The following is a 66,688-nucleotide window of genomic DNA, read 5'->3' on the forward strand; positions in this document are numbered from 1 at the left end:
GGTAAGAACCCAAGAATGTCAATAAGAAAAGAAAGAAAAAGGAAATGAGTAGGAAAGTAGAGGAAATTAGGAGGTCAAAAGATGGAAAGAGGAGAATTTTCCACACACAGATATACCATGAAATTGGTCTGACATTTTTTTTTGTCTTTCTCCAACCATATTAATGCTTCCTGAATGACATTTATGTAATGTTGTTTGGCTCCCTTGGCTCTATCAACAGAGCAGAGCTCTGATTAGTCAGATTCCCTCAGGTTACAGTGTTAACAACAGCAACGATTTCACACACACACACACACACACACACACACACACACACACACACACACACACACACGCCTACATACACATAGACAGGCAATATCTGCTTCTGCATACCCACATACACACATGAAATGCCTTTGAAATCATCATGTGCTATTTGAAATTCGAAGCTGTGGTTGTCATAGGTGGGATTTACTGGGTCAGCACAGAAACTATGGATATGTTTTGCAGGACATAAATGTATATATTCTATATTCTATGTGTATGAGTGTCAGAGTATGTGATGCATCATTGAAAAGTGCAGAGTAGTTTACAGAAAAAGAAAAGAATGGGATTTGGATTTTTTTTAAATTGATCTTTGTGATCTTGACTTGGGTCCAAACATAAACTTACATAGGAGCAGCCTATTTAATAAAAGTGTTTAATGATTATTTTTCTGTAAACAGGCAGAACCTCTTGCCCTGTCTTACCGAGACAGTATTGACAACGCTAGAATAGTTTATTATTCTACACAATACTATTCTGCTCTGCAGTAAAACAAACTTCTCTCTGTGCATGAAAAGGTACTGACACGTATGCACAACTTCCTTTTTTTAAGTTGTTGTAGTTGTTTGTTTGTTTTTTTGGTTTATGAAAGTTAACAGTGTTGATAACATGAAGATAGACATGCACACAGACACAGGAGAATGGAAAGAAGTGTTCAAATATAGCCTACTACCTGCTGCAATTTGACATAATGTGTATATTCAGAATTCAGGTTTGGCTGATTTTCATGTGCATGTTGAGGATTCAGGTTGGGATCAGGCAAAAATATAGATATCATTTTCAAACATCAAACGTTACTTCAGACTCAATACTAAAATTGCAATGATAAATTAGAACAGTATATTATAATGTATTTTTCCTTGTATTGCTTCATGTTACACACACATGCACCACCCTACAGATAATCACCAAGCACTGCTTCCCAAAGCAGTCCATGTTTCACAAAGTCAAGTTAAGAAGTGCTGCTCAGAGTGAATATATTGTTCATCATGCACCTGCTGCTGTCACACACTTGACAAAGGATATAATGGTGGCTCATTCGGCTTGGCCTGGACATGAAACACCAAAGTGTGATTAAAAAATGTCAGACAACAGCTGGACAACTGCAAACTGTATAATCCTGATTAGAAAAACTGAGCTTTGAACTTCTTGCAAGTCAGGTTTTGTACATCTAACACCCACAAATGTCACTCTCAAAAATGATGTATTCCACGGGACCTAATCATTGAAGGAGAAAATCTTTGTGTCTACTTTTGTACTACCTGACTGGGGTTGACATCATGCCTCTTCCAATTCACATCGTGTCGCAGATGCGTCTCTTCACTTGCCAGCAAGGAGCCTCAACAGGAGGGTGTACGATGTGAATATGTTCGTGCCATTACCGAGACAGCTCTTCCTCAAATTGTGTCACATGTCCAGATGCAGCTGCCACCGTCATCTCAGATGAAAGCTGTTTTTGCTAGTGACCAGTTCTTGGGCTGCTGCTCTAGTCTTAACCCTGTATTTGAGTTTTTGGTACGGCAGACAATGCCACGTGCTCAGGTTCAGCTCACCATGTCAGTGTGTGACGTTAGATGGATGAGTTTTCAGAGGAAAAAAGGGTTCGAGCTCTTCTTTGATCAGCTCAGTGTTGTCTTTACTCCAGCTTCTGTTGAATAGAAGTATGTCACATCCCACTATCACATCATAACACACCAGCTGTCTTTTATAACACAGTATGATGTTTGTGTTGTGTCGTTGTTTGTTGAGTTATTGTGTAGTTCTCTTTTTTCAGTTTTGACCAAAGTACAAAAAAACAAGGTTAATAACTGAATAAAGAGATTTCACAACGCAGTGTCACTATCACTACAGCATTACACCACCATGTTTAAAAACTGTTGCCCCGCCAACAACTTGTTCTTATAGTGTATTTGAGGTATTTGATTCGCTAAGAAAACGCATATTGTCAGGTCTCATGTTATTGGAGTGACATTATCATGCAGCTAGAGAAAAGAAATCAAACAAATTTTAAGACTGAAAACCTGGTGCTCAAAATCATGAAATTGGTCTGAAATTTTGTCTTTTTTACCAGCAATATCAACATTTCCTGCTTGACATTTATAATGCAGGCTGGCTGGCTCATGTGGCTCCTGATGAAATGGGGAGGTTCAGACTGTTCAGTTCCATCAGTGGTAATGTTAATAATTTTGTGATGAAAATTAATGGACAAGAATTACCATTAATATCCTTCTGGTGGTTGGTGGGACATCCATTAAGAGCCCACTAGGATTTAATTAGCAATGTCAAGGCAACACAAGGACTCACCGGTCACTTCACTCTCATCTGGTGTGTCATTCTTCTGTCCCTGTTGTCAAAGAAATCCCCATGTGGAGAAGAATAATCTTACTGGGGAAGAGTACAAATTTGTGTCAGACGACCTTACACCCCTCCTCCCCTCCTTTGTCTGTCTATCACACTATTTTAAAGATTTTCTTTTCATCTTTTAATCCATCAGTCTCTCAATTACATGATTAAAACTTCAAACACATGAAGCCACTTTCCTTAATAAAAGGCAGACATGTGCCAAAAGTATATTGAAGTTTACGTGCCAGAGGTTTACATCACTCAATTTACTGAGAAGCAGAATCAGAGTCAGACAGCAGCAGAGCCAGGAAGGACAAATTTAAACCTTAGTTGCATTTCACAATTACCTGTATCAAAGAAGTGCTCTTGGTTTTTTCTGGGAATATTTTTGTATTTCTTTGAAATGTAATGTTGCAATGTTGGTTAGGAAAGAGTTTTTGCAATGTGATTTTAAAAGATTTTGAAATATATGTTAATGGCTAATAGTGCATATATATGCAAAACATTTTTGTCAGGGTTTGACCAAAAAAAAAAAAAACATCAAAGAGACAAAATAAAAGCTTTTTTTCAGTTTGGCCCCATGGAGTTAAAGTTGTGCCAGTCTTTGATGAACTACATCGAGTGCTTAATGAGCAACACATGCTTGTGCATATCAAAAATCTTGATCATTAACATGTAGGAAGAGATCGAAAGGTCGATTTATTTAGGTATCCAGGTGATTTGCTTTGCCACTAATGAGTCTAACAAAGACCAATTACCTCTCTGTCTTTGCCTCTGTCTCCCTTTTCTTGCTTTCATTCTCTAAATTTTGCTGTGACCTTTATAAAAAAGAAAGAAAGGAAAACATCTAAGGCCTTGACAAAATGAAATAGTAAAGCGAAGGGAAATGAATGAATCAGTCAGTCAGTCAGTCAGTGGAGTGACTGGGTCAGATTGTGTTAACATGTAGTGAACACCAGAGTTTACTCTGAGTGATCCTCATCCCAGAGCTGTAGCTCCTTGATAAATGCATCATGGAGGTTCACAGTCAGCGTGGCGTACACATTGATCCTGTAATCCCTGTGAGCTGCTGCACCCACACTTTGACAACATATCAGAGCTTCAGCAGCAGTGACCAGACAGCTCAAGTCAAACTCTATATTAGTTCTGCGACCTCTGCAAGCCACAACTTTGAATCAAAGTATGACTGACTCCTTTGGAGCAATAATCTTTTCATATGCGACAGAGTAAAGCAATAAAAAGATGGATTGTGTCATCTTGTTTCTTCCTGTTATGTTTCATTGTCTCTTTATTACAGTCATTAAATACAATGAACCTACCAAACAAAAGCAGATAGATGTGATTATCTTCAGTGTGTGCTGCGATTACAGCATTTCTTTCAAATCTATATTTGATAATTGGGCTAATTAGGGTCACCTAGCGAAGACAACATTCTGATCATTACTTTGTATGACATCCATGTTAGCACCATGATCTTTCCTTTGTTTTCAGTATTGCCAATTGAATCAACTCATGACACTCCAGCTAGTCGAGTATTATATTATACAGTGTATTCTATAGATGAACCTCCATACTTCAGTCAGCATCCAAGAAACAGCTAGTTTTATTTTTAAGTCACTGACATGAGCAGTTTGAGGTGTTAGGAGACAACAGCTGATAATAAACACCTGGTGTGTCAGCTGCTCAGTTATATGCCGATGATGTGACTGGACTAAATTGTTGGTAAATGGGCAGTAACTGTGTTGTTTTCTGGAGGAAGTCTTTTACAGTTTTGTACTAACAGGAAATTAGATGTGGTATCCTTCCACCTGCAACTCTGTGCTACTTTATGCCAAGAGTGAACAACGTGTTTCTTCCAAAGATTTGTTTTGATTTAATATTTTTGAGATCTTTCTCAAGCTGTCGCACAATCATCTGTAACCAGGTCTAATGTTTTCCAGCTGTGAGATGCTCATATATCATGAGCCCACTTAAAAATCTAGTGGCATTGAATCATTTTTTCCCCTTTTTCAGTCCGACTTCAAGATAAAAATCAAACCCTGCTTACAACAAGTATGTATTGATTATTGATTCCAGAGAAGAAACAATGAGAGCAACCTGATCAGAATGAAAGGAATGTAAGCCGAACAGTACAGCTGTGTTGCACTCACTGTACTCTGTGGTGCAATGAAAGGACTAGTCCAATTTTGTGACAGTATGATAATGGCTTTACAGCTCTTTGTTAAACATCTAACGTAGATGTCTAAGAGGAAATTACCATGGTGAATTACATCTCAGGAGTTTGTCAGCTGCAATTAGAGGGATTATAATTGCGAGCATTCTGGCATGAATTGAACTCTTGAAGTGAACGGAAAAAAATCTAATAGACTGGACCTTGTGAAGATCCCTCAAGTGCAACGTGAGGGAGATTAAACACCTGAAATGCTATAAATGGCACATGGATGTTTTCTTGCTCATGTTAACAGCAATACAATAGCAGTAAAGAAGAATGAAAGCAAAGCCTCAAGTTGTTGCTAAGTGTTTGATTGACAGCTGGATCTGCAGGGGAGAGAAAATTACATTTACACATTACCCACAATTACCTACAGATGATACAGTTCACTTCATATCATTGATCTCTATTTACCACAAGCTAAAAGAAAATTATGAGGTATTATCTTCTTTGTCCTAAGACTATTTTTCAAGTGTTTATACTGTACCTGTTCACAGTATATGGTAAACACACATGACTCAGTGTCAGGATGTGTGTATCAGTGTGCACACACCAGAAATAGTCACAGGTGCCACCTGTGAGCATATTCACTTTAGAAGCTAAAATTTACTCTTCCTTTTTTCCGTTTGATTTGAAGCTGAGGACACAAACCAGATGCAAAGCTCTATATTACTGCGGCAAAAAGCAAAATAAAAAAGCATTTTAATTTCAGCTGTACTTTGGGAGCAAAGAGACAGAGGTGTGGGGTCTGTGCAGAGTGAGCTGGTATAGAAGCATCTGTCATGTTGGCATGTAAAGTTTACATGACGCCTGACCTAATGTCTGATCTGCTGTGTGTGTGTGTGGGGCCCCCACTGGTATGTTATTGTCTGACCATACACACACAGTGAACTTTAATCCTCACATCTCAACTAACAATACCATGAATGGTATTTCTGGTATTTTTCAAAAGCCTGATGGGCTGATGCAAAGGAATAAGTCTATAGGAAAACGGACAGTAAAAATAATGTATAGATAAAGTAGCAGAAATGTATATGTATGTATCAAGTATATGATGGGAGTAATGAAAAAAATCAAAATAATCATCAAAATCTAATTATTAAAATTAAAAAGATGACATTTTCAAAAGTAAATCAGTATAACTTGTTGTATATTTTATGTTAGAAGATAATCATCAATACTTGACAAGCATTATGCTTACCGGAAAGAGGATAAGTTGATGACCCAGGAGGTTTGAGTAGATGAGTGCAACTGAAAAATGAGGGGGGATAAATCTGATGGATACCACCACCCGCTGGCTGCAGCTGTGACTGAGTCAAATGTCACTCACAACAATAAAAGCATTGGCATTTTAAAGTAAAGGTACTCAAGTGTCATCAAAATTAGCTCAAGGTTTACCAGGATATCTGCTGTCACCTCCTGGTCAGCAACTGCAAATACAAGCTGCACTGGTTTATTGTAACCAAGCTTTATATTTAGATAGACAGATAGATAGATAGGTGGGTCGTTTCATAAAAATAAAACAGTCCTGAATTTGTTAACTGTTTTAGTTTCTAAAATTTTCCACATTCATCCTAAACTGCAAAGTGAATATAGTTTCAACATAACCTGATATAAACTGGCAAACCTACTGTTGAAAACAAGATTTTTACAAGTGCATCTTCCTCATTGACCACTGGGTGGCAGCAAAGCTCCATCATGCAGAGGGACTGGGTCCATTGTGTGCCTCAGAGTCTGTCAGCAGCCTGTGTTGCCATGTCCGTTTGCTTTCAGCGACTTTGCTTTTCCACAGTGTTGATTCGGCTGCTTCTGGCAGTTTCCTTGGACACGTTTAGCGCATATTTATCGTCTTAAGTTATCTTCGCGTTATCTCGCCTTCTGTCTGTATAACAGAGCTGAATGCATCACAGATAAAACTGTTAATCAGCCTGATTCTCTGTTTCTTTGACACACACCGAAGCACAGAGGATATCACTTTGGCTACTTATTGACATACGTGAATAATTATTAGCCTATGTGAACTAAATTACATAAATAAATCCAGTTGTTCCGAGATTTGTTGGCAAATAAAATAAAATAGAATTTCATTTTATTTGCCATAACGTATGCATGTTGTATTATGTTTTAATTAAAATAATAAATAATTAAATAAAGTTATATATAATAGTATCCTTGATGTTTACCTTTAAAAAAAAAAAGTCTTCATTTGAAACACATAGCTAAACCAGCATAAACCTCAGATTCGCACTGGCTCGTTCATTATAACATAATAATTATAAAAAGAAGTTTACTCTAATTAAAGTTTGTGCCTGACCATTAATCCCATTGCATTTCAAAGGGATGGTGATGGTGTTTATCTTTTTACCTCTTACAAACAATTTTTCTCGCGATATTTGGCAACCCAGCGAGCAGGCAGTCTACAGCTGTCAGCCCGTCAAAACACGGACTGGAGGCTCATCTGTCTCCCGCGGAAATGTTCAAAACAGAACAACTAAAAGCTTTGGTCAACGAGCGACTGAAGGCAGCTGCGGAGGAAATATTCAGCCTGTTTGAACAAACTATTAAAGACTATGAGGACGAAGTTTTCCGCTCACAACAGCAGATCGACAAACAACGCAGGCGTGCGGGGTGGAAAGGTAACGGGGGGACGGACTCAGGTTAACTTTAACATTCACACCGCTAAGCCGGGGAGTCGGACACTTTAACCTTGTTAATGTCTGATCAAATGCATCACAACCTCCAGTCTTCCGGGCCACTCCTAACACTCAGTCCGTTACACAGGAGATAGAAAGTAGCGCCATTTTGCATCCCTGAGTGTATCAGGAAGGGGGATGCAAAATGGCTGGCTGTACAGTATGCCACATTAATGAGCAGGTATTTCCCCTGGCATGCTTTTAAGTAGAGCAAGTAAAAGCAGACTTCAGCTCATCTGCTCTTCCCATCTGAACTATTAGGACTTGAAAGGAAGAAGGCGAAGGATGTGCTCTTTATTGCAAATGTTCAGATTCAATTTAAACTGCAGTACCCATATTATTATGTTATAGTTTTGGATTATGTTTAATCTGAGTCTACTACTGGTGTTTGTAAATTTGCCCTTTGATACAGATGGACAAATATGACAGTTTCTTCAATGACTTCCTTGTTCAAATGGAGTGTGATGTGAATCTTCCCATATAACAGGAAGTGAAAATAACAGAAAATCTAATTATCACCCAAACTGCCAGGTGTGAAATTTTGTGAGAGCTTCATTTTAACTTGTTGTCATTGAGCAGCTGCGGTTTGAAAATGCAGACACATATTATAACCTTTGTTTTTACATCAAAATAAGCCCTGTGAGTCTCATACAGAGACAAATCTACAAGCAACAAGCAAACACAGGCACTTTTACCACGTCTATCCGTCATAGTCCCAGCTGCATCAGAACAATATTGCTGTGAGTGCTGTAATGAAGCTGACTTCTTGGCTCTAAGTACATTTTAGATATCATTGCATTTGTAAGTTGATCAGCATTGTTTGTGTACTTTTTTGTTTGCAAAGACACAATCGCAAAGCAGACTTTTTCATTTTAAGAATGAGCAGCTATTAAAAGACAAGCACCATTACACCTGCTGTTGTCTTGTGCAAAGAAAGACTTACACTTACAGTGTAGCTGTTCCCATCTTTTCCCCTACACATTGTGCCATAACTACACATCATAAAACATTTCAACGTGCTGTCTGTCTGGTTTAGCTCTGTTTTAAACATACATACAAATCAGAATGTGTTTTGATCAACCTAAAGCCTAAATTTCTTTTCTCCTGTGTGATACTATCCAGCCCCCGTGCAGCTCTCTGTGCAGGAAGAGGACATCCCCTCCAAGCAGGGGTCCTGTGAGAAGAAGACTGACCCGGGTGAGGAAGAACAGGGGCCCCTGCATATTAAAGAGGAACAGGAGGACGAACTGTGGGCCGCTCAGGCAGGTGAAAAGCAGGAGGAGGCTGATACCAAAGAGACTATGTTCAATATAATTTTTGTGCAGAGAAGCGATGAAGATGGAAGACAGTCACCATATCAGAACCAAGAAGTTGAAAATAAAGGGGACCCTTTGCCCAGCAGCTCATCTGAACATTTGACAGCAGAACCTGCCAGAGAAGGGGCGTCAGAGCCGACCAGTGACTGTCAGATGAGTGGAGACAGTGATGATGAATGGATACACAGTGGGGGACTTCACTCAGGTATTAAGAAACCACAGCGAGCTGGTGAGACACTAGACAGACCGTACACCTGCAGCGTTTGCAACAAGAATTTCAGGATTAAATCCATTCTGACTCGCCACATGAAGACACACACAGGAGAAAAACCTTACAGCTGCAGTGTTTGTGGCAAAAGCTTCATCCAGCGCTCCTATCTGCAGACTCACATGAACTCTCACTCTGGACAGAAACCGTACACGTGTAATTTCTGTGGCAGAGGATTCACACAGGTTGGAAACATGAACGCTCACATACGAATCCACACGGGAGAGAAACCTCACAGCTGTGCTGACTGTGGTAAAAGTTTTAGAGAGAAAGCAGACCTTGTCAAGCACACAATAATACACACTGGCGAGAAACCATACACTTGCACTGTATGTAATATGAAATTCAGCGCTCAGTCCAATCTAACACGCCACATGAAGACTCATTCAGGGGAGAGGCCGTACAGTTGTGCTGCCTGTGGGAAGAGATTCATTCGTCGATCACATTTAATCATTCATATGAAGACTCATGCAGGAGACAACTCATGAAACGAAGCGAAAATTATACCTGGTATTTATTTGATTATTTCCAGTGTAGAGCAATGCAGTGCTCCACTCTACAAACACATATAATCATCTTTCAGTTTGTTACAGTGGACATGGACTCGCATTAGAGGAGTAAAGTGAATAACAAAAACCTCTTTCCTCAGAATCATCATGTTTCATTCTGCTTGTAGTAATCCTTCAGTTTGTTAGTAGATGCTCTTTGTGCTTTCATTGGATGATGGTTTTCAGTTACACAACTGTTTAAAAACTCCTTTAAAATGTCGATTGCCTTTGTCTGTCCAAAGTGTAATAATAAATGATAATGTTATTGCACTTTTAAGTCTCACAATTTCCTTCAGGTAAACAGATCAAATTAACATCATATAGCAATGCAAGCAGCTCTGTGATGCTTTGAGCTAAATGCTAACATTTAGCACGCTGACATACTCACAAGTGACAATGTTAACATGTTGGTGTTTAGCAGGTATAATGTTTACCATGTCCACTATCTTAGTTTATTGCTAATTTTCTTATTAACTCTAAACACAAAGTGCAACTGAGACTGATGGGAATGACATTAGTTTATTTTTTTATAAACCAAAATACTGGACAAATTCAAATTTTGACCTGATGATGTTGTGAGGTGAGGGTCACCAAAATTATTAGTCCTTACATACCCAACAACCTATCTGAGGCAATAAGGGTAGTTTACACTGTATATTAAACCTGAACAGCACAACACATACATTTATAAAAATGCAATAACTTCCTAAAGCTCCAATCATGCTTTAGTACTTAAATGTTCTACTATAATACCAGTCTGGATGTTGCTGAAAGAACCTCAGCAAGCTTAATGTAGAAGCAGTGTAAGTTCTCAAACTCTGATCAATACTAAATAATACAGCCTACTAAATACTAGGCTGTATAAATATTTTGGGTTTATTTTCTTTGTATACTACCGTGTTTATTTCTATACATTTTAACTAGTGTGATAGAAAAAAAACCCAGTAAGACAACTTTGAGATAAGACTTTTATGAGATTTTTTTCATTTTTCAGACAGAAGTGTTGGACAATAACTAAGTGCATTTACTCAAGTAAGTTTACATTTGATTTACTTACTGAGCATTTTCTTTTCTTTTGCACAGTAGCTTATGGTATATCACTCACAGGTGCCATTTTTGTGTATTCAGTACTTTTAGTTTTAATACTTTGATTATACTTTGATACTATGATTTTTGACTCAGTTTGCATTTTTAACTAACTGCATTATAGATCCATAAAACCTCCAACAGAAGGACAAAAAAAAAAAACAGTTTTTGGCGGAACTGCACTCGACGTCATTTCCGTTCCGCGAAACAGAAATTTTGGCGCCCCGGATTTTTAAACAGCTAAAAACACAGAGGGAGACAACTGAAAGATGATGAAGAAGAAGACTACAAACGTCGAACCAGCTCGGCAGTTTTAACGGAAAACATCCCTGGCTCAGGCCGGCAGGTCAGTGAGTAATCCCCCGGTTCTGGAGACGTAGAGTCGGTAGAAATGAAGATAAATAAGCTCTGGTCCTGTAGCTGAACCTTGTGCGGTTAGCCTCCTGTTACAGTCGGTCCGTTCGTTAAAAACATACTGTTAATAACAGCTCATTCAACACACAGATACACACACCTGCCTGCGGTCTAATCAGAGGCACCATGAACAGGACCAAGCTGAAGAAAACCAAGGTGAGCAGAGCCTCCATGTAACAATGCAGCCATTTTTCTGTCTTTAGTTTTTCTCTCTGGGCAACAAAAATAAAGGACATCAGACACAGAAAGGACGTTATTCACAGATTTATATGTAAACAACAAAACGTTTCACCCATTTTAGGTCCTCAGTAGCTTACCAGTTGTTATAGTTGTATGTGAAACAGTGGTGAGGGAAGTCCCTGAAGTACCAGCATCACACTGGTAAAATACTACTACTACTACTACTACTACTACTACTACTACTAGGCCCGTATGAGTGTTATATTGTTCCATAATTATACTTTATGATTATAAGAGATTGATATTAGTCGTTCATTAATGTGTAACTGTAAGACAATGAAAAGTTATTATTACGTTTGAGAAGCTAAAACCATGAAATGTTTGGTATTTTCTCATGAAAAAATGACTCAGATAATTCATTAATTATAAAAAGAGATCACTTTTTTTCGATGATCAACTAATCAATTATTCGACTGTGAGTGTTTCAGCTCTAATTTTACACATTACTGGGGAGTTTACTGGCAGGAGAGCAAGAGACTACTGGACAGCTGTCCACTAGTGATAAAGTTGGACCAACCACTCCTTCACTGGAGCTGCTCAGTCTGTATTGTCTAAATTAACAGGGGTGATTTATCGCTGTTACCAGGATCAGCTATTGATCACTGGGTGTGAAGCTTTGGTACCTAAGATTTTTTCTACAGTCTAAAATGTCACATTTTTTTTAACGTGCTGTCTTTTTGGACAACAAACAAATGGTGCTGATGAAATGTTGGTACATGTTTGTTTGTGTGGTTTCTGACAGGTGACTCTAGGAGGACAGAAGAACATCTCATCCTTCTTCTCCTCTCAAAACCAAAAGGTAAATAGGATTTTTTTTCCCTTTTTTAGTTGTTTCTCTTTATGCTGCTTTTTCTTTGTTTTCTTCTAGGTTTTGACAGGTCTGTCGTAATTTCATTTTAATATTAATACTTAATGCCTTTGGTGCTAATCTAGACAGATGGAAGTTTAGAGATAATTGTTAGTAGTGTCCATATAAGAATATCGGGTTTCTGTTGTTTGTTCTTTTAGTTTAACTTCTTTTTTCTTCAATCTGTTTCTATTCTGCTGTAATACACAGTCGCATTGCTCTGTGACGTAACAAATGTGCTGTGCATAAACCGTTTACTAACACTGTTACTGGTATAATTTTCTGGGTTATGTATTGAAATACTCATTTGACCGTGTTGCTTTTAGGATGAGTCACTTTCAAAAAGGTCATCCATCACTGACACTGGATTTGTCAAGACTGAACCTCGGATCAAGGATGGAGAAACTGCTCCACTCGGACTCCACTCCCCCTTAAAGAGGCGTGTCCTTGGGGACCTTGAGAACCTCCTGCCCTCCTCGCCAGATCTTCTCTCCGTGCCAGAGACCCCCAACAGTCAGATCAGGTGTGCCTCCTCCTCCTCCTCTCCCTCCAGAGAGGCAGGTTGTCTCAGTCCCAAGCCCAGCAGAGAGAGGGTGAGCCTGGTGAAGATCGGTCAGCTGTCCCCCATCTGTCTCAGTCCGCGCTCCAAAGGGCTGAGTGTACGGAGATCAGTCACCGATGAGGGAGGAAGAACCAAGAGGGAAGAGGGATGCACTGACTCCCGGAAAAGACTCTTCAGCCCTCCTGAAGAGTCCCACAATGCCAAGAGACCAAGGACTGTGATGAGCCCCACAGGTAGCAACCTAAAAGTAACAAGACCTGTGATTGGCCATGGGAAAACACCTTATGTCTCCAGTGACCAGTTAAAGGGTCAGTCTAAGATGTTTGAGGGTCACAGCCGAGGTACAGACGTGGTCTTTAACGACAGCAGAAACACAACAACGTCGCTGAATTCAGTTTCTTGTCACTCTTTGGGGGGGCACAGAAAACATCAGGAAGAGAGAGATGAAGATGACAAAGATTCTGGTTTTACTGTGATAACGAATGGAAACCCACATACTCGTCTGGATGAGGACACTCACACACTTACTGCTCATGTGCACAAACCCAGAGCACAAACTATCACACCTGCACTGCAGAGAAGTGCAAAGGAGGAGGAGGCCGACCTAAACAAGAAAGAGGCTACAAGAGCAGCCGTGACATCACCGAACGGAGAAGAAGACAATGTGCCACCGTCCAATCAAGTGCAAGCTGCAGGTACACTGACAAATTTGGGATTTTGCTTCCAACTACATGTTTTGTATAAAATTGTGATTGTGCTGTCAAGAACTGCATGTTGGGTTTTTCCAAAGCAAAGTGTGTGACTGTTAAGACATGGTATCATCTACCATGAATGCATCATTTAACACGAAGAAAAAACAAGATTTAAGCTATTTCACGATTTTATAAAATCACAGACTACTGTATATACATTATCTTATCACGACATCTATAATATTATAAACACCGCTCTGATTAACATCCATATCTTCGAATATGTTTGTTTTTATGCAAATCAGGAATGACATCAGCGTGTCCTATGGAAGAGATGGTGGATGAGAGCTGGTTTGCAGAACATATGGATGATAAAGAACGTCGTGTCACAGAAGATAAATTCAAAAACCCCCGGTGAGAAACACATGAGCACGCTGGCTCGAGGTGTTGCCTCAGAGTTTGGTGAGGTTAGGTGATCGTAAGTTTGCCTTAAAGCGAGAGCACATAACTGCTAGGTAGCTTAAGAAGAGTTTAAGCACTTGACTATGAGAGCTGAATAGTTTCTGTGTTAAGAGGAAAATAGCCTCATAGCTGGAGAAATGAGCTGTAAAGTGACGGGAAGTTGATAACTAAACAAATTGCTGTAAATTTCTCTGCAGTACTAATTAATTCACTTAGGTTTACAAAACATATGCACGAGAGATGATTGAAAAAAAGAACCATGGGAATGTATGATGATAACAGTCCCTGCTGTCCCTACAGCAAGGTACCAGACCATGTGATCCTTTCTGGAGGCGTTAACAACCGCTACTGGGTTTTGGATGTGGAGGAGAGGCCTGGTCACAAAACATTGACCATCTCATGCTTCAAAACTCTACATCCAACTGAGACGTGTCAGCTGAGAGATGGATGGTAATGCTGTGTGTTTGGACATCTGTTATTCAGTTCCTTATTTTAATCATAATGTGCATCACATTTTTTCCCCTAAAATTCAGAAATACAGCCCAGATTTATGAATTTTACTGTAAATTTTCAACTTCCACATGTGGAAGAGCAAATATTAAATGCCAGTTAACTTGCAAAGTTTCAGCTTTTCCTACTTTTAATAATAAAAAAATGAGTAATGCATAAAATTCCGTTTGACTTGATGTTTTATTACGCATTAATTACATTAATCAAGTTCAGTGTTTTAGATGAAGTGCATAACATGACAAAATTTGGAGAAATTCAATTGGCACTGTATGTCTCTGTTTACATGTACGTATTTATGTTCTCCCCTTGTAGAAGTTTTTCATTTCCATTTTATGTTTAAGTGTTTTCACGTTCATATATGATGTGCTGTTGAATTTGTGGGCGACCACGTATCTGTGCGATAAATTAACCATCTGTGATGATCAGAGACTTTGGGTTTGGTATGTGTATGTACTTATCTTTGCACATAGGCCTTCATTATGTGTATGTGTCTCTGTCTTTATATGTTCATAATGATAATTTCCTGGGTGTTTCCAGGGAGATGACGCCTGTTTGTCGTGGTGATGTGGTGCATCTGGAAGGCCACTCTGATGGTGGGTCCTGGTTAGTGGATAGGGAGCAGGGCTTTCTGGTTTTACTGCCTGACAGCCTGATCTCAGGTACCAGCATCTCAAGCTCCATTCGCTGCATGAGGCGTGCAGTACTGGGTGATATGTTTAAGGTAAATACGATTTATAACCTAGAATATATCCTATTTTATCTTGAAATGGATAACGGACAGGGCACGTTGTCGCCACAAAGGCAGTACTTTAACGACAATACATCATAAAATTGTCACACCCAAATACTTATACATCTGACTGTGTGTTGGCAGAAGTGGTAAATTCAGTTTGTTTTTTAAGTGAGCAGTTGTAGTGCTTAGACAGTCTGTGCAGTATTAAAACATGACAGATTAAATTCCTGTAATAGTTTGTCTACACCATCACACATACAGTATATCATGTTCAGTTGCTATGAATAATCAGCTGAATACCTAACACTTACACAAGGTGTTAATGCAATGGCCCAGCAATAACTTGTACATAGAGTATAGTGAAATTTTCCTTTTGTTCACTACCTCACCAAGGTTTTGATTATTAACTCTGTGGTAATCTTTGAGGCCATAGATTTATGTAGTTGTATTAGATACATTATATTTTCTAGTGTTCATTTTATTTTGTATACACTCACCTGGATAAGACAATGCTATACTCTTTACCTTCCCCTATTGTTTCTGTTCATGATCCAGAGTTTTGACGGTGGCTCAAAGCAGATGCTGAACGGCACCATGGTCCATGAAGTCTTTCAGAGAGCAGCTAGAGCAGAAGATTTTTCTTTGGAGACGCTGTCTAAGCTGGCTGACCAGGCACTGCACAATCCTCAGTACCTGGGAGACATGTAAGACCCATTCAGAATAAAGTATTTGAACAAAGCTGTAAAGACTATAAAGAAACGATAAAAAGCACTGAACAGTTAGTTGTAAATGACATTTTAATCACCTGTTTGCCTGATCTTTGTCTTGTTCAGTTACGTTTGTGTTTTGTCTGTGTCTCTCCAGGTACAGTTTAGGTGTAAGTCAGGAAGAGATGAAGCAGGAACTGCATGATTATCTGCCTTCACTGGAACATTGGGCAAAGGAATATCTCAGCTCCCCAACGCAAAAAGCCATCACTCTCAAAATGTATGTACACACACATACATACACACACAGAGTTACAGATTTGCTAACAAAACTTTATTAGCTCTGCAGTAGCCGCTTGATTGTTTGTGTCCATATTTCAAATCAATCAGTGTAATAAAGGTGCTGTCACATTTTTATTTATCCAAGGTTTTGACTAAAATGCTGTGAAAAGTGAGACTCGTGATACTGAGAATATTTTTGCAAAGTTTAGTGACAGTTTATAAAGTAATTACCAGAGTGAACACAGTTTTGTCAACTGAAAGAGCTGATCATATGTCTGTCTCCATGACTCCAGCCCTAGCAACAGCAGAGCTCCAAGCAGGGATCAGGACTCTGCTGCTGTTGTCACGGTTACAGAGCTGGCAGATATAGAAGAGAACGTGTGGTCACCAAGATTTGGTCTGAAAGGGAAAATTGATGTGACGGCACGGGTTCGAATCCAACGACCCCGAAACGGCGGGCACAGAACCCCGGAGGAGAAGACTCTGCCCCTGGAGCTGAAAACTGGAAGAGAGTCAAACTCGATAGAGCATCGCAGTCAGGTTGGTGGAGCGCAGTGTGTTCAGCAAGGTAGATGCACACATGCAGACTGGTGGGGTCACGTGAACAGGCAAATTTAATAAGACTCACAATTAAGGTTTCAAAATGTGTTTCCATGTGTCTAGGTGATTCTGTACACTCTGATGAGCATGGAGAGATACAACCCTGAGGCTGGCCTCCTGCTTTACCTCAAGACTGGTAACCTGCACCCGGTAGTGGCCAGCCACATGGACCGCAGAGGTACTTTATATCCACATGTGCTTCACCAACCTGCCAGCTGTGATCAATCATGTCACAGTCTAATTTTGTATCATTTAAAATCATGGATTATTTTTCAATTGCACAAAATAAGAAAAAAAAGATCAAAATGCATCTAGAAAGAACCTGCTCACTGACTGTAGTTGTAAAGAGAAAGCTAAATGTTAAACCCTCACCACACACACACACACACACACACACACACACCCCAATATTACTTTGCCATTGAAAGTCCCCTTTCAACTAAACTGTAAATTGAGAGTATGACCACAACACGACAACCAAAGAACAGTCTTGTCTCCTTACATGCCTTGACAGCAGCCTCTCCTCCATCACCTTCTTTGCTAATACTCTTTGTGTTTATGTCAGAGCTGCTGAAGCTGAGAAACACACTGGTTCATCAGATTCACAACTGTGTGGAGAAAGAAGCGGAGCGGAGCCGCTTGTCTCGACTTCCTGACATCCTGACAAACAGACAAACCTGCCAGTATTGTCCTCAAAGGAGCAACTGTGCTTTATATGAGAGGTAAATCTTTTTAAACTATATTTGCAGTCATGGAAATCTCAAGCATTAGATTTTTTTTTTATGACACTAATAAGCTTTGAAATGGTGACTTTAAATAGTAGTTGAATGGTCTCATTACGCTATGATTCCTTCTCGTTCTGTGTTGTCCTCTTTTCTGACCACTTCCTCTCTTATTTTCCCTCTTTTCTCAGAGGGGTAGATAACAGCTCTCTAGACAACAGCGAGGATGTTGTGCGTGACTTCCTGCAGCAGGAGACAGGTCATCTAACTCCACCACATGTGGGCTATTTTTCCCACTGGTTGCTGCTCTGCTGCCTTGAAGCTGCAACAATGGAGGCCAAGAATGGCCGAAAGCGTGTGTGGCTTCAGACGGTTGAGGAGAGGTAAGAAGTTGTTCAAATTTAGACATGCAAGTTGTCATAGTCTTTGGCCATCACTGAGTGTTCCAGCTGCTGTTGCAAGCCTCCTAGTAAAGTCAAATACAGTATTGGGTATAAAAACCTATGTATAAAACCAGCCCCTTCATACGGTATAAAACACTTTGCAGAATTTAATTAAATTCCACAATCTATGTTCTTTTAGCTCAGTATACTCTGGCTTGTGTTTGTAGTGAGAAGAAAGGGAGCTGTGTGGGGAATTTGCAGCTCAGTTGCCCAGTGATCGTCCAGTCTGAGGGAGTTTTCCTCCATCGCTTCCAGAGAAGTACTGTAGCACCACAGCAGGGTTTGGCTAACAGCGGGCTGGCCAGCAGGGATCGCATCGTTGTTAGCGACCAGGGAGGTCGTCTTGTTGGCTTGGCAACAGGATACCTGTGTGAGGTCAGCAGGACATCGATCAGCTGCACTCTGGACAGGTGAGAACAAATCCATGTATAGCTGCCTTCTGAAGTATATCAGCCCAAAGACAGTTAATTGGGCTTTTCTTTCAGCAGCTGCTCAGTTGAAGTCACTAACTTGATTTGCACCTGTTTTGTTTAACGTGCTTTACAGAGACTTGTCAAAGTTCAGTGATGTGTTGTTTCGACTGGATGGTGATGAAGGTGTGGTGGGCCTCAGTACTCACCTCACCAATCTCTCAAGACTGATGGAAAACTGTCAAGACAGGTGGGTACAATAAGATGAGATGTCAAGTTATAATAGCATAGGATGTAGGTAATAGTGAAACCCAGTAAAACCCGGTTCAGGTCCTGTCCTGGACAGTAGGAGAGGTTGTTGAGATCCGGCTCGAGGGACCAAGTTGTTAAGTAAATTATCAAATAAACTCAGGAACATCGTCTGAAAATTCACAAGAGTAGGATATTTGTTCTTGCAGCAAGGGAACAAGTTACACACCAGAGCTCACAGTGCATATGTTCAAAGGATGCAAGATTCACTCAGAATTTATACACAGAATATGTGAGAGTGACCTTACATTGTTGCTGAAATGAGACAGACACAATAGAGACTCGATTCAGGCCTTATCATAGCTAATGTTTTGGTGTAGTGGCCAGGAGCGCAGCGAAGGTCACTGCGTTCCTCTCTGACAACACCTGTCTTAAAAGTAGACACAATAATGGAAAGTTCTATACAGGATAATACAGTTTCCCTTTAAGATGGTTATGTTTATCATAAAGTATCACAATTTTTCCAACAATTAACTAGGTGACAGTTTAAATAGCCACGTACATTTTATCACTCATCTTTGTTGTGTGTCAAGGAAATTTGTTATTATGTCTGTTCATGTGCAGCGATCGTCTGAGGGAACTGGTTGTTGACCTTCGTCCTCCAGAGTTTATTTCCAACCTCAGTTCTGTTCTTCCCAGAGAGGCCAAGGACACTGTGGCCAACATCCTCAAAGGTGACAAAGCTACTCTGCCTGTCTCATGTGCTTTCTATTGTTCTGTCCTGTATTCAGTTTGGTTCGTCCCATTACTGTGTGGGACAATGTTATAAACGAACAACGTCATGGAAAACCTGTGTAGGGTCAGTTTATGCATTTGTGTGTATATTTGTGTAGGTCTCAACAAACCACAGAAGCAGGCCATGAAGAAAGTGTTGTTATCTAAAGACTACACACTGATTGTTGGCATGCCCGGCACAGGCAAAACCACAACCATCTGCACTCTGGTAAACTCCTAAACATGACCTTTAAACCCATTACCTGACCCATAAATCAGCAATATCTACTCCCTGGAGACCAGAACTCGAACCCTCTCTAACTTCTTTCATGTGTTATCCTCTGCCATTCTCTCTCTCTTTTTTTGCTCCTTTGTCTCTTCTTCACTCTTTCCTCCAGGTTCGCATCCTGCATGCATGTGGGTTCAGTGTGTTGCTGACCAGCTACACCCACTCTGCTGTTGACAACATCCTGCTGAAGCTAAAGCGTTTCAGGGTCGGCTTTCTGCGTCTGGGGCAAGGGCAGAAGGTATGCCATAGTTGATGTCTGTCTCTCTGTGAAGTACTGTTAAAGTACAATAAATACGTTATCACTTGTCCAAATTGTTTTATAACAGTAAATATTAACTGTCATTTTGTATGTATGTATATGTATGTATATATATGTATATGTATATATATATATATATATATATATATATCTGCTTTTTGAAAAAATAAAATAAAGCTGGTAAGCTGGCATGGTAATCCCCCTCCCACTTTCTCTCTCTAACTTGCTTTGATTTCTCTCCTGTTTTCTGACTCGTCCTCCAGGTTCATCCAGACATCCTGCCTTACACAGAGGAAAGTGTCAGGAAGAAGGGCGTTCACACGCTCTCAGAGTTGGAGCAGCTTTATAACAAAGAGGCGAGGAACTATTTTGTGGAATATTCTAATCATAACAGTTTACATACACTACACCCTGAAATCAGCTATTATATAACAGCTATAATATTTTATGCCTGATCTCAGTATTTTCCCTGCTTCAAGACATCTCACTTGTGGATATTGTAACTTATAACATTTAAACAAAACCAGTAAACAGCTTACCATTCAATACCAATCTCGTTTTTCTCTTTCTAGCTGGTAGTGGGAACGACCTGCATGAGCATCAAGCATCCCATTTTCACACGTCGGCGGTTTGATTTCTGCATCGTAGATGAGGCGTCGCAGATCAGCCAGCCTATCTGTCTGGGACCGCTGTTCTACGCCAAGAGATTTGTCCTGGTTGGAGATCACCAACAGCTGCCGCCAATAGTGCAAAACCACGAAGCTAGGTAAACGATGTGCATGTTGATTTGTGTTTCACTCTAGGCTGGGGAAAATGGAAAAACTATTGTCATAAGTAAGTGCAGGTATTGTAGATGTTTGTCTTCATGGCGACACACTATCAGACTTCACGATAAAATGGTTCATTTAAAGGGAAGATTCAACAAGACGTGAATGTGCTGTGTTCAGTTGGTAATTAATGCAAAGTTTAAAGGAACTTTTGTTTTGTTTTTTTTTTACTCCAGGTCGCGTGGAATGGATGAAAGTCTATTTAAGCGACTAGAGCTCCATTGTGAAGCAGTGGTCCAACTCAATGTCCAGTACCGGATGAACAGGTAAACCTACATGAACAGGTAACACTGTATGTTTCTGTTTCATTTGAATGGTCTTGAGGATGAAATCATGACATCAGAAATAATATGAATACATTGGACTTCATTATGAACCTATGATGAAAATGATGATAAAATTTGGATGCACTTTGATCTTTAATACAGTGTGTTAGCTACTTTGGCATGGCAGAGAAAACTTAATTCTATTTAGATGACAACTACAATAGTTTCCCCCCTGTATGATAAACTGTGTGTGCTCTCTTTATTCAGACAGATAATGTCTCTCAGTAACTCCCTGATGTACGAGGGCCGGCTGGAGTGTGGATCAGAGAGAACAGCCTCGGCCCTGCTCACCCTGCCTTTCCTGCTTTCTGTCCAGTCGGACCTTAGTTCCTACTCTCAGGCTCATCCGCAGCATGACCTGGCGTGGATACAGGCCACATTGTCACCTAGCAACCCTGTTTGCTTCCTTGATTGCTCAATGGTTGGTTGAATATCGAGAGTACACTTCAAGCAGTAGTGTTTTTTTTAATGTGTTTAATGTGCGTTGAGAGCTGAAATGAGTCAGTTCAAGGTGAAAAGGATTTGGTATTTGAATGGAAGATTAAGATTTTGAATGAAGGTGCTGGTCGTCCCAGCCTTGTGAGGTTTGTAATCTAGCAGTACTGCAAATTGCCTGAGCTTCACGGATTAGTTATGTTATTAATCTTCTTACATCCGTCAGTTTGGAGTTGCAATAAAATATTTTTCGTGTGTTTGGATGTTCTTATAAAATGTTTTTTTTACTCTTTACTTTTTTATGCATTTTTCTTCCTCCTTTAGGTACCAGCACTGGAGTCTGTGGAGCAGGGAGGCGTAAGCAATCACACCGAGGCTGCTCTCGTTCACAAGTTGCTTTCACTGCTGATAAAGGTAAACCAACTGATACTGGTATAATAACAATTCAATACAGTTACACTAGTGGGCGTGAAAAATTGTTTAAAATCAGAGAAATTATCAGTGTAACTACATATTGTACTGACCCCTGCTTATTTCTGTCTCCAGGCAGGGTGTAAGCCCAGTGATATAGGAGTTATCGCTCCCTACAGACAGCAGTTAAAGAGTATCTCTGCTCTGCTGCAGCCCTCTGCTTTCACCGGCGTGGAGGTGAACACAGTGGACAGATACCAAGGACGGGACAAAAGTCTAATTGTGCTTTCTTTCGTCAGGAGCACTGCAGAGGAAGGAAACGTAAGTTTTTTCCTTCCCATCTCCCCTTTTTGACTCTTTTTTCTGCTCTCTTCTCTGTGCCTCTGTCTCTTTATGCATGAACAAGCAAATGAACAACTGAGTGGAAACCTGGCTTAACCCCACCCCCACCCCCCCGGTCCATTCACAGTTAGGAGAGCTGTTGAAGGACTGGCGTAGACTGAATGTAGCCATTACCAGGGCCAAACACAAGTTGCTGATGGTGGGCTCTGCCACGACGCTTCGACGCTACGCACCTGTGGAGAAACTGCTCAACCATCTCCAGCAGGAGAACATGATATCCTTTAGAAGTCTTGAAATTACCACTCAGCATTTCTTCATTTTCAATACATTAGAAGAATTAAGCTTCACATGTAAATTAAAATTGTCTGTTTTCTTCTTCACGTTGTGTTTATTCCTGAACCCTTACTTCACATTATCCAGCTCCCGCCAGCTGCCCACAAGGCCTTACCCAGCATGCACCTGTGACAGAAGGCTGTGAAGCCATGATGGTCTCAGATCAACTGCCTGTCTCACATAAGAGCTGACGACGGCTGTGGGGAACTTCAGCAGAGCAGCATTTGAGCACCAGTCTGTTAAAGTACTCCATAATCTTTCTGGAGGTTCAACTGGAGAGATAGGTGACACTGATCAACAAACTAGCACCTGAACAACATCTAGGCTTTGAAGTGAACGCTGCGTCTGATCCGCACCACACTATGGCATAAAATTGGTATTTGGGAAATTAGAGCAGTTTGTAACGTTTGTAGACAACAAAATGCTTCACACAAGATAAAATGCTACGGTGATTTCACATGCACCTTTCAACTGAATCTCTCCTCTCACTGACAGATTTTTGCAGTGTGAGATGGTCATGTGCCGTTCTCTAGTATTATTGTAAAAACGTTCATATTGAATTAAGTGGAAAAGACTTAGAAGACCTCATAGGCTGAATCTACAGACTGAACCTCAACAAGCTTTGTAGAAACCTTTAAGGGTGTGTCTGCTCCTGCTGTTGTTGGTTTATTTTACAAAGTGTGCACAGTATCTGTAATTATCCTTGCTGTAAAACACTGAAGAATGACAACTTAGGAACTGACCACCTAGTTGCACACAAAAAACTAAATCTGTGGTTAAAACATGCTGAACTGATTCCGTCATAGGTTAAGGTATGAAACATCAAACTAGAACTGTTCACTATTCATAAAGTCTGATATCTATCAAATACCTCTATCAATACACTGACAATATTTAAGGCTTGTCTTTTGGTACTTTGACAAGGCATTTCCACACAGCACAGATCTTTAGTAATGTAAATATGGAGACCAAACAGGTAGTTATCTATAGTTCATTTCACTTAGCTATAACAGTCAGATAAGCTCTGTCAGTCAACTGAATTGCAGTCTTAAGGAATGACAAACCTCAGACTAAAAAGTTTAGCTACATCACAACATTATAATTACATGCAGTCTTAAATCACAATATCACAACACAAACATAGTTCTGCAGCTTAAAACTCAAGTAGCTGTTGTGTAAAGGATGAGGTAACAGCTGCAGTGCAGTGCGTGACTTCTTGTTTAGATCGCAGGACATCATACATACTTGAACTTCGTTATAATATGTCTAGTTGTAGCTCATTGTATCTTATTCAAAGACATGGAAACCACAAATTAGTTGATAAATAATTTAATTCTCTTTTTAAAAATTAACTTTATAGCATTGTATTATCAGTAACAGCAACAACTAAAGCATTTAAGTCATTTGTCTCCATTCCTTTGTGCAAGGCAGAACTTGTAAGCTTATACAGAGACTGAGGATAATACATGGTACCATAACAGGTAAAACTCTAGGAGGTTTTGTTTGAAATATAATACTAATGAACTGTGATGATTTAAGCAGTGATACTTTTTTTTTTTTTGCCTCCTTAATGTGAGCAGAGCGTTACAGATAACGTACCGAACAACAGGCTAACTGTGATTCTACCACTGATCCGATTTACCTCCAACACAACCTCTGAATTTACATGTTTTGTTGTTGCATTTGTTTTTTTTTATTTATATTGTAATTTTTCTTGTTGTGTTATGTGAATAAATAATAATACAAATTCTAACAAAATGTGCGACGTTCTTTTGTTGGTTAGCTAAGTGATGTTCTGATATTTAGATTGAGCGGTCTGCACTTGTCTATTTTGTTTTTTTTATTTAAATTCATCTCATTTTTATTAAATGGTACAAAGCATTCGTCTGCTTCTCTGGACAGGTGCATGTTGACTGTCTTGGCATCTCAAACCCTCTGCTTGCATGTGTCTGTAACTACAGTGTGATTGTTCCCTGCAGTACAGTGACGGTTTGTCCAGTTATGTTGATTCTTCCATCGTCTCTCACTTCCAGTTCCAGCTCCCCGCCTCGACTGGAGCACTGGTAAGCTACACACACACACACACACACACACACACACACAGACAGACAAGATGGATAATCTCAGTGTCAATATGGTTCAGTTCAGTAGTAATGGACGATTTATTATAGTGGGAAACAACAACTGTCATCAAGTAAATGGTTGTTAAAAGACTTTGCTTCTAAGTCAAATTGTTGCTGAACAAATTATAATGTGAACTAGATTAATTACCCAGCATTTTCTTCTTTCCTAGTTTCTTAGACCAGTAGCTACCTAGAACGGTGTGGGCCGACCCTGCAAGGACAGAAAGTGCAGAAGACCAGAAACTGATAAACAAAATTTACAGACCCGCACGGAACATTTAACAACTGTAAAAACAAGTGAAGTGGTAAACTGCTGGACATCTGATACAGTCGTGCCTACAGATGTTTTTGGAGCTGTTGATCTGATGTAAATGTGTATGTTTCTCAGATGCATATTTTTTAAGAAACAAAATCCATCCTACATCCAAATGAAGCTTGTGCGTGAGTAGCTGTGCAGGCATTGGGTGGTGGTAGTAGTAGTAGTAGTAGTAGTAGTACCAGTAGTACCAGTAGTACCAGGACCAGTTGTCACTCACCAGTGACAGGATCCTCTGGGATACCATTCCATGGAGCAAAGTATCTGGAGTAGAAGTCGTATCCCGGCTGGCAGTCTGGAGACCCTATTAGCAGGCACACATTGAAATTATTGTTTGTGGTCTAGCCCAACAAGACATAAAGCTGTCCAATAACATCCACCTGGTCTTGCTAAAGGATCTATTTTTTTACCTTTCATGGTGAGGATCAGCCCTTTGACTCTTCCACTCCTCTCACTGCTCTGAAGAGAGACAGGGTCAACTTTCAGACTGGTTAGCACTGACCTGTAGACAACACACAATGCAGCACATTGAGGGATCTAGGAAACTGCGCATGACCTCCAGACAGAGAGGTGTGTGGTGTGTGTGGAAGGTTAGTGGTCTGGATTTCTGTCTGGCTTTGGGTAGGTTTTTGGGCAGGTGAAAGAGTAACCTGCTTTCCAGCTGGACACTTTGTCCCTCTGCTACTGTGGAGCAGCTGAAGGGCCAATAAGAGACGCAGGAATATAATTGAAGGGTATTGATGAGAAAATGTTTGGCAAAGAGCTGATCACTGAATAGAGGAATTCACCAGGAATGTGTCTTTGATCCATGTTCAACTGCTCTTAGTCTTGACTCATCATTTAATTGCGTCAGCAAGCTAGTACAATCAGTTTTCTGTGTGTGCGCATGTGCATGTATGTTTTGCTTATAACCTGTCACAGCTGTCAGCCAGTCGAACCATCAGTTTCTTAGTGTTGGAGCTCAGGTGAACATCCTGAACTGGGTGGTTTCCAACTGCCGCCTGTATTACACATGCAGAGGCAGAGACGCAGTGAAACACACGCATACACTCACAAAAACACTACAGTGAGATCACACTGATGCAAACTGTTGAAACTGATGGGCTCATGTGGACAGTAAAGCAGGAGTCAGTGCTGTAAAACATTCGCTCACAGAGGAGGTGTGTGTGAGTGAATGAGGTGGAGGTGTCGGTGTCTGTCTTACTGACCTTGATGATGTCTCTGAACTCATTGGGATCCTGGGGGGAAAAAAGGTGTTAAAGATTTCATAGTCTGTTGAAATAGGAGCTCTGCTAATCCATCTGCAGCTGTGTGTTATACTATTGAAAGATGGTCGCAGAGTTTCTGGGTATCACACAACTTGTTTTCTTAATAGTGATGCTGAATTACATGGTAGTGCTATGGGCATTGAAGAATGAATAGTACTGACTGTGAAAAGGAAATAAGGGACTGTGTGTGTTTTAACTGCTTTTTCTTCAGTTAAGTGAATTTAAGGCCCCGGTATATAGTTTTATTTCTCGCAGTTGCATGGTGTTGATGTCGATTGTAGATGTCGGCTAAGAGGGCCTTGTCCTGCGACATTGTCCTGATGTGTTTATCTGACCAAATACTGTACCTCCTGGGTGGGTGGGTTGAGAGGAAAGTCCATGACGTAACGGTCCCCCTGCTTGGTAACAGCCAGATCTCCACTCTTGGTCTCAAACACCAGTACAGGATTCACATTCTCTAACAGATGTAACATATATAACATAATGTATAATATTATACTCACAGTCTAGCTGATGAACTAAGTTTACTTAAGTATTTATGTGTAACTGACTAACCCGAGTGTCTCGGCTTAAAATTCTTTGTACTTTAGTGTATTACTCTACATTATGTTTTACATGGAAGAGCTTTACAATAACAGGATAACTTCAAAAGGCTGCCAGGTAAATTAGTGTTGGTACCTTCAACGGCATGACTTCATGACCTGACTGATATAAGCCTTGATTTTCATGTCTGTGTGTGTTTGTTTTGAATCTTACTCTTATGCTGGAACAGCACTGCTGCAGAGGCCAGAGTAGCATGACCACACAGATTCACTTCAGTGGTTGGTGTAAACCATCGGAGGCGAAACCTTGATCCTGTTGATCGCATCACATTTTCAGATGGGTGCTATATCACACAGGACTTTAATATGTTAGTCTACTTTACATGTAACTGTCAAAAGAGCCCTAGCATTCATAATCACAATTATCAAAAATTGTTTCAAAAAATGGTTTGCTTTAAATTTAGCAAAGCCTCGCCCTGAAAAGGGAGATGTGCATATCCAACATTTCTCATGTGAATCTAAAACGTATAGATGTTGCATTTATCTGTACAATGATTAACTGCTTGGCTGCAACTAAATCATGTAAATGGAGAGGACATTCCTCTCTGTGCAGCTGATCCAGCTAATTGACAGCCTTGTTTTTCCCATTCCCTACAACACAGGTCTTAACTGTATGTTTAACATTGTTACGTGTCAGACTGCTGAGGGCAGGTGTTTTTTTTAGTTTGCGCACACACAAAGACCTTAGTAAACAGCACACAGGCTCACAGCTGTGTCCTTTTATCCCTACAATCACATACAATCATTTACGTGCATATTATGACTTTATTAAAATTGCTGCTAAAGATTGGTATTAATTTAATAATTAAAACTGTTTGTCTTTCATTAGTGTGCCTGGATTTTATAAACTGATGCTGTAGCGAGACATAAATGTTAAATGAGGGTTGTCCAGACTTGCAGATATAACCTGGGCTTTCCTCTGAAGGTAAAACTGTTGCATTTTGTTCCCGAGTCTGCTGTGTTTTATGTACCGTGCTCACAGATGCACAGTATGTAAAGTTGCAGTTGTGCCCATTTAGCATATTTTATACAATTTTTATACTAATGCCATCACCAAGCAAAAAATAATAATAGTTGGCTCCACTGAGTTGCTTGAATAGTCCCCATTCAAACAGGCTCAATAACAAGACATGGGTCATAAATGAATAGTAACAACATTGGGGTTAATTGTAGTGAAACATTATCTGACCTGTAGTGAAATCATCAGAGGGGTTGATCCTGGTGATGAAAGCAGTTTCTGATAGGTTCATCTCCACTGCTATCTTCTGATACAAATCATCACTCAGCTCCTGTTAGAAACATAAATAACAGAAATATAAATATTTTGTTGTTACTAATAATCATTGTGCTCTGACGTCCATGCATACAGTAGCTATAGATAGATAGGTAGAAAGTATGTCAGGCTCTTTAGACTGTGCCTATTTTTCAACAAATTGTGTAATCATGTTACACATGAACAGCTTCAACTTTGCTGACTGACAATGCACAATCAACAAATGTTTCAAGGAACAACCCAGGTATTTGACCAAACAACCAAAGGATACATTCCAGAGGCTGCAAGTTGAAGTGTCTTGATATCTTTTTTTAGTGCATTTTTTTCAAGCCCTAGTGCAGCAGACGAGTGTACAATGACATGCGGTACATTAACCTAACTGATCTTACTCACATGCATGAGTGGACATATTGCTGCGGGGTTTCCTTTGAATGGTAGATTAGTGAAGGCATCCAGCGTAAATACTGGAATCTCCATCGTGCTGAGGATGAAAGAGAAAATGACTTAATACTGACAAGTGTGTCCAGCGAGGCAGTGAGCACGGCGGGGTTTGACAATGTAGGCCTGCACTGCTGCCGTTGGACTTTCGACCCCGTCTGCTTGGTTTCAGCAGTCTCCCCTCGCTGTCAGGGTTGCCAGATTTTAAACCTGTTCTCCATGTGTGTCGTGTCAGACGCTCAAGGAGTGTGTATTGTTATATCTGGAGTACTGGTTTACAGATTAAGATCTGCGCCTTCATATATAAACAGCCTATAAATTAAATGTATAGCCTAGTTCAAAGTGCATTGCTTTGGATGAGTGTCAAATCTACATTTTCTTTTATAGCCAGTAGTTTTTCTTGTCATATATACCCTATGCATGACTAAGAGGGATACATTTTTTTCTCCTACAATTTCCATACTCGATGTCTGATTTATGATTGTAGATTATCATAAAAAAATGACCAGCATGTTTTTGGTCTTATATTGTGTATTCACAGTGCGTTACTACACATTGTGCGGCATTCAAAGTGTTCTGCCTGAATGCAATGTATCCAGACGTGATCATTAAATTAATTTACTGGTTCATGATTAGAAGATTGCTCAGGAAAAAAAGTCTGTCCGGCAATGTAAACACACGAAGCACTTACTTGAGTACAGTTTTGAGGTACTTGTAGTTTAGTAGTTCCATTACGCTACTTTTTAATTCTACTCTACTATATTTCAGAAGCAAATTCAATACTTTTTACTCCACTACATTTACATGATTTACAATTTGATACAGTTTACAATTTCATAAACTATATTTTGATAAGACTTAATTGATCTTTATTGAACTTTACAAGCTATCCAGCAGTGTCATGTCCTTCAAATTAGCCCCATCTTCACCACCTGCAACATTAAAGCGATGTACACATTAATGCAAATTATAATAACCCAAATAATATGCTTATTCGGAAATGGGCCAGTTTGCAAAATTAATACTTTTGGTGCTTTACTTATATTTTGATGGTAATACTTTTGTGCTTTTACTTGTTGCACTATGTGACAGTATTTCACAGGTAAGTAGCTATAACAACAACAATAATAATAATAATAATAATAATAATACAACTAAATAATAATTAATAATTTTTATTATCTGTGACAAACTTTATCAACGTTGTCGCCTACATATCCAAGTCTCGCGATAGCATACCTGAGCGCTCTGTCTGCAGTTGTCACCTGAGACTCGGGAGCTCGGGACAGGAGCAGGAGTCCGGGGATAAGAGGCGACTGTGAGATCATTTCACCGTTTTCAGACGTTTTTCACTGACATGTGACATATTTCGGTTTGGAGTTACATTTCGATACTCAGTAACATCATACGTCCGTTACGGAGTTTACTAGTTTGTCTCGTACGTTTGACCGCTGTCTGTGTCCTACCGTTAGCCTTAGCTGCTAACGGCTAATGATACCAAGCTAACGTTAGCTCGCCAGACTGATAGAGAAACGTTAGCATCATTAGCTTACCATGTATCCAGGCTGACAGATACTGTCCAATGGCGAACTTCAAAGAAGCAACTTTACTTAAGAATAGATAATGTCTTGTAAGGATATGTTTGAAAGGTGTTCGTGAGTTGAGGTTGAAACCCTTTGGATTTACTAACACTTCGTGGATTAGTTGAAAGGAGGAAGTAACAAACGTTAAGTTAGCTTATTTAACTGCTGTCACAGCTGCAGTAACTTGCATTATAGTACTAAATTAGGAGATATTTCCTTTTCTCCTATTCCAGACTGTTACTCTTAATTCTGAGTACAGTGCTGTTGTCCCTGGCAATTGTTTATAACTAATAAAAGCTTCTTGCAAAATGATGATGATGTGCTTTGTGTTATTACACAGAGGATATTTGTGAACAATATGCACGTTTCACACTTGAATGCTCTGTTTATAATAACTGTACAAACAGAAGTAACACGATGTAAATTATATCTATCGTAATTAAGAGTGATTGCACCCATAAGCCAAGTAGAAATGGCAGACAGACAAATGAGACGAGCAGTAAGTTACTTAATGATAGTTAATAAAAGCACATCTAATGCCCAGAATTGCTTCGTTCTTATTTTAGACCTGGACTCTAGACAGTGGCCAGAGCTCGAAGGTCAGGGGATTTTGGAAGCATATCGTTATTTGATGATGGCAATGCTGTAGGTAAAAGTACAATAGACACAGTAATTTAATGTCTTGCTGCTGTGTTCTGCTCTCCGTTGCAGTGAGAATGTCTTTGAATGAAGAGGGTTACGTGGTTCGGATCAGAGGACTACCCTGGTCCTGCACTCAGGAGGAGGTGGCCAGTTTCTTCTCTGGTGAGAAAAAGCAGACATATTTTTTAGGCAAATGTAAGACTGTGAAACTTCATCTTTAATGATAAACTTTTTCGCTCATTATAACACTGTGTCAAGGTTTTTGATCCATTTTAGTGGATATAATAGTTTTTATGCAAGTGAACATAAAGGTGACAAAAAACTTTCTTCATATTTGCATTGTGTTTAGAGTACCTGCAAACACAAAGCTTCACAGTTTCACCTGAATTATTTTTTATTAACTCTGCAAGTCAAACAGTATTTTGACATTCAAATCAGTGGGATTTTTATCATGTCAGGGCTCAGTTGCAATGCAGTGCTGCTCAGATATGCAGTAGAAACCTGCCTCAAAACTCGTATTGGTTGCACAAGTATAAGTGGAATCTATCTGGTCTGATTGCCATTTGATTTGTGACAAATTTCAAAAGACGTATTTCCCTCCTATAACATGTGTTGTCGTTATGCACAGAAACGGTCAGTGTTTCTCCACCTTTCCTGAGCTGTAACTTCATCTTAATGTTTCAGTTTTCACATGACTCCAGCCAATAAAGTGCTGTCAGGATCTCCAGTGAATCAGCAAATATACCGTTGGATATTATTTTCGAGAGCTCCAAACAGTTCAAATTAGATAGGATCCAGTTATAGCCTTCAATGTGATTTCTCCTTTCTGAATAGGCATCCTTTAAAGAAATCTCAAACAATCTTAATTATTTACAGACTGTGATATCGTTGGGAAAGTAAACGGAGTGTGTTTCACCTACTCAAAAGAAGGTCGACCGAGTGGAGAGGCATTTATTGAGCTGAAAACAGCCGAGGATTTCAAGAATGCCCTTGCCAAGGACCGTAAATACATGGGACACCGATACATAGAGGGTAAGCAGCATAAACTGGCATAACAGACTGATGGTCCAGTGAATGTTTTTCTAATTGTGTGGATTTTCTCTTTGAATATTTGCTGCATCTTGTGACATTACTGCATATTACTCAGTTGCTAACATCTTATCAGTTTACCATTATTGTCCTTGTATTTTAAATGCATATAAAGGTTTGTGTCATGGCTTTCCCGTACTGATTTCCATTTACAGATATATGTTTCTTTGTCCTTTTAGACAATATATGACATGTTTGTTATTCTATGTTCATCTGTTTGTGTGTCTGAATCAGTGTTCAAGTCAAACCGTAGTGAAATGGACTGGGTGCTGAAACGTAGCGGTCCTGCTGACTATGACAGCTGCAGTGGCTGCATGCTGAGACTTAGAGGCCTACCCTTCGGCTGCAGCAAGGAGGAAATTGTTCAATTCTTCTCAGGTACATGAACACTTTTAATTACTCTATTGAATTGTACTGATATTACACCATTCATGTTGATCTGAGGGATAGTTTTTACACACTGTTTAACAAGAGTTGTAGTTTTTTTACACCACAGTGTAAGGTGCTGACAAAACTACAACTAGCAAATATGCAAAAGAACCTCTTAATTTGTAGTAAAAGACAAAACCTGAGACAAAACTAATACTCAGTCACTTGTCAATATTTATATATGGCCCTCTATTACCTAACCATAGGCTTCACAGGCCCTTAAGATCAACAGTTAGCTGCAACTTGAAATACAGGCAAATGGATTTATAATAGCCTATTATTATTCTAATAGCAAGGTTATGTTTGTAGAAAAATTAAACATGATCAATCAACTTTACATTTACAAGTCCTTTCTTCAGCACTGACATAAGATCAGGAAATGTGACTGATTGTATCTTGAAAAATCCAAAGTAGTGCCAACTGCACTTTGAACGGTGCTTTGCTGCACAGTGGATCAGCCTCACACAGCCACACTACAACATCCATATACAGCAACATTTAGTGTTATAGATAGACAGTTTTGCCAACGCATTATCTTCACACACATAATGTTTTCACCTTATTGATTTCTCTCATTATAAATTGGTACTTGTAAATCTAATGTACCTTATTTGCAAACATCTGTCCCAAAGGTAGGCAGGCCGACGCATCTGCATACAAGTGTCTTTGTGTCATGGCCCAAAGGCCTAATGTATGTTTGTTTTTGTAGTATAGTAATACTGTGTTGACTAATTTGTCCTTGTAGTGAATCATTAGTATGATTTTTACCACAATAGTGTTAACACGTTATTTAGCATATTTGTGCTATATGACCTTGATATCATGCCTCCTAAAGAGGGTTTAACGGGCTGGGCTGGTTTGGCTGAGGGAGACAGTCCTATGACACTGATCTGGGGTCAGTACTGTGATTCTACTTATTGGCAGCCTCTTTCTAGGATTATTAACAGCAAAGAATTATTATAATTATTACATTGTGTCTCACTCAACACTAAACAATCATTTGGCCATTGATCTAAATTCAGTAGTGTAACAGAGAAAAAAAACTCCTCTGCATCCATTATAATACTCTGACTCCAGGCCAGTATTTCTTTTATTCCCTTGCTGGGCACTTAACAAGTGTAAATTCAGTCCTCTGAGATGCCCCTTTCTAATGCAGTCTTATGAAATACAACAGCTGTTGTTTATTCGCTATCATGACGTATATTAATCCTGAAAGCTCCAGTGATGCAGTGGGTGTTGTTCAATCCTTCTATATCAGTCTACCTACCGACCTATGTATTTATGTGTGCTTGGGTTGAAGGGTTGAGAATCGTGCCAAATGGGATTACTCTGCCAGTGGACTACCAGGGGAGGAGCACAGGGGAAGCCTTCGTGCAGTTTGCCTCAAAGGAGATAGCAGAAAAGGCTCTGGGGAAACACAAGGAAAGAATAGGGCACAGGTGGGACAGACGGGAAAGGGACGGGCTGGACTGGGTTGGGCTTCTACTGTAGTATTAAATGGGTGGTCTTTTTAGTATAATCTTATTAGTATAATTATGGTATTAATGGGATGGGTCTGTTATAGTTGAATGATAAGCATGGGTTGGTGTGCTAGAATAATTGTTAAGATAAAATTGTAAATTAATTGGGTGGGCCATGTAATATTTATGAAAATGCTAACGGGCTGGGTTAAATGGCTGGTTCTAAGGGGTTTATGTATTGTAATTATGGTGACATGTTGACAATTGGGATGAAACGTCATGTATCTAATCTTTAGATTAAAGGTGGTGTGAACATTTTATGCCATAGACAGTTTTATAGGTGGTCATTCATGACATGGGAGTTCTATTTACCTGTGTTAGCGCAACATCATCATTTTATTGGCACTTCCTTTATATCCTTTCATACATGTACCATATAGATAATTTACTGTGAAGATGGGATTAAGCATAGAAGTATAGCAGAGGAAAGACAAGGCAGCTTCCACCATTGATGCATCAGACTTATTTCTGCTGTGCTAAATCATTAAAATTATCAATACAACAGGTAAAAGCCCTGTAAGGATTTCTATAACTGTAAGTAACAAGAGGTGAGGTTGGTATAGAAATCTACTACAGCCCTAAACCCAGCTAATGATGAGATTTTGTTGAGGTTGTTCAGTCATTCACTCAGCTCCAGGTTAAAACAACTTAGACCACTATTTAGAATATTTGTTTTATTTGTGTGTGTTTATCTTCTCTCTCTGTAATTCATATCTCTGTATGTAACCTGAGCTAAGCCATTTCTACACCGTAACCCTCTCCTCTGCCCCCTACACCCAATTGGCCTCTTATATTGCAGGTATATAGAGATTTTTAAGAGCAGTCGTAATGAGATCAGAGCCTACTATGAGCTGCCCCGGCGGGGAATGGGAGGCCAGAGACCAGGGCCTTACGATAGACCCATGATGGGGGGCCCAAGGGGAGGGTTTTTTGGCCCCGGGCCTGGCCGTGGTGGGACTCTGATGGACACCATGAGGAGTGGAGGAGGTTATGGAGGAGGTAAGCAGCTTTTTGTTTTCGTGCGTACAGTAATATCCTGCCAGTGCTTAAACTGACAGAACATGTGATGCTGTAGAAGGCAATATAAAACAATTTTTATTAACTTCAGCCCATGTTCTGTTTTTGGTTTCACTGGTGCTGTTAAACACATCACATCAAGTCATGTGAAATAAACAAACTGCAGGAAACACAACCATCCCAAAATGAGATTCAAACAAGAACAATGCCAGTTTTGAGTATTTTCAAAGAATGCTGACAATTGACTGGTCCCTTAGCCACATATTTTATTTTATATTTATATTTTTTGATTTTGTCGGTTAAGTAAATAAACAAGCCTACCTTAAATTCCTATTTTCTTCGGTCAGTTTCATTATGGTTATTTTTTTGTAGCAGTGGAAAACCATTTAGAGTTCAATTCTTAATTATAGTATTTATCTATAAAGCAGTATAATCAATAACTTACAATGATAAGTATAAACAGACATCATAGTGCCACTTGAATATTCACTTTGATGGTGGAGGGGTTGACTAATGGGTTCACCTGCCCAAATTAAGTTCTTTTGAGCCTGCAGAAGTTTTACTGTTTTTTTGTTTGTGTGAAATGACAGTTTGAGTTTTCCTTTGTTGTTCTGTCTTTGTGTCTGTGTCCAGGTTACGGTGGCTTTGACAGCTACAATGGTTTCAACAATTACTGTTTTGGCAACGGCATGTTTGACGAGCGAGTGAGAGGAGAAAGGGGAGGAAGAGGTGAAGTCCAAATTCTATTTCCCCTAGAGTCTGGCATTTAGATGTAATGAAATGGTGTTTGAAAGCCTCAGTTCATAAATACAGTTTCGCACCCCTGCTGAGAGGCTAAAATGTTTTCCAAAAATGTACATTCTCATCATTTTTAATTTTTCATGTTTTCACTTTGAAATGAAATTGACATGACTTTGGTGCAAATCTTTAACTAAGCAGTGGATTCTGACCATCTTCACTCGTCATTCCCAAAGATTCAAAGATTTCAGTATCAATAAGACAAATAAAGGTTGATATGTATCAGATTACTTCTCTCTTCTACATCAGTAAAGGTGGTATTGGTAATCTGTGGGTTTGTTTGTGTGTGGTTTATCTCAGGGATGGGAGGCCATGGCTATGGTGGTCAAAGTGACAGTGGCTCAGGCTTTCACAGCGGCCATTTTGTCCATATGAGGGGTCTACCTTTCCGTGCCACAGAGGGAGACATTGCCAAGGTACTGCTAAGAACATACACTGAGACCAGTTACCTTTATTATTTTAAATATAAATGAAATTTAGGATTGTAGCAACAGTGGATTGTGCCGGAGGCTGAGTTTCTGTCAACACCATCAGACCATTTGCAGCAAACAGTTACTGCTGTTGGCTACTGCACCTAGGAAGCTCAGTCTCATAATGGTGATTTTAGCAAAAATGTAACTGAAAAGAATTAATCATTTTAATTGTTCAAGCCATCCATCACTTCTTTGGCACTTATTAGGATCCAAGATGCATTCATTTCATTAATTATATTATCAGGAATTATTGTTGTATACTGCTGAAAAATGACTTAGAAACTCAGAAATTTAACTTGGGGAACCCTGTTTCTGTTTATGTTGTATTCATACTGTATAATGCTGTTAGTCGAGAAGCCCATTAAGACCTCACTAAGACTGTCTGCCTGCCTATTCATGTGTATATATATCTGTGTGTGTATATGTCTTTTTTTTCCCTTCATGCAGTTCTTCTCTCCTTTAAATCCACTGAGGGTCCACATTGATGTGGCTCCTAACGGCAAGTCAACTGGAGAGGCAGATGTGGAGTTTCGCTCCCACGAAGACGCTGTGGCAGCCATGTCCAAAGACAAGAACCACATGCGTATGTCCTCTTTTTCCTCTTCAGCTTGTGTGTCCTGCTGTTGGTCCTTGGGAAAGCACTTTATGCAACAATACACAAAACTACTTGTTGATTAAAAGCAAAGTAGTGGATCAGTTGTATCTACAGAAGCAGAACAGTAGCACAGATTTTCAAGCTCAGTAGATAAACTGCCAGGATTTTAGTTGGCCGACTCAGAGTCGGGCAGGTTTTAATGTTGGAATCAAAAGAGCATTAAATAAGCACAATGATGGTAAAAACAATCAGATATATACAGGTGTGCAAGTATTTTTCATGACAGTATTTGCAATATTGCAGATGATAGTTCAACTAATTGGGAAAGTAACCAGGTGGATTTAAACCTTGAATAGGTGAGTGATGAATTGATGTTGTTCTCCACAGAGCATCGCTATATTGAGCTGTTTCTCAACTCAACAGCCAGTGGAGCAGCTGAAATGAGTGAGTTTTCATCAACAATTTTCATTTAGGCGATTTTAAAAATTTTATCACCATTTTATTTTATTCTTTTATATTGTAGTTGTATTAATTCAAGTGTCATCCTGTTTAAACTCCTTTCAGGTCGTGGCGGCGGTGGTTACTATGGTAACTCAGGAGGGGGCGGAGGCTCACGGAGCAGCGGGCTGCGAGGTGCATACTGATAAAGTCATCCCACTCTTCAAATCCATCCTGGCATTTGTCTCACGTCTCCTTAGGCCACATTTACTCAACTAATGTTTCGAAACAGGAAAGCTGCTACGAAGTCACTCGTTTGTTTTGTTACAGCTGTTCTTAGGTGAAGTTATACCTCGACCCCACAGTACTAAGATACTACAAACAGGCCAAATATGACCTTAGCAAGCACCATTATATGACCATTCCTAAAAGCATATGAAGAACAAAACAACTTGACAATATGAAAATGTTGGAGCTGTTGAAGGTGCTGAACATGGTCAATAAGTCATTATTTATTGATCTTTTATTTCTAAAATTGGATGTAATAGATTTTCTCTAGCGATCTAAGAGAAATCAAACACCTTTTTATTTTTCCAGAGATTTGAATGGGATTGAAAGGGCAGTAGCTGAATATTTTAAAGTTTGTAATGACTTTATTTGGATGCACTTTAATTCATCTTGTTACACATCTGGCTTGTTGGCAGGAGATGTAAATCAGTGCAGATGCAGCAAGGAGGCAGACCTTCATTGGACACAGACTTACAGGTGTGAGATTTTCTGTGATACACAAGAAAGAACAATTTTGATTGTCAGTACACTGTCAGGACCAAGCATGTTCACTTTGATCCCATCACTTGATGATAACAGTGCTCTGGCTTGGATGACGTGTTGAGGTGAATGATGCTCTTTAAGAGGCCAAGCAGTGAGGAGCGACATCAAAACAAGGAACTTTAGCTAAGAAATTCAGATGTTTTAAACGCACTCTAAAAAACTTATTTTCAGCAGAACAAATAACCAACCTGTAACTATTTTATACCTGATTTCAGATTGGCTTTCCTGCTTTGAAAAGTGTAACAAATGTGAGCCATTGTGTTTTTTATGAATGTTTTCACAGTTCATTACAGAATTTAAAATTAAGTTGAATATTATATTCCACTCTCAAAGAGTGGAAGTAAAATAAAGTCTCTATATTTGAGCTGTAAAATAGCTTATGCAGCTGTTGTACATTTTGCCTAATAAATTTTATATTTAATTCTCCATCTCTCTCCCTGACTGATGTCACTTTTGAAGAGGTATTTGTATCATGGTTGTGAATACATCTGAATATATTAAAAATAAGTGATTTCTCTCCTTATGAGGTGTGTAACGGAGAAACAAAAGACAAAATCAGCTGATTTTAGCTGGATACAGGAAAAAGACCTCAAAGTGCAACAACAGTAAATGATAAAAGGAAATTTTCAGTCACCTACAATAAAATGACAGTAAACCAACACGAGCGAATCTGTCTGTAACTTGATTTAATCTCAATCTGTTACACAGTCAAGGCAACATACTGTTGGCAATAGAGCTGATATTAAACTGGCAGGATTTAGTAAGCTAAAGGGCCACAGTGATTATCAACAATTTGTATATACAACATACAGCTGTATCAACACTGTACAAGTCCCACTGAATGCTGGGAGATTTGTAAGAGCAACACTGTACAAAGTGTTTCAGGCCTGGTGCAGTTCGGAAACATTTGCCTGTAGTGCTTAATGATTATATGATAAATTTGTGATATTTTATAAATATTTGAAACAAGAAAAACACTTCTTGAAATGAACTAAGTCCTGTTTTATCTCTTCATGGGAATGAATTCTTCCAGTTCTTAAAAAAAAAATCACAGGTTGTAAACACTGTCTACAAGTACAAACCAGAATGTGCAGTGGAACTTGTATCATAATCCATCTCTGAAGAGCAAGTATTTTACAGTCATCAGCATTAGTTTGACAACACAAACATCACATGTCTCAATCTTGATTTAAGAAGAAGAAATAAAAATGGTTCAGAGTTTCAAACTTTCCCTCACAGGAATGGAGCAGCAGTAAGATGCGGATCTTCCTCAACATCTCCATCTGCACAGATTACAACTAACTTCAAGTGAACAGGGAAACCTCAAACAAGTTCCCTGGACTTCTGAAAGTAAAAATGAATGTGCATAAAACACAAAATCTAATATAAATACTTTCAAATTAATCTACATTACAGGAAATATAGTATTGGAAAGTGTTCAAACATCCTTGCTTACAAACAACTGGATATATTGTCAGATGTGTGTAACACTCAAGTCTATTCTGAACAACCACTGACTAGCCAGTGAAGTGGTCATGTTGTAAGAGCCATCAGTGGGTCATCAGCAAGAGTCAGACAGACTGACCTTGATTTAAATCACCTGCCAAAGATGTAATGATGCCACCTCTTGCTTCTCTTGGTCCTTTAAGCAGAATCTTCTGCATTAGTGTCTCAAACAGTGAAATGTGCCTTTAATCTAGACTGCTTGCTTGGCTAGTATAAGCTAGTGTTGCTACTTTAAAATATCTTGGGCCATTATTTTAGGCTGCTATTATCTCTACAGAAATCCTCTCTGTAGAAAATACAGGGTTCATTTGGCAACATGAGAAGCCCTAGTAGGTGATATTCAATGCATTCACACAGGCACAATTAGCACCAACACATCGTAAAGGAAAAAAGTTTCAGTTCCTTTTAAAGTCCCATGGGGAACTAGTACAGTTATTGTGTCAACTGAGCTAAACCTGTTTGGAGCAATGAATGTTCCTGGAATTAGTTTGTCGATAAGTGGCGCATTGAACACTTCGTATTTTGAAAGTAGAGATCTGACCAGCAGGACTTTTTGTCCTGAGACCTTTGATGATGGCAGGTACAAAATATAATTATGTTGCTTCTGTGAAATAACTGCACTTCAAACATGAACAGAAAAACTGAGACCAATTTCATTTTGTGGCACATTTCTGATCCAAACTAAACAGAATATATCCAGTCGACGTCAGTTTAGTATCTAGTAGGATTTAACCTGTCAAGTTGATTCAGTCTTTTGCGCCTGTGCTAATGTTGCCTTAACAGTTTGTGTCACCCCACCTCAAAGGGCAGTGCTTTGGAGTCAGACTCAACAGTAACAAGGCCACCATACTGTATGTATAAATTATATAATCACATCTGTTTGGCTATACACTTTCTGTGTACAGTTTGAGGCTTGATGCATACATTATAATGCAGTACCACATACGACTGTAGGTTTGGCTGAAAAAAACATCTGCATTAATCTGCAGCAGTGCGAATCACAGACAGTGCAGTTTCACTTTCAGTTCATTGCTAAGCTGTTCCTCTTTTTTTTGTCTTTTTCTTTTTTTTTAATATGACCACCAGTCACAACGTTTCCTTTATTATATTTGAACTTTGTTGTATTGTGTTGAGCATATTTTGAATTTTGGAAAGTGTAGTTGTCATACGTGGCCTTTTCATGCCCTTTAAGTCAGGCCAGTGCAACACTTGGATTCACCCAAAGGCAATTTGTACTCTCTCTTGACAGAGGACTGACATGATTGTTTATGACACTAAAGTAGACCAGGGACTCTTACTATTTCCTTTTCCAACTCAACTGTTATCAAGTAAGAAATCTTGGCCTTTATAGTGGACTGATTGAATGTTTTACACAGCAGACAAATTGGTGATTTCAAACAAAGACGGACCTGAAAGAAAAATGACTGTGAGGTGACTGGGTACCTGGATACTTCCTTCTTCAACATGTATCTAGACTGATCAAGTGGTCTTCATGTTCATGCGCATGGTCCATTCCTAGCAGCAAAGATAAATTAGGAGATGTGTCTTACAGAGGACTGAAGGGTGGGTGTTTACGGGTGTAGTCTGTTATAGTTTGAAGCAGTCCTGATAGATGTGTGGGACTCCCTCACGTTGGATTGGAGGAGCAGCGCTGGAGAAGGAGGGCGTGGCAGGTGTCACAGACTCGGACTGGTTTTGGTGAGGCGGGCAGAGGAAGCTCATTGTCCGAGCAACTGTTACAGAAAATCTCCCCACAGTTTCTACAGTGGTGCTGGAGACAGACACGGGACATAAATATTAGTGGTTTGTGTTGGGATTGCAAATATAAATTGCTGTTTATTAATTTTCTATTGGTTGTCAATTTCCTTTCATTATTTGTTTAAATCTTTGCAAAAAACCAAGATAATTTCTAACTCTAGTTGTGACTGTGGGATTTTCAATGTGGAAATGCAGATGTGTAAAACTGACCTTTCGTCTCGAGATGGAAAACTCCTTCTCACAAAGCTTACAGTGGCTGGCTTCCTTGTCCTTCAACCAAACCTGACCCCCCTGAAACAACACCACACATCAAATCACAACATTATGTACCCTACTTCACTGATCCCAAATCAGCTTTGTCAATGACACATAACCAAGATGCAGGTACAGTACGCACTATTTCTCTCAAGTTCTTTTAATAATTTTATATTTAATAACGATCAAACTCAACATCTTGCTGATGGAGAAGGTTTAGATTAAAGACTTGTGTTCTGCTGTTTTCTTTTTTATCTCTTGAAGTGACTGCTGCTTTACCTGAAGAGCTTTGTTGGCTTCTTTGATGTCCTCAATCTTCAGTTTGGATCTGACGACAAAATGAATAGGACAGTGCAGGTAAATGAAATAAATAAAATTAACCATCACAGGTCATAAACTATTTATCTTTTGGCTGCTATACTTCAAGAATTATTAATAGCAAAAAAAAAACATAACTTGGAGCTTCTCTTTTTGGTTTCTTTGGGGGGGGGGGGGCTTGTTTCGTTTTCAAGATCTGTAAACTACTTGTTTGCGAGAATGTAAAATATATTTGATTTATTGTAAATGAGCTAAAATATGCCAAAATATGGTGTGTTCCTCCATGTTCATAGTGCCTTCAAGAATTTATGATAAAGTAGTTAGTTGAAGTAATTTAATCCTTGTAGAATATGTTTTCTTAAAGGGCTAATTGTTTTTTTTCTCCAAAGAAAACCTAAAAACTAACTTTGTTACATATTCCAAATCTTACATTGGACAGACTATCTTCCAGCTTCATAAACTGTCTGCAAAAACAGCATGACTCCCATATAGAGAGAGCATTTTTAATTTAAACATGCATACTCGCTGAGTTTGGAGCCTAGTTCCTCGAGAGCTTGTTCTTGGTCTTCACAGATAGTCTTCAGCTGAATGTTTTCATCCTGGAGACGATGGAACTCCTGGAAAAATATTAAAACACAAACAAGAGAACACATGTATCACATATAGTATAATATTATATACATGGTTATGTTTCCTTGTCTCTCCCTTCTTACCTTTTTTAGTCCGTTGATCTGCAGCGCCTCTGTGCTGAGCTGAGCTACCGTCTCTCTCTCTCTGTCCAGATCATTTTGTAATGTCTGCCTCCACTCCCTCTCAATCTTCAGGTCTGTCTCCAGCTGCTGGCTACAGGAGCACCGCAAACATATGCACGCAACACCAATAACAATAGTAAGGAGGACAAACGGGTGAGGAATAGATTATGTTAGAGCATATTGATTTATATTTGTATTAAATGTTTGTCTTGCTTTTTAAAATCACACATCATCAACAACAGCTGTATAAGAGGAAGTCTCCTGAGCAATTAAGTAAACAAACCTTTGCTAAGAGAAATGTGCCATGCTTCAAACTGTTTTAATTGGTTCATGAATTAGGACCCCAACAAGTTTCAGTTCAACCACGATACACAGGTTCTCTAGATTAAGTGTTGATGTGTGTGCATAAGTCTACCAGTTAGTCTGTGTTTGGAGGTGTTTTTCTTACAGTTGCCTTTCTCTGTGTTCGATCTGCCGCTGCAGACTGTCGGCCTTGTTGGCAAAGTCCAACTTGAAGCGTCTGGTTCCCTCCTCGGCCGAGGTGCGGTGCCTCTCTGCCTCCTGTAATCTGCACCATTATAACCAGGGACAAACTCAGGACCATGGAGAGAAAAAACTGGGGGGGGGGGGGGGTTGGGGTGTTGAAAGCAGAAAAGGACAGAGGAAGATGGGAAGGACGACAATGGGTAAGGAGGGAGGTAAAGAACTAAGGTTTCTGGCGGGGGAAGATGAAGGAAGTATGGCTGAGGGTGAATGAAGAAGGTTGGGGTGAAGGATGGCGTTGTAATTTGCATTGTTGGTAAAAATTTAAGAGTGCAGGGATGAGAGGTGAACAAAACAGAGCTCAGTAAGGAATACAAAGGGGTGATGAGTCCAAAATAAAGACACACGATAAAACAACTGCCTTAAAGCAACTGAATGGACAAGAAATAGAGAGAATATCTAACTGAATGCAGCATCTTAGAGCACTCAGACAGAGGGAACTGGAGCATAGCATCACTGTGTTGTCTTTTACAACACTATACACACTACTTTGTTACACAATCACAGCATTTTGATTTTGAAAAATATGCCAATGTCATTGTTTTTCATCCAGTATCGCACAGGGAAGAAACTTATTTCACTGCATGTTTTGGGGATTTGGGGAATTTAACAATGATTAAGATCCACTCAGATCATGGCCAAAAACTCAAACCACACTACTTTCAAAACATCTAACTTTATTTGTCACGGTGGTAAAAGACAGTAGTTGTGAGTTTTCAACAGCTGTACTGAGTTTTTATTCTTCTACAAACTGAGAGGAGTTACAGTACTATGAACGTGGAGTTAGAATAGGTAGAATGATTACTTCCTGATATATCACAAAAGTCAATAAATATACCAAGACGAGACACAACAACACATTCAGGGTCCCTTGACAGAAGCTCCAGAGGTTTACAGCTGTGTAACTACAAGTCTTTACACTGGGCTTAGCTGTCTGTTCTGCAGAAACAATGCACATGAATTTTGCTAAAGCTGCTGGTCCCACTGAGCTGTTTACATCTACAAAACTTGACTGAACCTTACAATTTTCAGCGTAGGTGAATCTTCAGGAGGACAAGGAGCAAGAACGAGATGGGCTGTGTCCGAAATCGCTCCCTTTTTAAAAAGGTACAGTGCACTACATTTACCCTCTGCCATTTTATTTGAGTGTTGAAATTTATAGAACATATGCTCTACTGTATATACTGCCTAAATGTTTGTTTATATAATCTTATTATGTGACACACCAGGGATGACACAAAATGATGATGGTTTATAAGTGCCCAAAATCTCAATTTACCTCTCACCATTGAGTAAACTACCGAGTGTCTATTATATAGGGAGTAGTGACTGAGTGAGCGAATGAGGGACTGATTTCAGACACAGCAAGGGTCATCACAGCTGGTCAGAAGCAGGTCAGGAGGTGCAATACATGCAGAGCAAACTGGCAACAAATTAAAAGCAGGAGGTGTCACACTCCTGTCTGACTTAACATCTGTAGTGGGCACCACTGACTGACTGTGATGAAATGCAGGCAGCTGTAGAAACACTTTGTCTGGGTTGTATGATAGGTTTCATGTTTACCGCTCTAGCTTCAAGCTGAACAATAAGGTTAAAGCAAATGCCCCCGTCTGACAGACAGCAAAGCACAGAAGCAGTTACTCAAAAATCTCAGCAGAGCCAATATGGAGGCCACTATGGGACAGGACAAAAATTCTTAGGAGGGAAGGAAGTTCCGAAAAGGAGGAGTGTGTTGTAGGAAAATACCAGTTCACTCATATGGCAATGTGTTTTGCTCTGTGTGCCGGCCCTAAGATAGCTCCCCTAATGTGTAAACCGCCCTTCCTCAATAACTTTTGTACAGTCCCTACTGTGAATACCACAGTGACTCAACTCTGTCAAGCAGTGGCTTTGGGGATTGCCAGATAAAACCTCTCAGTAGTTGTGATATGAGTGGTACAGCTCACTGTTCTCATTTAACTCAATGTGACGCCTCGTTAATTACAATTCAGAGTCCAAACAGTCAGTTATCTTACTGTCAGTGATACTGCATATAAACTGACTACCAGAGAGAGGAAGAATGTGTAGCATGTGTATGTACGTGTGTGCATGCCTGAGCATGTGAGTGAATAGATAAAGTCGTGTGGTTAATTTAAAATGTTTTTTTTCAAGTTTCTATTAAAGTATAACTGAGGTAATATTCAGACAGTTCTCTGACGGCTCAACACAACCTTTGATGATGCTAAGTGAGGAACAGCAAGACTGACAGGGCGTATCCTCATTTAGCACAAACCCAACTGTTAAAAGTTGTATGAATGCAATTTAACTAAAGACCATGGAACATGTTGTGGTGGTCTCCATGAATCCCAGCTCTCTGCTGATGATGATCGTGTTTCAGTAACTAAATGACCAAAACAATGCATTCCAGTTTCACCTGATTCTGTGGCTGCACTCAGGCCATAAAACCATCTGAATATTATGTGCAAAAAAACAGGAATGTTACTTTAATTTGAGTCCACTTATTCATTCATTCATAAGCAATCATGTGGATGCATGTGTGTGCGTATGTGCATATGTCTGTCTTCAGAAGGAGATGTCCTTGACTAGCTTGTACTGGTGCTCTGTGTCTGTGCTGGCACACTTAACAAATGACATAGCAAGCGTTCTGGTCTGACTTAGTAGGTCCTTATCACTGCACAGAGGAGCAGGGATAAAATCAGGAAAACAGACAAATCATAGAGGTTTCAAGGGAGCAAAATGGACGGATGATTGGATGGATGGTTTAAAAGAGATGAACAGGGAGGAAAGAAGGAGGAAAGAAAGGAGGGAAGGAAGAAAGGATGTCAATACATCAGTATTCTATGTGGCCCGGTTACACTAAACACTTTAAGTGACTTTCAACATCACAAGCACAGCAGGAAGTGTAAATGAAAGGCATTAAAACATCAAAATCTGATTTCACGCTGCCAGATTCACTCTGGGATCAGATTTCTGCAGTCTGGATATACAGTATTTCCTTTCACAGTAAGTGTATGAGTAATGATTAGAGGTGGGGAGGAGATGCAGAAAAAGGTAATGTGGTCAGATAAATGAAATACAACTACAGCAGACAAAAACTGGTGAAAAGTGCAGAGCTTTACAATCATAATGACAGTTAAGCCTGGAAAGCAAGCTCTATGCTAACAGCAACACCTATAGCAGTCATCCCTAGTTCGATCTCTCTAACCTCAACGGCATGTTAAATTCTTTCTAACTTCTCATTAGATGGCATAAATAAATTATTTGATTTTAAACAGGGGCTCTAATCAGAGCAGTTTTAACTTCTTCATTAGACTTTTCAACCACAACAGCACAAAACTCACGGTGAAAATAACAAGTGTAACCAGGGTCTGCATCCTAGCAACCTACAGAAACCTTTAGAGCAGCAAAAAACATTGACAGCCAATCACAAATAGGATGGAAGAGATTCAAACCAATGGGACTGGGGAGGGGAGGGATGGACTGAGTTGACCGGGAGACGATGGGATGAGGAGGGACCATAAGCTATCAATGAACCAGCAGATCTTATAATGACTGAAACAGATATGGAGCACTTACACACTGATTGTCTTATCAGATTTGATAAATTAAGGAAACACAAGGAAACTGTTTAGCAAACCCTGAAATATCTCATCTTGTAATCTATGTAGTTAGTAGATGATGGCCTAAAAAATAGCTTCACCCAGTCAGTATACAGTGTGGCATTTGCTGTCTGAAATAGCAAGTCTGCTCGCTCCCTGAAGGTTAATATTTTGTTTCACTGAAATCTATTCAAAAGAAATGATGTTATGATGTAGGTGGAGGTGGCACCCTGAAACCCTGCACTGGCTCAGGGACTTCAAGCATATTATTGGTCATTTTAATAGAACTGATCTGCAGGAAAAATGCAAACCTGTATTGTCTCGGTGTCTTGTCCCTTGTCTCTTCGATAATGCAAAAGATGTTCTTGTTTTTCAATAACAATGTGCAATTTTACTTCAAACTTCAACTGGGCAGTGTGTTTATAACGTACACATTTAACACACAAACAATTTTTTTTTTAATCTATTTGCCTTTTCAAGAAAAGTTTAATTTCAAACAGTATTAAGAACCCTTGACTTATTGCACTTGATATTGTTGTAAATGAATAAAACTGCCATTTTTGCCCATCTTCTACACCCTAACCTATAATAACAAAAGTGAAAACATGTTTTTAGGAATGTCTCAAAATTTACTGAAAATCAAAAGGTTCGGAATAGTTTCTGAATCTTCTTCAGGTACCAGGGTTTCCCACAGCTATTTATAGCACTAATCCACTAATTAAGACAACCTCTGCTACAATCTAAAGTAATGAACACTCCTTTATGCAACAAAACCTTAGAAATGTGTTATTTCACTGACAAAGACTGTGTAATTGATGACTGCAGCTATTGTTCAGATCATCTAGTAACTAAATAGATCACAAAAGACAACGTGGGACTCAGCTCAGCACATGACAGACACTTGCCAATCATATCCCATGTTGTGATGTCAGGTAAAAATCTCAATGGTGTCACTTCAGATAGAGAGGTTTTATACTCTGAGAAATGTTGTGTTTGCAGGACACAGTACAGGAATAAGCCTGATCGGAGGCAACAAGGATTTCCACTCAGGAAAAGCCTGAGCACAAGCGAGGGAAAGACACCTCAAATCCTTCTTTCCCACATTTCCCCCCAGTTCATTTCTCCATAGCTACAACCTAAACCCTGCAGAACTCTTAATAGATATGCAATTATTTAAAATAACATCATAATATGGTAGTTTGGGCTGAGAATCAGTTCTTTCTCAACAAGTTTTGTAACTGTAACTTTGTGTTACAGTCAATCCAGTTAAAAAGGTTTCCAGGTCATTAAACTTACTTTGCCAAAGGGGCATTGCGTATTTTCAGGTAAATTAAAGAAAGACTACAGTTCAACACTGCTGGATGTACTGAGGAGACATGTGGGACCACGTGATTTTTGGTGTTTTGATTAGTGTGTGCTGTTATTTTACAGGCAGTGTATCTCACCTTTGCTCCAGCTGCTTCATGGTGGCAGTGATCTGATTGGTCTTCTCCTCCAGACGGCTGATCACATCATTCTTCTTCTTCATCTCCTCATCGGATGACTAAGAAATGAGAGTTACTGGCTGTCATAAGTCATAGTAAGTAATGATTACAATATTTCTACTTCATTCATTTATCTCACAGAGGACATGAAGATGAGTGTGTGTTTGTGTCTGTACCTGCATCTTCTGGTACATTTCTACATTGATGGCTTTGACCTCGTCCAGTTGATGTCTCAGTCCGATCAGTGTGTCCTGTAAATCAAAAGCAGAAGGTTTCAGGAGTGTTGTGGCCCAGTACTGTCTGTGCTGTTGACACTGTCATGTGGCTGCTTGTGGTTTCCTAAAACAGTTACACTAACTGAAGTGCGTACAAGATGGAACTCAGCACTACATACACACAGATAATTACTTTGCCAGTTTTGGAGTTTAGTCGTATTTCTGTTTTCATATTTCATGCAAAAGTACTAAACAAGCTGAAATAAAAATAGGACAAACTTCATGTATCAACACAAAACACAAACATTCCCATGATAATGATGCTGACATTATTCTCCAGTCTGACAGTTGAGTCACCCGTTGGTATTGTTTTAATGATCCCAGCAGCTACCTGAAAAAGCTGCCATGATGAAGCCACCATGGCATCTCCTGTACCTCACAGCTCGGCTACAAATGCCAGCTGTTGGTGTTTATGTTGCAGAGTTCACACGTTTGTGGTGAGAGGCCTGACACTGGCAGGGCTGCCAGAGAGACGGGCACAAGAGCTTGCACGTTATTACTGCTCCATGTGAGCAAGTACAGGCAGGTGCCATACTTTTAGTCTGTGCACCCAAAGGGCTCGTTATCATCAGCTTCCACCAGCATCATTCTTAGGATCATCCTCCTTAAATGTTTGTGTCTAAATACATCTATAAAAAGACTGATTCAGCCTCATCATTAACAATGCCAACAAGTTTTGTTTATTCAGTCGGTGCAGTCACTATAAGTCACTCTGGAGACTTACAGCATCCTTTCTGCCTACTTTAGCTCCTCCTTGTTTGTAAATAAACCAGTGGTCAAAAAGTACAACAAAGGGAAGTGAAACATGAGTTAATGTATGATGACCTGTTTTTCATGAATATCCTTCTCCAGAAGTTTCATGGCCAGCTCCATTTCCTGTTTCATTGACACCTGGACTACCAACTCATTCTCCACATCCTGAAAAATAAACCAAATATACGTATATAGCCTGTTATTACACAGTCAGCTTGTACATCCCACACATTTTCTATACACAAGCAGCTACAGTGTGACCTGTCTGAGCTGGCACTCCTCCTTCAGCTGTCTCCGAGCCTCGTTGTACATCTCATCCAAACCCTGACGAGACTGTTTGTATGTGTCTCTCTCCACTGACACATCGCCTTGGGCTACCTAGAGAAAACAACATGTCAGCATCATTATGCATCAATTTTAGTGGGTTGTGGTCCAAACTGGGTCTAATTTTCAGATCGACAGTTTTGGATTCAGTTTTAGATGTATGTCTGTGTACCTCTAAATGTTGTTGTGCCTTCAGCAGAATGAGGCTGTTCTCACTCCTCAGCTGCTGGTTCTCTTCCTGCAGTTTGATGATGTTGTTCTTGGCTATGGCTAACTGCACATACATACATGCAGAAACGTACAATGACAGAGAGTCAGAGTCAGATAACTAGTCATGCCAGTAAGACTAGATGAACCCAACTCATACCATGATCCTTTACTGACTAGTTTAACTTAACAAATGCATTTGAGTCATGAAGTAAATCTGTATGACAGGCAAAAATGTTTAGGACAGTTAGAGGTTTTGCTCCGTACAAGCACACATTTTAGATTACATATTAAATAACGACTGGGGTTACAGTGCTGACTTTCATCTTCTTTCTGATATACAGATATTTTAAGTGTGAGTCTCACCTCCTCTATGAGTTTAGAGTTGGACTTCTCCAGAGAGTCAACTCTGCCCTGAAGACCATGGACTGTGGAGCTAGAAATACAAACACACAAAAACACAGAAATTATATTCAATCTCTGTTCATTTGGAGTCTCACAGATTTGTGAGAATATATGACTGTATTAGTTGTGGTACAACCCTTAAAATGGAACTTTTCATTCCTCTGGTTGGATACTGCTCAGGACAACTATGACTTAAGAGAGCCGTTACCATGATCATGAGGTTAAACAGCATTCACAGATTAAGAGGACTGAACTGTCTCAACACAGACTGACGGACCTGAATTTGACTTTTAATGGCCACAGCACCAATACATAAATGCCATTGTTAGCTTGGCTTATGTTCAGAGGGGAGACATTTTGAGGTTTGCTAACAATAACCTCTCCAAGTCATGAAACAGTTGAAACTGTTTGTTTTCAGCTCTATCACAGCTGCAAAATTTGAATGGCAGCTGATCAATCCAAGTTATTTTAAAGGAGATACCAGGTTTGTGAGAAGAGGAAAATTTGAAAGAGGAAATGTGACTGAAATTCTTTTACTCAATCTGTCTGAAGGGAACGATGAGCCAGTCTGCACGTCTGAAACCACCAGACTGGTTCAAATCTAAACTGACTGGATCTATTTTAACATGCAATCAAATTTTCGGCCATCTGCTTCTGATATTATGACTCAACACTAGACATTCAACAGATATAAAGCAAAACGTAAGGTACACATAAAGTAGAATGACTGCCTGTCTCAATCAGCCACTGCTTAGGTACAAAATACACAGCATTTTAAACCCAGGACTTCCATTCCTTGAAAAGTCCTTGAACATCTGTAAAGTTTGTAACGCTGTTGTTTCCATGAATTCTGGTGAAATCCCCGCAGACAGGTCTGTTTTCAATTTAACAAAAATGTCTTACTTGAGTTGTCGATTCAGCTCCTCTACATAGTTCTTCTGATCCAAGATGGATGCTATCTGGCTATTCCTGTTGCCATGGAAACAGACATAAAACAGAGCTCTGAATCACACTTATGAGGCGTTAAAGACCCTATGGTTTAAATAAAGTGGAGAGACAATGACAGATCGTACCTCTCTTCACTCCTGTAGTCATCTATGTCGTTTTTCAAGTACATGGAGAAGTCAATCACCCCGACCTTAAAGAATAAAAATAATTTTAAAAAGTAAAAATTTAGCTGATAACATTTCCTGAGGGAGGCAGCATGTACAGAGAAGCAGTGTGTGCACAACCATTGATTCAGTGAAATGAGTCATTAGGTCTTCAGCTGTTTCAACCCACCAAAACAAACTTAATAATTAGGTATGTTGAAATCATCAGTACATCGTTACACAAATTAAAACGCAGACAAAACAAACAAAACCCAAATTCATGCATGAAGGCAATGTCAAACAATTCATCTGTAATTAGCCACTAAGTGCCAACACTGTATGTCTGCATTAGCTTATTGAAGTCATTTTTCAGTTAACCAGACATATACAGAGAAATCACCATAAACCAAAAGTCAAGAATCCATCCATCCAATCCAAGACATCTTAACTATAAGGTGTTGGTTATACTGAAATGTCATTCATATAAGAATCCTAAGAGATTTGACATTAAAATTAAAATATCTGATCATTTTATCTTGATTCAAGGTGTAAATCCTCACCTCGTGGTCAGAACATGACAGTATCTGAACAAACTCCTCCTCATGACTTCACATTACTACTACATCTCATTCAGGCACATGCACTCAGGTGTGAACTCTGTGCAGGGTGTTTGCCTTAGTGAGAATATGCGTTTGCACTCAGGACAAAGTCTCCACCCATGGAGTAGAAACATGACACCAAAGCATCTACTCTCCACCTGCCATAGCTAAAATGTGACGAAACAGACAAGTCGTGTCTACATTTCTGTCTTTGAAAACCAGAGTGACAGCCGTTTCACGTTTCAGTTCAATGAACTGGAAGTAGAGTTTGTTTTGTTGACGTAAGACATAATTGTACTCCTCTCCTCTGGTGCAAGCAGATTAGATCCAATCATAGTGAGAACAGAATTGAGAGAATAATGCATACCAGCTGTAAATACACCATATCATCAGATTTGCTTAATCTTGATAGCATACCCACATTAAGATGATGCTTTAATGTATTTTTAAATCAAATCGTCTAATATGATTTCAGAAAAGTGGTTACCTGAGAGTCCAGGTCCTCGCCTTTGACGCACAGGTTGGCATCGATGACATTGAGGCCCACCAGCAGGCCCACGATCACAGCTCCCTCCTCCTCTAGCATCAGCGCTGAATTCTCATAGAAATCACTGTGGAGGAAGAGTTAAACAAGATTATCGTACACAGTTTTTGTAACCAACGTTTGTTCTCAAAACATAACATATATATTCTACAAGAAAAGTTAAATGTACCTTTTGCCATAGATCTTGTTTGTGTGTGTGAGGAGTGTGTATACCTGAGCAGATCTTTTCTGGTGATGAGGAGTCGCAGATAGTCAGCTAGCCGTTTCTGCATGAGCGCCAGACGCAACCACGCCCTGGCCCTACCTAAAGGAGTCCTGGAGAACACACGTACACACAAACACAAACATTAACACACACACACCAGCAATAATTTTTTTTTAGGAAGTTCTGAGGGTCTTAGGCTGGTGGTGCTGAGACATGATTAGATCAGTCTGATGATACACTTTGTTGATCAGGTTTTTCCTTTTTGTTCCTGTCTCTGTAATTTGAGCCTGTGTGTGTGTCTATGAGATGGTAACAAAATATTCATTTCATTTCAAACTAACAATTCTAAATTCAATATTTGACCATAACCTTTTCAAAAGAATTCTTCCCCTGCCCTGAATGTTTAATGTAATCTACAGTTGTGTGAGTTCCACCCTTACTGCCTACCCTCATTGTCATCTAAATGACTGCAACCGTGTTTTTATTGCATAACATTACTCTAGAGTAAAACTGCAGGCACTGGCAGTCTGCACTGTCCTGTCACTAACCTTTGAGTCCATACTTGCTGTTGCAAAAATTTCTGCTCTGCTACACATCTGTTGGTCTGACTCAGCACCACCAAAAGGAAACAGACTCTGTTCTCCATCTAAAACACCACAACTGTTCCCCATTTTGCTAGATCGGACGAGACCTGAAAATTACTACTTGATTCCCTGCCTGGAAGCTCTGCTATGTAGTGATTGATAACTAAATAACAAAGTGAAGTCTAACATGGAAATCATGTGCATGAACTAAAGTGAGTGGGATCCTTACTACAGCCACTAGAGGACACAACCTGAATATTAATGTGGGATGCAGCAGTAGGGTTTTTGATGTTGATATGTTGACATATTATACCGTTGGGCACTATCAACACTCATATGTGTCCTTGTAAATCAGTCAAAACCGTAGTAGGTTTCACTGAAAAAAAGTCACAAGTGGCAAAGAGTTTTAACATTTAACTTGCTTGTCACATCTTTGGAAAATGTATCTACACCTGTTTTTATTTAAAAAAAAAAAAGCCTGTTAAAAGAAGGTAGAGGAAAAGTGAAGTGAAAGAAAATCACACTCAGGTACTTCCCTGATCCAGCTCAGGTCACATTATGATGTTACTTGTGCATATGCGGTGTGGGCTCGTGTTCCTCCACCAGTATGTTAGGTCAAGCTGTATGTGTTGTGTGTGTATAGAAATGTTGTCCTTACTTAAGTCCAGGCAGGTCTCGTACGGAGGCTGAGATCTCTGCTGCTTCAGGACACAGTTTCTCCACCAGCTCTAGTGGACCCCATAGAGACTTGTTAAAGCCCAGAAAGGACTTCTTCACTGGAGAAAGAAGACACAAAGAGGAAGAGAGTCAGACATAAACCTGATGAAGGCAAACACACACACACATTTCTGCTGCTTGGACATTAAATTATAATAGTGGTGGGGGGGTTGCAGATATAGCCACATCATTTAAAACAGGCTCTCTCCTTCTTACCTCTGAGGCCATGTTTGAGACAGTGCTCCATGACAACAAAGAACTGCTGAAGAGGCGGGTAGTCTGAGTCAAGTGTTCGTCCGAAGCTCAGAGCTGATTCAATAAGCCCTTTAATACTCAGCTTGGCCATGTTCAGCAGGTTGGCTCGCTCCATAGTCATGGGGTCTCGCAGGGCTGCAGGACAAAAGCCAAACATAAACACTTAAATTAGAATATATGGAAAATACTCATGTCAGGACAGTCACACAATCATTTCTGCAAACTATCTTTATTTATACATGGTACAAATGTTTATTATAATTAATATTATTATGTTTGTATGTGACAGAACAACTGAGTCACTCGGCCAAGTTGATGTCTTACAACTGGTGATTTTCAGAAACATACTTACAATAGGGAGGTAAAATAAATGTAATGCAAGTGCAGTGAAGGCAGAATCCACCCTGCACATCAAATACACATTTACATTTCTGTGTCAGGTCAGTGCAGTCACACAGATCCACAGATGGTATAGGAGTCCACCCTAACAGATCTGAATGTATAATATAAATCTGTGATCAAAGTATAACCACTTTTCCAAACCGGGAAATTAATTAGCCTACAAATAATGAATTTGACACTCAGTACCCATGCTTCTAGATATTTGTCTTGCCTGCAAATGTTGTGTTAACACGATAGCAGAACTGTGCCTGGCAGCAGCAAATTCAGTATGCCAGAATGATTAGTGGTACTTAACACTTACATGGGCCAGAGATTGTGACCTCCTACAGAGATAGGCTTTATACATGTTCTGCACGTGGACCTCCGGGTTAATGTTTACCCAAACACCAGGACAGAACAATATCAGGTCAAAACGATGTTTCCTAGCAATGTGGAAGAGCTTTAATTGCCCCGCACATCGGCCTGAAGGCAGCTGACAAATCAACAGATGATTTCTTGGGAGGTGCATGACTGTTGGGTGCCCTGGGGCAGTAGGTCCCCAAGCAGTATCTTCACATGACTTCTCTATATCATATCTAACTCAATGATGTGAAAAGATATAATACTAAAGCTCTGAAACCATAAAGCTAAATTTGTGATATAAGATTTAATTTAATGCATAAATTCAACTCATGTTTCTCATTCGGAACATTAAAACGATCCAATGAGTTTTACAAACATACTGAGGTATGTTGACTTTAAATTTGGGCATTGACAGGACCAGGAGAGAAAAAGATGGATCGGTGCATCACAAAAAAATAATCCCTAAGTGACATTTCCACCCTGCACTGTTTGGCCAACCATCCAAAACACACAGATATTCAATTACATAATAAAGATAAAAAGAGCAAATCCTCACATTTGAGTAGCTGGAACAAGAAAATGTATGGCATTAATGCTTGATTAAAAAACCTATTAAATGGCCTGAGTCACTGATCAATGGGCTAATCATTTCAACCCTATTTCATTTCGTCTGTGATGTACACTTGAAAGGAGTCTGAAACTAAATATAGTTGTGAGTGTGGCAAAGAGAAGGGGATGCTAGCTGATGGGCATACACTGACAGCCACACAGTAGAGCTCTTAGATTTGCTACACAGTTACTGGCTACAACAACATACACGGCTAACAGCACACCAATTATTTCATTTGCATCCGGGCAGCATGTGATGCTTCAGGCAGTAAAGTTGTGTTATGGTCTAAAACAGCAGAAGCACAGAGAGATGTACCATTAAAGCCTGAGAGCACAGCTGAGCAAAGAAAAATCAATTGGCCACAGAGAGATAATGGAGAAGTAATGTTAGATATAGAAGAGAGAGGAAACAGAGGTAATTTGTCACATTGTTACATCCACCAACTGAAACCATGACTGTAACTGTGCTCCAGTTATTAACTGACAGCATGATTGATTGTTCCTGATCATCTTATTCTGTGTAGAGAGACTGATAAGCAAAGGGGTTAGGGGTCACATTTCAGCATCTGTCCCTAAATCAGTTACTGGGTGTCATCAGACCTGTTATCAGCCCCCCACCTACACACACACACACACACACACACACACACACACACACACACACACACACACACACACACACACGGCCCTTGATGAGCTGACCAAACTCTACCTTGGACGGTCCAGTCCCCTGGCAGAGAGGTTCTGTGCTCCGACACTTTGGGCAGGACGTGAATGCTCCCTGAAATGGTCTCGGATGCTTTTCTGGCCAAAGCAAAGATAGGAGCCTGCCATCGCCCGTCTCCCCCACTGCCTCCACCTCCTCCTCTCACTGTGCTGCTACTGTTAGCTTTATCACCAGCAGCAGATTTGTCTTCCTGCAGCCTCAGGATCCCAAACACCTGTGCTTTCTCCTTGCTGCTGTCCGCTTCGGACAGAGCCAGGTCGTGCTCTGCGGGCGATGTCATGTTCATGTACCTCTGAAAAGATTGTAGCTATCGCGGGTCCGTGCGACAACAGACCGATTTACACGGTTTGCTAACCGTCAAAGAGCTAGCTCTGGTGTTCACTTCACCCGGCGACCATTATGACAACCGCAGCATAAAAATACCTGCGATACCACCGGCCAAAACCAATGACAAGTCCAGCTACGGTGTCAGAAATCAACCGTCGTAACGCTCCCGGGCAGCAAACCTACTCGTCGGTCTACATGGTGATCGTTAGCATCGGCGGGGAAAGTGCGGAAACCTGCTGCTCGAGAAACGTGTCTTTTCCGTACATTTCGGTGTGGTAGAGATTTGTTTACAGCCAGCAGACCAAACCGAGAGTTGGCTCCTGATGGTCCCGCTGCACCCTCCGGAGGGGCGGTGTCAGAAGGCTCACAAGACACACAAAGGCAGCACTACGTAATGATTTTAGTGGCTGCTGTGTTGTGGACCTACCGCCCTCTGCTGCTGGAAGAGAGAACTGCACGACAGCGCTACAATTCAGGGGAAATATTTATCACTTCCACTACAGTTACTTATCAAATTAAGATTATCATAAAGCATATGATAAACTTATCAAATAAGATGGTAACACCTTACTTTAAGTCTTCCTAATTAGCATTTATAAGCACTATATAAACGTTTTAAAAATAGTTTATAACTCACTACAATGTAGTAGTAAGAATATATTAATGTTTATTGATGTATTTCTCAATAAATAAAGGCTATATATAATAGCATGTTACACATGTTAAGTCTTAACTTTAGGCCTTAGTCTGATCATTTTAGTTTAAATATATTTGTCTTTTAAACAAAAGACACAATTTTAAACAATTGCACAATTTTAAGGCCAAAAAAGGATTTAGTATTCTCTGCAACAATTACATACCTGGCAGCGTTGTGACTGAGCTTTGAAACAACATTTTGGGGGAAGATGAGAACATGAACAGGGTTTGATTGGTGGCTTGTCCATAATTTCCTAGGTGGGTGGGGTTCTGCTGGGGGAATTTTGACTCACAACCTCAATATTTCCACAGGCCTGGCTAAAGCCCTTCTGACTGTACAATTTAGCATGTTGAACCCATAGAGGAAACTTAAATAGCAATGCAAAACAGAATTAAGTAGAATTTAGAGGCAAAGCAGTGGAAGCAATAAACACCCACACAGGCAGCAGTAAAGAGGAGGAAGTAGACAAAGAGAGTAAGGCTGAGTAGGCTTTGGAAACTTGATTAAGGTTTCAAGTGAAACTAGCAGTCTACTTGAATTTTAAGGATGCAACTAATGATTGATTTAATTATTTATCGATCTTATGATTATGCTCCCAATTTAATCTGCCGAACAAACATGATGCTTCCTTTAATCATTGGTGCTGTCCATTAACTCTCACTGACATTAGGTTTAAGAATAGCACACAAATAACTGAATATCTATAAACTTTAGGTTTAGAATAGAAATTGTTAAGTGGTCAAGAGTGAACTACAGTCTGGAGAGAGGCTTTTGGATGCTTATGCATTTAACCGGTGACTGTAGCTCATTCTTGACCCACGGAAAGGTGTTTTCTTTTATGAAGAACAATGTATGGAACCAGGTTCTTATATCATCATAAAACAGATTATGTTATTCATTCAAATAGAAATTTTCAACCCACCTTGGCTGTAGGCTAACCGCTCCATGCTCTCACTATGAGTGATGCCCCAGCGGTGAAGACTCTGAGGTGAGTACATGATAGGTGGAGCTCTCCTCTGCCCACTGCCGTGTTGCAATGAGGTTAGTAGATCAAGCAGATCCCTGAGCCCTGAAATGGCCCGTTCCTGTCTGGTTTTTGCTGAACTTGTGTAATACAGTCAGGTTTTCTTGGATTTTCTGATTCCCCAGATGACCCTCCCTCCTAATCTGTGGTGGACTAATATGGTATGTTCCAGTTTGCTCTAGTTTTGCCACAGTCTCAGGCTGTGCTGGGTCTCTGCTGAGCTGGACAGGGATGCCTGGAAGGGAACAGACAGCGGAGACAGTAAGAGACAGATGCTCACAGTCATAAATAATATACACAAAATAGTTATTCTCTGAAATATTCTACTAAACTCTAATAAATCTTGACTTAATGAGAAAATAGTAGAATCGTCTCCAAAACTGGCATGATTTTTTACCAGAATGCATTTTACCTTTTTTCTGAGTAGCAGCTTATGAGGAATGTATCCAGTGGGCCTCAATCTCACCACAGTATGGATGTAAAAGTGTCCAACCACACCAACTGTACAATGTTAGATCCATAACAACACAGAGCGAGACGAACTGTTGCGGCACAGACCCTACAGTACCCTGAATTACTACAACCATTGCTTTTCTTTACTCCTTTGTAGTTTCTCTTGTTCTGCTTCTCTTCCTCTGTTTGACTTACTCTCTCTCTCTAATAGCTCCGGGCTGACCAGGGTCATATGACCGCTTTCTTGCAGATCCATAGACTCCTTTGTTGTTTGTATGCTGCCTTAGTTAATCCAGTGAATGGCTGTGTCCAGTCAGCAGAGAATTCATAAATCAGGCCGCTGCTGTCCTTTCTCAGCATTTGTTTTCCTGTTGACCTGATGGTGTTCTGCCTAACACTTAATTTCTCTGTATCTGTATGTATTTATATGCCTTGATATTTGACTTTCATGTTTTTCTACTGTGCTACCTGTTTCACCCATCAATGACACAGTATCAATAAACATGTAAGCCTCTTCATCATTTTGTCATTCTGCAGGTGTGACCGTCTGTGCTGCTTTGAGGCTGTTCATACATTTTCTGCCTGATTGTCTGTAGACCAACCATCATTAACACTTTAACACCATTAACACCTATAATGACAACATACAACTATGCCTCATCTTAAACGTATTTGAATTTAATGTAATTGATTCAATATTTTCATCCTGATGCAAGTGAAAAGGAGAAAAAACATGCATAACCATGCCAATATCTTCATTCATAATCGGATACATGCAGCCTACATAGGAGTTCATTCTGATTTCACATCAAAAGTGCACATGACTCAAAAGGGTCTTTCTCAGCTTCTCTCTGTATCATTTATCCATCTCTCCTCCAACCCTCCATCCACTTTCCTTCTCCACTCTGTCTTCTCTCTGAACCACACCTAAACAAACACACTACTCAACACTACTTCCAGGGTGGTATGTTTATACCATATGACCATCTTTATCACTGTATGAGCACGCCCTTCCACGTGACCGACAGCTGGACCAACCAATCAGCATCTCTCAATGGAACCTCTCTCCACCAATAAGGGCGTGATGCTGTTTCATCGTAGTAGCCAGCCTTTCATTCTGCAGCATTGCCCGGAATTAGAGTGGTGCTATGCTCAAAATTTTATTGCATCTTATTTATTATTATTCTTTTGATTAGCAGAGAACAAGAAACAGTAACTATCCGGAGACATAAAATATACATTTTAGGCAACAAAAATTAAAGTAAGATCATTACAACATGTGCAGTACATACACTACTGTCAGCTGTAATTATAGCAACTTAATGTTTCACACCATCATCCCTAATGTGCTATAATTATGTAAACATTTATGTTATCAGGCAGTAATTGTATCTCACCTCAGAAGCAAGAAGCAGAGTGATGATTCTTGATTATGCAGATTGTCAGCAATCACTAGACTGGTTCAAAAAAGGATAAGTCTATTCTCTGGTCTTGTGATAGATTGTCGGCGATGACTCGGTGAAAACTGGCCAAGAGGGGGCTTGTGTCAATCCCAGTCCAGTTGTAGCAGCTACAGGCAGCGGTTAGTCGCTCCCAGATGTCCCATGATAGGCACTTCAGAAGGTACTATTACTTCTACTGCAGAAATGAACAGATATGGAATAGGGATATCTTCTTAGTATTCTCTTTCACATTTCTATCTATCTATCTATCTATCTATCTATCTATCTATCTATCTATCTATCTATCTATCTATCTATCTATCTATCTACCTACCTACCTAGCTATCTAGATGTTCTGCGAGGTTGCTACATTCAGTTCTGAAGCAATAAGCCGGTACCCGCTCTGGAGACATCACCGCCAGAAACCACAACCCTCACCCCACACAGCACCCAATGACAACAGAGCAGGGAGACTCAGAGAGGGGGAGGGGTTAGGGAGTAACAGCAAAGAGAGGAGAAGAAAGGGAGAGGAGGGAGAAGAAGAGGAGAGGAGAGGAGAGGAGAGGATGGGGGTAGCAGAGGGTTGACAGAGAGAAAATACGCACACAGCAAGAGGAGAGCACACATACACGCCCACACATTACTGTACATGTGAATGAAGTACATGAAGATATGAATGAAAACATACAAATGTTGCTAAACAGTATTTTCTCAAAGCAGAACACAAGAGAGGGGGGTCAGGCTTGTTCTTACCAACCAATCCCTGGCTGGGGATTGAACAGAGAGGGAGGACGTTGTTGAGACAGACAAGAGATTGGTGTGCGTGTGTGTGTGTGTGGAAGTGAATGACTTTGCAGCTAAGAGAATGAAATAGTATCTCTGCAGTTAGAGATTACTCTGAGGTTGATTCTGCCATTACTTGCTAGAAACCAACAGGGTGCAAGGAGTGAACAACAACAAGACAAAAAAGATTTTTGTGTACTTGCATGAATAATAAAAATCAAGGGCGTAGGTTTGCATATGGATGGTAGGGATATGTCCCCACCAATATTTTGGGAGGACAGAATTGTCCCCACAAATATTTGAGTGAACCCATTCTGTACTGTGTTTGGAGTGAAGTCATATTAGATTATTCCAATGTGCCCTCCAAGAGGCTATGTCTCCAAGATAGCCAATTTAGGCATGCTAACATTTGATTGACTTAAAGGGTGGGGGGTTTCTGAAGGCTCAAGTCCTGTGAGAATATCACAGTGGTACCTAACGACACCTGAAAAATGTCAACTGATGTTATTTAACCATGTTAACTAGCATTAACCAGCAAGCTAACCCTAGCTTCTGTAGGCTAGCAGTTTGGTTGCTAGCAGCAGTAAACATAAAGTGATGCATATATCAAAGTATGAGTTTAATTTCTGACGAAAAATGTCACCATTAATACCATGATGTTGTTATGCCTTACTATACTATGACATTTGTATGCCATACTGTATGATGATTTGTTTATGGAGAGGCAAACTGTTTCACTGATTACAACTGTTGCCTCACAGTAAGATGTTTAAGGGTTTGAACCCCGGGCCTGTGGCTTTTCTATGTGGAATCTCCTGCAGACATGCACATTAGGTTTATTGGTGACTCTAATACCTTACTATACTATGATGTTTTTATGCCTTACTATACTATGTTCCGGGTCTGGGGCCTTTCTGTTTGGAGTTTGCATGTTCTCCTGACTCCAACTGACTTTTTTACAATATAATGACTTTTTTTATGCTTACTATACTACGGCTTTTTTGTCTTACTATACTATGACTTTTTATTCCTTACTCCAATAATGATGTTTTTATGCCTTACTGCACCATGACTTTTCTATCAGGCACTTAGAACTGTCGCCTAAAAGTGAGAAAGTTCTGTGTTCGAACCCTGGGCCTGGGGCCTTTCTGTGTGGAGTTTGCATGTTCTCTCTGTGCCTGCGTGGGTTCTGTCCCGGTACTCTGGCTTCCTCCTGCAGTCCAAAGACAAGCACATTAGGTTTGTTAAAGACTAATGCCTTATGGCCTTTTTTAATGCCTTACTACACTATGACATTTTCTGCCTTACTACAGTATTACTTTTTTATGCCTTAGTATACTGTGACGTTGTTTTGACTTACTATACTTTGACTCTTTTTTCTGCCAGGATCCTGTCCGTGGACTTCTGCTCTGCCTTCATGACCATCATCCCCACCCTGCTGCAGGATAAGCTCTCCCAGGAGCTGAACACTCTTAAGACAGTGGAGATAATAGTGGACTTTAGAAAGAACCCAGCCCCACCCACCCCCATCACCCTGTGTGACTCCCCCGTGGACAACATGGAGTACTTCTGTTTCCTGGGCACTGTGTCACACAGGACCTGAAGTGTGAGCTGAACATCAGCTCCCTTACCAAGGCAGCCCAGCAGAGGAAGTACTTCACGCAGCAGTTGAAGAAGTTCAACTTGCAGAGGACAATGATGGTGAACTTCTACACTGCCATCATCGAGTCCATCTTCACCTCCTCTATTGCCACCTGGTACGCTGCTGCCATTGCAAAAGACAAGCGCAGACTGCAGTGTATCATTCATTCTGCTGAGAGGGTAATTGGCTGCAATCTGCCAACCCTCCAGGGCCTGTACACCTCAAGGACTCGACCCCTCCTTCCCAGGACACAAACTGTTTGAGACACTCCCCCCTGACAAGAGGCTGTGGTCCATCAGGACTACAACCTCACTCCACAAGAACAGCTTCTTCCCTATTGCAGTTGGCCTCATTAACAAGGCCAAAGACCTGTCACTGACACCCACAACACCCTGTGCCTCGTGAACTATTGCACACACACACACTCCCCCAGTCTTGCACAGTGTACATATTTGCATTGTTTATATTTATAGTTTTCTATTCGTTGTTTTGTATAATATTTCTTCACTTTTTATTGTAAATATTTCACCTTTTATCTTATTGTTAATTTTTTCTATTTATATCTAAGACCTGCAGTACTTGCTTGTTTCATCTTTGTTTAAATATCTGTTCCTCTTAATATGTTTGTTGTCATTCTCTAAAAAACTAAAACAAAATTCTTGTATGTTGAAAAACCTACTTAGCAATAAACCAGATTCTGATTTTCTGATTTTCTGATTCTTTGAATTTCTATTATCACGTTTATATGCCATTACTAGACTGACGTTTTTTTATGACTTAACATATTATGACTTCTTTTATACCTTACGATACTATGAAGTTTTTATTCCATTATTATATGATGACGTTTTTTATGACTTACTACTAATACTTCTTTTATGCCTTACTATACTGTGACTTTTTATGACTTTTAATGCCTTACTATACTATGACGTTTTTATGCCTTTTCATGCCTGACTGTACTATGACCGTTTTATGCCTTACTATACTACGACTTTTTTATGACTTTTAGTGCCTTATTAAACTATGACGTTTTTATGCCTTTTTATGCCTTTCTGTACTATGAACCTTTTATGCCTTATTGTGCTATATCGTTTTAATGACTTTTTATGCCTTACTATACTGACTTTTAATGTCTTACTATTATATGACTTTTTATGCCTTAATATACCATGACATTTTTATGACGTTTTTATGCCTTACTATACTATGACGTTTTTATGCCTTACTATACTATGACTTTTTATGACTTCTAGTGCCTTATTAAACTATGACGTTTTTATGACTTTTAATGCCTTACTATACTATGACTTTTTTATGCCTTTTTATGCCTTTCTTACTATGAACTTTTTATGCCTTACTGTGCTATATCGTTTTTATGACTTTTTATGCCTTATTATACTAAGATGTTTATATGACTTTTTATGCCTTACTATACTGACTTTTTATGCCTTAATATACTATGACTTTTTTATGACTTTTTATGCCTTACTATACTTTGACTTTTTATTCCTTACTATACTATGACGTTTTTATGCCTTTTTATACCTTATTGTACTATGACCTTTTTATGCCTTAATATACTATGACTTTTTGTGACTTTTGGTGCCTTATTAAACTATACTTTACTTTACTAACAGGTTTTTATGTCTTACTATGTTTTGACGTCTTTATGTCTTAGTATACTATGACTTTTTTATGCCTAACTATACTATGACGTTTTTATTCCATTATTATATGATGGTGTTTTTTATGACTATACTATGACTTTTTATGCCTTATTATTATATGACGTTTTTACTCCTTACTATACAATGACTCTTTATGCTTTACTATAATATGACTTTTTATGACTTTCAATGCCTTACTATGACATTTTTATGACTTTTAATGTCTTACTATTATATGACGTTTTTACTCCTTACTATACAATGACTTTTTATGCTTTACTATAATATGACTTTTTATGACTTTCAATGCCTTACTATGACATTTTTATGACTTTTAATGCCTCACTATTATATGACGTTTTTATGCCTTACTATACTATGATGTTTTTATGCCTTTTTATGCCTTACTATACTATGACCTTTTTATGCCTTATTGTACTATATTGTTTTCATGACTTTTTATGCCTTATTATACTATGACTTTTTTATGACTTTTAATGCCTTAATATGCTATGACTTTTTATTCCTTAATATACCATGACATTTTTATGACTTTTAATACCTTACTATACTATGTCATTTTTATGACTTTTTTATGCCATACTATATATACTATGACTTTTTTATGACATATTTATGCCTTACTATACTATGACGTTTTTATGCCTTTTTATGCCTTACTATACTATGACCTTTTTATGCCTTATTGTAGTATATTGTTTTCATGACTTTTCTTGCCTTATTATACTATGACTTTTTTATGACTTTTAATGCCTTACTATTATATGACGTTTTTACTCCTTACTATACAATGACTTTTTCATGCCTTACCATACTATGAATTTTTATGACTTACTATAATATGACTTTTTTATGACTTTCAATGCCTTACTATAATATGACTTTTTTTGACTTTCAATTCCTTACTATACTATGACGTTTTTATGACTTTTAATGCCTTACTATTATATGACGTTTTTACTCCTTACTATACAATGACTTTTTATGCTTTACTATAATATGACTTTTTATGACTTTCAATGCCTTACTATGACATTTTTATGACTTTTAATGTCTTACTATTATATGACGTTTTTATGCCTTACTATACTATGACATTTTTATGCCTTTTTATGCCTTACTATACTATGACCTTTTTATGCCTTATTGTACTATGTCATTTTTATGACTTTTTTATGCCATACTATACTATGACTTTTTTATGACATTTTTATGCCTTACTATACTATGACGTTTTTATGCCTTTTTATGCCTTACTATCCTATGACGTTTTTATGCCTTACTTTACTATGCCTTTTTATGCCTTACCATACTATATCGTTTTCATGCCTTTTTATGCCTTATTATACTATGACATATTTGTGACTTATTATGCCTTATTATACTATGTCATTTTTATGACTTTTTTATGCCATACTATACTATGACTTTTTTATGACATTTTTATGCCTTACTATACTATGACGTTTTTATGCCTTTTTATGCCTTACTATACTATGACCTTTTTATGCCTTATTGTACTATATTGTTTTCATGACTTTTCTTGCCTTATTATACTATGACGTTTTTATGCCTTTTTATGCCTTACTATCCTATGACGTTTTTATGCCTTACTTTACTATGCCCTTTTATGCCTTACCATACTATATCGTTTTCATGCCTTTTTATGCCTTATTATACTATGACATATTTGTGACTTATTATGCCTTATTATACTATGTCATTTTTATGACTTTTTTATGCCATACTATACTATGACTTTTTTATGACATTTTTATGCCTTACTATACTATGATGTTTTTATGCCTTTTTATGCCTTACTATACTATGACCTTTTTATGCCTTATTGTACTATATTGTTTTCATGACTTTTCTTGCCTTATTATACTATGACTTTTTTATGACTTTTAATGCCTTACTATACTATGACGTTTTTATGCCTTACTATAATATGTCGTTTTAATGCCTTTTTATGCTTTACTGTACTATGACTTTTTCATGCCTTACCATACTATGAATTTTAATGACTTACTATAATATGACTTTTTTATGACTTTCAATGCCTTACTATAATATGACTTTTTTATGACTTTCAATTCCTTACTATACTATGACGTTTTTATGACTTCTAATGCCTTACTATACTATGTCATTTTTATGACTTTTTTATGCCATACTATACTATGACTTTTTTATGACATTTTTATGCCTTACTATACTATGACGTTTTTATGCCTTACTATACTATGACCTTTTTATGCCTTATTGTACTATATTGTTTTCATGACTTTTCTTGCCT

At 39.3% G+C, this 66,688-nt stretch overlaps 5 protein-coding genes across 7 annotated transcripts; 3 read left to right on the forward strand and 2 right to left on the reverse strand.

Annotated features, from left to right (window-relative positions):
- Positions 1 to 7,273: 7,273 nt before the first annotated feature.
- LOC111645939 (uncharacterized) lies at positions 7,274 to 9,956 on the forward strand. The gene is made up of 2 exons (XM_023395287.2): positions 7,274 to 7,497; positions 8,677 to 9,956. The coding sequence occupies exons 1-2, from the start codon at positions 7,335 to 7,337 to the stop codon at positions 9,624 to 9,626; spliced, it is 1,113 nt and encodes a 370-aa protein (XP_023251055.1). The 5' UTR covers positions 7,274 to 7,334; the 3' UTR covers positions 9,627 to 9,956.
- Positions 9,957 to 10,982: 1,026 nt separating this feature from the next.
- On the forward strand, positions 10,983 to 24,399 carry dna2 (DNA replication helicase/nuclease 2). The gene is made up of 26 exons (XM_023395273.2): positions 10,983 to 11,118; positions 11,277 to 11,342; positions 12,169 to 12,225; positions 12,600 to 13,530; positions 13,833 to 13,941; positions 14,290 to 14,439; positions 15,037 to 15,220; positions 15,788 to 15,936; positions 16,097 to 16,219; positions 16,515 to 16,761; positions 16,885 to 16,999; positions 17,387 to 17,543; positions 17,735 to 17,926; positions 18,154 to 18,396; positions 18,533 to 18,646; positions 19,270 to 19,379; positions 19,539 to 19,648; positions 19,818 to 19,946; positions 20,231 to 20,323; positions 20,540 to 20,733; positions 20,971 to 21,060; positions 21,328 to 21,541; positions 21,880 to 21,969; positions 22,102 to 22,287; positions 22,436 to 22,582; positions 22,720 to 24,399. The coding sequence occupies exons 2-26, from the start codon at positions 11,313 to 11,315 to the stop codon at positions 22,771 to 22,773; spliced, it is 4,218 nt and encodes a 1,405-aa protein (XP_023251041.1). The 5' UTR covers positions 10,983 to 11,118; positions 11,277 to 11,312; the 3' UTR covers positions 22,774 to 24,399.
- Positions 24,400 to 24,470: 71 nt separating this feature from the next.
- LOC111645944 (phenazine biosynthesis-like domain-containing protein 1) lies at positions 24,471 to 28,822 on the reverse strand. The gene is made up of 10 exons (XM_023395291.2): positions 28,617 to 28,822; positions 28,140 to 28,239; positions 27,105 to 27,203; positions 26,696 to 26,805; positions 26,289 to 26,318; positions 25,993 to 26,081; positions 25,491 to 25,582; positions 25,301 to 25,384; positions 24,913 to 24,975; positions 24,471 to 24,709 (listed from the first exon to the last, which is right to left on the reverse strand). Exons 1-10 carry the CDS (start codon positions 28,698 to 28,700, stop codon positions 24,597 to 24,599), a joined length of 864 nt encoding a protein of 287 aa, XP_023251059.1. The 5' UTR covers positions 28,701 to 28,822; the 3' UTR covers positions 24,471 to 24,596.
- Positions 28,823 to 29,906: 1,084 nt separating this feature from the next.
- Positions 29,907 to 38,502, forward strand: hnrnph3 (heterogeneous nuclear ribonucleoprotein H3 (2H9)). Of its 2 annotated transcripts, none has more exons than XM_023395286.1 (11): positions 29,907 to 29,979; positions 30,956 to 31,048; positions 31,763 to 31,918; positions 32,210 to 32,353; positions 33,705 to 33,843; positions 34,724 to 34,923; positions 35,575 to 35,670; positions 36,040 to 36,155; positions 36,660 to 36,795; positions 37,195 to 37,251; positions 37,372 to 38,502. In XM_023395286.1, exons 2-11 carry the CDS (start codon positions 30,961 to 30,963, stop codon positions 37,449 to 37,451), a joined length of 1,212 nt encoding a protein of 403 aa, XP_023251054.1. In that variant the 5' UTR covers positions 29,907 to 29,979; positions 30,956 to 30,960; the 3' UTR covers positions 37,452 to 38,502. The 2 variants fall into 2 exon arrangements, with proteins under 2 accessions (XP_023251054.1, XP_087026905.1); XM_087170779.1 differs by lacking the exon at positions 29,907 to 29,979 and adding an exon at positions 30,081 to 30,099.
- Positions 38,503 to 38,745: 243 nt separating this feature from the next.
- Positions 38,746 to 60,528, reverse strand: rufy2 (RUN and FYVE domain containing 2). Of its 2 annotated transcripts, XM_023395281.2 has the most exons (20): positions 60,229 to 60,528; positions 58,277 to 58,613; positions 54,212 to 54,385; positions 53,937 to 54,054; positions 52,703 to 52,804; positions 52,433 to 52,556; positions 51,329 to 51,393; positions 51,159 to 51,224; positions 50,217 to 50,286; positions 49,816 to 49,917; positions 49,581 to 49,697; positions 49,392 to 49,484; positions 48,468 to 48,542; positions 48,253 to 48,350; positions 43,114 to 43,233; positions 42,627 to 42,756; positions 42,436 to 42,530; positions 41,875 to 41,923; positions 41,551 to 41,631; positions 38,746 to 41,353 (listed from the first exon to the last, which is right to left on the reverse strand). In XM_023395281.2, the coding sequence occupies exons 2-20, from the start codon at positions 58,350 to 58,352 to the stop codon at positions 41,210 to 41,212; spliced, it is 1,899 nt and encodes a 632-aa protein (XP_023251049.1). In that variant the 5' UTR covers positions 58,353 to 58,613; positions 60,229 to 60,528; the 3' UTR covers positions 38,746 to 41,209. The 2 variants fall into 2 exon arrangements, with proteins under 2 accessions (XP_023251049.1, XP_023251048.1); XM_023395280.1 differs by lacking the exons at positions 58,277 to 58,613; positions 60,229 to 60,528 and adding an exon at positions 56,316 to 57,010.
- Positions 60,529 to 66,688: the final 6,160 nt, after the last annotated feature.

The sequence above is a fragment of the Seriola lalandi genome, unplaced genomic scaffold (assembly GCF_002814215.2).
Source record: "Seriola lalandi dorsalis isolate HSWRI2012SDOR001 ecotype SW California unplaced genomic scaffold, Sedor1 jcf7180002054959, whole genome shotgun sequence".
Lineage (NCBI taxonomy): Eukaryota > Metazoa > Chordata > Actinopteri > Carangiformes > Carangidae > Seriola > Seriola lalandi.

Coding starts and splice junctions, on each gene's coding strand:
- LOC111645944 (XM_023395291.2), bottom strand. CDS start 28,700: ATGGAGATTCCAGTATTTACGCTGGATGCCTTCACTAATCTACCATTC. Junction 28,240..28,616: donor CAATATGTCCACTCATGCAT/GTGAGTAAGATC, acceptor TGTTTCTAACAG/GAGCTGAGTGATGATTTGTA. Junction 26,319..26,695: donor TCAACCCACCCACCCAGGAG/GTACAGTATTTG, acceptor TTTTCCCCCCAG/GATCCCAATGAGTTCAGAGA.
- LOC111645939 (XM_023395287.2), top strand. CDS start 7,335: ATGTTCAAAACAGAACAACTAAAAGCTTTGGTCAACGAGCGACTGAAG. Junction 7,498..8,676: donor CAGGCGTGCGGGGTGGAAAG/GTAACGGGGGGA, acceptor GATACTATCCAG/CCCCCGTGCAGCTCTCTGTG.
- dna2 (XM_023395273.2), top strand. CDS start 11,313: ATGAACAGGACCAAGCTGAAGAAAACCAAG. Junction 19,380..19,538: donor TGTGGCCAACATCCTCAAAG/GTGACAAAGCTA, acceptor ATATTTGTGTAG/GTCTCAACAAACCACAGAAG. Junction 20,324..20,539: donor AGCAGCTTTATAACAAAGAG/GCGAGGAACTAT, acceptor TTCTCTTTCTAG/CTGGTAGTGGGAACGACCTG.
- rufy2 (XM_023395280.1), bottom strand. CDS start 56,616: ATGAACATGACATCGCCCGCAGAGCACGACCTGGCTCTGTCCGAAGCG. Junction 48,351..48,467: donor AAATGTACCAGAAGATGCAG/GTACAGACACAA, acceptor CTCATTTCTTAG/TCATCCGATGAGGAGATGAA. Junction 41,632..41,874: donor AAGCCAACAAAGCTCTTCAG/GTAAAGCAGCAG, acceptor GTGTTGTTTCAG/GGGGGTCAGGTTTGGTTGAA.
- hnrnph3 (XM_023395286.1), top strand. CDS start 30,961: ATGTCTTTGAATGAAGAGGGTTACGTGGTTCGGATCAGAGGACTACCC. Junction 31,919..32,209: donor GGGACACCGATACATAGAGG/GTAAGCAGCATA, acceptor TGTCTGAATCAG/TGTTCAAGTCAAACCGTAGT. Junction 34,924..35,574: donor TGGAGGAGGTTATGGAGGAG/GTAAGCAGCTTT, acceptor GTCTGTGTCCAG/GTTACGGTGGCTTTGACAGC.